The 72089-nt window shown below is 38.7% G+C and overlaps 3 protein-coding genes and 2 long non-coding RNA genes across 5 annotated transcripts in view; 4 read left to right on the top strand and 1 right to left on the bottom strand.

The window, feature by feature from the left end:
• Positions 1 to 16163, top strand: part of LOC146484406 (UPF0415 protein C7orf25 homolog) — a 32119-nt gene extending 15956 nt beyond the window's left edge. Inside the window, exons 4-11 of the mRNA XM_085104919.1 lie at positions 1055 to 1148; positions 7168 to 7291; positions 8620 to 8701; positions 9227 to 9302; positions 10507 to 10597; positions 12185 to 12278; positions 13855 to 13935; positions 14842 to 16163. Coding sequence (XP_084961045.1) covers positions 1055 to 1148; positions 7168 to 7291; positions 8620 to 8701; positions 9227 to 9302; positions 10507 to 10597; positions 12185 to 12278; positions 13855 to 13935; positions 14842 to 14970 — 771 coding nt within the window. The 3' untranslated portion in view covers positions 14971 to 16163. The remainder of the gene's footprint in view (positions 1 to 1054; positions 1149 to 7167; positions 7292 to 8619; positions 8702 to 9226; positions 9303 to 10506; positions 10598 to 12184; positions 12279 to 13854; positions 13936 to 14841) is intronic.
• Positions 16164 to 25629: 9466 nt separating this feature from the next.
• On the top strand, positions 25630 to 29711 carry LOC146484405 (uncharacterized). Its single transcript, XR_014863653.1, has 2 exons — positions 25630 to 26142; positions 26199 to 29711. It is a non-coding gene; the product is annotated as an uncharacterized LOC146484405 (long non-coding RNA).
• LOC146484404 (luc7-like protein 3) lies at positions 28556 to 48263 on the bottom strand. Its single transcript, XM_085104916.1, has 9 exons — positions 48105 to 48263; positions 46452 to 46518; positions 44676 to 44715; positions 40834 to 40975; positions 36484 to 36558; positions 34213 to 34308; positions 32371 to 32541; positions 30829 to 31418; positions 28556 to 29133 (listed from the first exon to the last, which is right to left on the bottom strand). The coding sequence occupies exons 1-9, from the start codon at positions 48207 to 48209 to the stop codon at positions 29052 to 29054; spliced, it is 1368 nt and encodes a 455-aa protein (XP_084961042.1). The 5' UTR covers positions 48210 to 48263; the 3' UTR covers positions 28556 to 29051.
• Positions 48264 to 48322: 59 nt separating this feature from the next.
• Positions 48323 to 57238, top strand: LOC146484403 (uncharacterized). The gene is made up of 2 exons (XR_014863651.1): positions 48323 to 48590; positions 56893 to 57238. It is a non-coding gene; the product is annotated as an uncharacterized LOC146484403 (long non-coding RNA).
• Positions 57239 to 59720: 2482 nt separating this feature from the next.
• LOC146484402 (vesicular inhibitory amino acid transporter-like) lies at positions 59721 to 61769 on the top strand. Its single transcript, XM_085104917.1, has one exon. The coding sequence runs from the start codon at positions 59943 to 59945 to the stop codon at positions 61257 to 61259; it is 1317 nt and encodes a 438-aa protein (XP_084961043.1). The 5' UTR covers positions 59721 to 59942; the 3' UTR covers positions 61260 to 61769.
• Positions 61770 to 72089: the final 10320 nt, after the last annotated feature.

The raw sequence follows: 72089 nt of genomic DNA, 5'->3' as shown, positions 1-72089 counted from the left end.
CCCGAATTTAAGACGCTGGCTGACTACGTCATCCCGCGTTATAAACGACTGCACGGCAGGCCTACAATCTTGGACAAAACTGTTGAGAAAGTGTTTGTTGACCTGCAAATTCCATTGCTAGGGTGATGCATTAACAAGTCAACCCCCTCCCCTCTCCCTTACCAGTGAAGGTTCACCTCTGCAACAAAGGCTGGGTAATGTCCAACCTTCAAAACAACATTGAATGAAGGGGAGAGGGGATTGAAGGTTTCCTTAAGGGAGATTGAAATCTGTGGGCACAATTCACATGTGTCTCAACCACAGTTTTGTCCAAGATTGTCTCTGAAGAATTTTGCAGTTTTAGTGGACATGTTTTGCTCAGAAAAGTCCATTAAATTAATTCATGATTGTGTGACTTATGAAAGCAGATTTTTTTGAAACCATTTCAGTTCATTTTGGTTACCGCATAAATGTTTTGTAACCTTTTATGGGCGAAGTTCTGTATGCCAAGCTGCCGTATTTTAACTTGCAAGCAAACTTTCTATCTCTGCGGCTTCCACAGGCAGAGTTTATATGAGCTAACTGAACATTGTTGGTATTATTACGGGTGTCATCTCACTCTAAATGTGTCTCTGTACTTCTAGTGGATATTTTAAAGCGTAGTTGTTGAATAGAATAGGTTTTCAAAAATATCCAAAACAGCCTGTAAAGCTGCGCTGAGTGTAAGTTTTGGGTGATAGGCTGATGCTGTAAATTCTCGTGCTAATTTCCTTTAGTAGAAAGGAGAGCATTTTCAAGGAGGTTTACATGGTAAAACAAATGCTACATACTGTATCTGTTGAAGCAGGGAAATTACTATCAAACGGGGTGATGAGCATAACTGATATTTAGGCATTTTTAATTGAGGATGCCACAACACAGAGGCCTGAAGCAAATGGCACGTGACAATGAATATCAGAACAAGTTAAAGAATTTTTCTGATTTTTTTGCAAAAAAAATATCTAATATTATATACTGTATATACCACTTTTGCATAAAACCCCTCAATTGTACTGCCACATTTGTAATTAAACAGGAATTACAAGAAGCTAGTAAGCAACACCCAGTGCACTTTTCACCTCCGCTTGTTATGCTGTCTTGTTATAATGGGATCACTGAATCTCTAGCAAGTGAGTATAAATTTATTTTTGTTTACGTATTCATTGATATAGCTACTTCAGTATTGTCCCTGTGAGGGTCTCCTTAAAGAAACACCCTTCTCTCTCCACCAGCTATAAAAATCCATTGGCAATCAATTGCCTTTAGCTAAGAGATAAGAAGAAGAAGAAGTAGAAGAAGAAAAAGAAGAAGATACTTTTATTTAAAACAGGGTAATTCCTTCAGTAATTTTAAAAACAAAATTACTGTTATCAACAGAAGCCCTCACACCTGATTACAAAGTTAAAAAAAATTCTAGAAATACTAAAAAGATCACACACATCAAAATGATAGAAATATAAAACTATTAAAAATCTACAAAACTACAGATTTTGATAAAAAACCATGCCACCATGATAGAAAAATGCCTTTTTTGTTGACTCTAATAATATTTAACTCTCGGTAGTCTAATGTGGTTGCTCTGTCTAGTAGTCCTTTTGATGCAATCCTTATTAAGCTTAAAATAATTGATAAAAAATTACGGACAAATGTTCTTCAGTACTTTCTTAACTAAGGCTAGAACTTGTTTCTCTCGTCCATAAGATAAATTTTCATATTTCAAATACTCTAGGGATTTATCGGTTTTTGATTTCATGACAATTCTAGCCGCGCCTCTCTGGAGTTTTTGCAATTTGCTTGAATTTACAGCACCTCAGCAATTCCAGGCTGTGTCACAATAATCAAAGATAGGGAATATAGAAGTCTTATAGACTTGATCCACAGTTTGCATAACTTAGGTTCTTTCTGGTGCAGCCAAGCATGCCTATCCTTTTAACTAAGTAAGTTGGTGTACAACAGTGCATACTGGAGACTACTTATTCCCTGCTACTCCTAGTGGAGCATAGGTCCATGGAAACTGCAGCCCGCCATCTCGATCTGTTTTGGGCTAGCGTTTCTAGCTCCCTCTAGGTATAGCCTGCCTTGCCCACCTCATCGTCTACTGTTCTCCTCCTGCTGTTCCTGGGCAACCTCGCCCTCTCTTACCCTGTGGATTCCATCTCAGTGCATGCCTGGTGATATTGCTTGTTGGTTCTCTGAGCGTGTGCCCGATCCAACCCCACTCCCGCCTTCTTATCTGGGTGTCGATTCTCTCCTGTTGAGCTCTTTCCCACAGTTCTTCATTCATTATGACCTCTGGCCAGTGGATGCCCATGATGGACCTCAGGCATCTGTTGACAAAGGACTGCAGTCTTCTGGAGGTTTCTTTGGTTGCCCTCCATGTCTCTGAACCATACCGCAGGACAGACTTCACGTTGGTGTTAAATATCCTTAACTTGGTCTTTCTGGATATCACCTGTGATCTCCATACAGGCCTCAGTATTGCAAAAGCAGTTCTTGCCTTCCCAATCCTTGCCAGTATGTCCCAATCAGACGTACCATCGATCCTTGCTGATGTTGCTGTCAAGGTATGTGAAGTCCCCCACTTCATCGATTGCTTCCCCATCCAGCTTGATGTTATCTACATTCCTGGTCTTAACCCTCATCACCTTGGTCTTGGATCTGCTGAGCCTAAGGCCCGTCTTAGCTGAAATCTTTGCAAGTCGCATTACCTTGGCTTGCATGCCCTGATGGTTATGGGAGAGGAGGGCAATGTTGTCTGCAAAGTCCAGATTTTCCACACGGGTTGTGAGGGTCCACTGTATGCTATCACGATTTGCCTCTGTCGTGCACCGCATTATCCAGTCAATGGATAGCAGAAACAAAAAGGGCGACAACAGGCATCCCTGGCACACTCCTGTTAGCATTTCAAACAGCTCAGAAAGTACCCCATTGTGGATAACTCTACAGGTGCATTTCTCATAGCTCTTCTGTATAAGAACGATTTAATTCTTAGGGATGCCTTAGTGCTGTAACAGTTTCCACAACACTACCCTATCAATGCTGTCAAAGGCCTTCTCATAATCCACAAAGGTCACAAACACGGGAGAGTTCCACTCAAGAGACTGCTCCATAGGGTGGCTATGTGATCCATACACGACCTTTCCTTCCAGAACCCAGCCTGTCTATCTCGCAGATGGTCGTCCACCTCTGCTTTCAGTCTCTCCAGGATTATCCTGTTCAACACTTTTCCAGCAGTTGATAACAGCATGATGCCTCTCCAGTATGCCTCTCCAGTTCTTGCACTCCTTCAGAACTCCCTTTTTCAGGAGCTTGATCACATAGCCTTCTTTCCAGTCCGTCTGGTATCTCATTTGTTTCCCAGATCTTATCAAAGAGGTTGTATAACATTTCAGCCGAGGTTTCCAGGTCTGCCTTGATGGCTTCTAGTGGTATGCCATCTGGACCAGCTGCCTTTCCATTCTTCAGATGTCTGATGGCTCTCTTGACCTCCTCTTTACTTGGTCTGCTCTCATCAACCTCCAAAAGTGTGTCGGCAGGTGCTTTGTCTGGAATCTCGCTCGGCGGTGGTCTGTTCAGGAGTTCCCTGAAGTAGTCAATTGGTTAACTACTGTTTGGTCCTTCCCCTCGCTCAGGTGTTCCTCGTTTTCCTGCAGACTTGCTAACACCTGGTACTTGTTGGAGATGGTGAGCTGGAACTGCTTCTTTGTCTCCTCCACCTTCAGTAGGTCGATGTTGTATTTGTAACTTGTCTTCTTTCGGCCGGTGTTGAAGTTCTTCAGTTTCAACCGGCATCTGCCCATGAGAGGGTGATGTTCTGAAGCTATGTCTGCCCCTCTCTTTACTCTGACATCCAACAGCGACCTTCTGAACCTGGATGACACACAGATTTGGTCAATTTGGTTCTCAGTCCAGTTGTCTGGAAACCCAAGTCACCTTGTGGACCTTTTTGTGTGGGAAAACACTTCCTCCGATAACAAGCTTGCTAAAGGAACAAAAGTCAGCAAACAGCTCTCCGTTGTCACTCATTTCACCAAGATCATGTTTCCCCATGACTGGGGAACTAGCCTGACAGTTATCTGCAGTCTACGAATGTTGCACACTGTCCCAAGAGGAATTGGAGATATGTTATCTTAATTTTAGAGTTCAGACTTGAGAACTGCTTACATTCGCTAAAGAACAACATCTAGTATTGAGTTGGAGAAACAGAAAGAAGAAAAAGAGGTAGGAGAAATGTGGAGAAGAGGAAGAAGATAGGGAAGCACTAGGTTGAAGAGGTGATGAGGACAGAGCACATGAGTTGAGGGACCGAACTGTTGAAGCAAAAAGAGGCCATTGAGGTAGCAAGTAAAGAATGTGAGTTGGAGCTTGCACGTTTAGGACAAGAGCATCATACTGCTAGTCAAACACCCAATAGAGAGGACTGCGCTAAAAACCCCCAAGTGTCCATCATTTGTTAATGGCAAAGAGGACGTTGATGTTTATTTGCAGCAATTGAGTAGCTCGCAACCACAGCAAAGTTGGAGAAAAATGCAGCTGGGCTACAAAGTTGAGTGTGCTACTCTCTGGGCAGGCACTGGAAGTTTAGTCTTGCCTGTCAGAGGAAGCTGCTGTTCACTTTGACCAGATGAAGTTAGCCCTGGTGAAAAACATTTGTCTTAACAGAATATGGTTACCGATGTAAATTTCGGCCATGAAAGCCTGAGATTGATGAGATAGAACCTTTATGAGGTGGATTTCACTCTTAAAAACCGAGGAGAATTTGAAAGTGCCAAAGAATTTGGTGATCAAAGAACAGTCAATTAACTCATGTTCTAAGGAACTGTCTGTACACCCTCATGAGAAAGCACCAGAAATACTGAAGGAGATAGCAAAGATTGCTGACCAGTACTTGGGGGCACATGGAAAGCATGTATTTAGTCCTGTGTGTGTCAACCAACCTGCTCACCCTAATAAGGAAGAAAATAGGACGTTTGGTAGTGGCAGTACACAGCTTCACTGCTGTAATGGCCGAGGACATGGGGCTGTGAACTGTCCAACTGTGATGAAATGTTTTTTGGTTGGCAAGCCAGGTCATGAAGCACAGAACTGTAGAGCCACTGGACTGTGGTCAGGAGGGCAAAGCAAAAGTGGTAACGCTGTGCCATTTGATCGAGGTCTTTGGTTCAGTCACCCCTGATACAGAGGACACCGGAAGAGAATCAATCATGCATCCAAGGTGATCGGCTACTTTTAGCCTGTGGATAGAAAATCCTATTTTCTGAGTAGTGCATGTTTTTGGCCCTTGTGGGGAGCCAGGAGCAAGATGCCAGTAGTGAACGGTAGAGTCAGGAAAAAAAGATGGATAAAAAAAATCCCCTTTCTGGATGTTCTGATTGATAACAGTCAACCTCTCTCTCCTATTACCAGGGGCTATTGCAAGAAAACTTTCACCAGTCTATGAACTAAATTATTTTAGTTTTACCCCATTCTCTTACAAACTTGGCTTAATCAGGACCCTAGTCGACAGAACATACAAGATCAACAACACGTGGGTAGGCTTTCATGACGATATCAAGAAATTGTTATTAATTTTACGTTAAAACCTTTTCCCCAGTCATGTCGTTGAGAGGGTCATCAGGCAGTACATTACTAAAACTCAGACCCTTCCTAACATACCTGCTAGTCCTCCCTCCATTTCTACACGATTTTTCAAGTTACCTTATGTTGGGCCCTTCTCTATTTCAGCACAAAACAGATCATGCAAGCTACTTAAACGTTATTTTAACGATCTTGATGTTAAGCTAGCCTTTTCTTCCTTCAAGATCAGTAACATGTTTAGCGTAAAGTACCCTGTACCTGTTGAACTTCGTTCGAATGTTGTTTATCAGTTTACCTGTACAAGCTGTAATTCTTGCTATGTCGGCGAAACCAGCCGACGCCTCTCTACACGCATTCGCGAACACGTAAGCAGGGACAGGACCTCACATATCTATCAACACCTTCAACAATCCGAGGCTTGCCGCAATTCCTGCTCTGCTGAATGTTTCAAAGTTATAGACCATGCGACCACAAAATTCCAGGTCAAGATAAAAGAAGCGTTACACATCTCCTGAGAGCAACCTTCTTTAAACAAGCAACTATACCACGTTAATTTAACTCTCTCGTTCTAATCAACATGTTCTATTGTATACTTCCTTTGTTACCTTTGTCTATTTTGTTATATTCCTAATTTATTGCACGTTTGTTATTTATCTTTGTTTAGCATTACATTATAAATTCAAATGTAACTTCAAATTACTTCTACTTTCAACTGAAGGTGGTCGTTGTACGACCGAAACCTGTCTTGTAAACTCAAATGTGTCGTTATTCTTATAAAACGTTGTGTAATGCTGGGCTTAAATTATTCTACACATATATAGAAAGGCTGCCCGGCGGTCATCAAGTGATGATGGTGTACGTTTTGTGCTACAGAGGAATCATAAACTTCTCAAGTATATGAACAGTGCAAGGTTTCCTAACAGCCATCATATGCAGTGGGCTATGTTCTTACAGAGCTACAACATGAAAGTAGGAGCTCAGCATTGGCGCTAAGTCATACAGTGCAGGAAGGAGATTACTGGCTATCGTATACTGTGTATTTACATGGACTTTTTGCATTGTGATGCTGAAATTTTGCAAATTTCTTCAAGAGGGGATTATATTACGAAAAATTGTTCATCCTCCAGAACCTTGTAAGGAGCAGTCTAGAACTGGACGTCATTCAGCCATGACCTATAAGAACATTCTGGAACGTTTTATTTCTTATGTAGTGACCCTGGTTTAGAAACCTTGTGAAACTACTAAAGTTACTTCGTTAGAGACATTTGTGGAACCTTGAAGTGTATGTAAATAAGTCCAAGAGTTTGTCTGTACAGGGAGGTGTACATTTGCGTTGTAATTTGAGAAATCGATGTTGTGAAAATAAACCAGTCTGCTGCTGAACATACAACTGATCCTGAGTTCTGTCTGGGGACAACCTTGCTCTATATCAACCCTTGTAACAATGCAAAATGTACCCTTTTGGAATGGTATGCCCATATATAATTTTATGTAATTTAATCTTTTTGTTTTGAACATGAAATTTTTTTCTTTTTCTTACCTTATATTATAATGTTGCTGATTTTCATTAAGAGGCTTTGAAAAACACTGGCATCCGTGTAAAAGGCAAAATCTTACCTGACCCTGGAAATGAAGCTTCATCTAGCCATGATGGTGAAACATTTGTACATGACAGCAGACCTGACACTAGACAATGGTAGGTTTTTTGTAACAAACGTTATGTGTAAGGTCGGCATGTTTTATAACAGGGTGGTTGTCCGTGAAGATTATTAATAAGTGAATAAATTACAAGGACTCACAAGTTTCAGGAATCTTAAAAGAAACAATTCTATGGGTGTATATGTGAAGCATGAAACCTTTTATCTTTGGAACTCAATTAACAGGAGCTACTTTAATCTGTAAATGTAGCATTCAACGTTGTACGCACAGAAATCAAAATGGCAGATTAACTGCACGTACAAAACTCATTTTCATTGATCCGTTTTGCCGGTACAGAAACCAACTCTATACTGATTTTCGAGAAGAGACATATTGAAATAACGTCGTTTTTTTTTCTTAATTATTTATTTTTTGAACACTGACTTGTCCAAGAGACAAGTAAGATTTATTACATGCTTGTCCACAACACAAAATCACCTGTCTGGGGCAAGTGAACACTGTGTTGTTTGCACCTTGTATAATAGATGACATATTATGACCCTGTGAAAGCACCATACCCACTTTGCAGCTGCAACCCACTATCACGTTTGATGCTTTTGCTGGAGTGGATTATGTTAGATTAGTGTCAGCTTGTATTATGGAATGACAGCAGCAGGCCTGGACTGTAATGTTACAGTCACCATGTAGCCATGTTCATCTGGCAAACCAGAGACAGAGTGGAGTATTATGTCTACAAATAAAGGCACAAGAAGTTACCTGGGTCTTGCAGTCTTGTAGTAGTCTACTCAGGAAAATTGTTGGTCTCACCATCTTACAGGGTCACACTTGTCATCTCTAGTTTTTTATTCACACAATGTAGTACCAATGTCTGTGCATGTACATTTATAATTTTTGGTGGTAGTGTTTCAACCAATTTGTAACAGGTTGTAGAGCAAGAGCATTTCTATAGTAGTCCTGTTATTCTTTAGAAAGGTCTGGTCACAGAGACTGGTACACCAGTTGGAAATTACCGAAGATATCAAACCACCCAAAATGAATGTTTCCATAATGTGGCCAGGGGAGCTATGTTCATGTCCTTTTTCTTATTTAATTATTTAATTATTTCTTCATTTATGTCAGCTAGCATACCGAATACCCATATATGTAGGTGTAAACATACAGTATACTTAGGCATACCAAAGTGTATCATACACTAGAAATCATGACAATTTCACACTGTAATCCTGTGCCAAGTGAATGTACACAATGTTACATGGAAGTGGGCTGCAAATTTGAAAGCCCCTTGTACACAACTGGTGGAATAATACATACAGTACACCCATACGTTAGCAGCTTTAAAGAAATTAATTTTGTTTCCTGTTTCAGTAACTGTGTTAATCTTGATATCACGACCATGATTGCCTATGTCTCATCACTAACCAATGGAGGTTGTGGATATGTATTCAAGGTACATGTTCATGTCATGTGCATTTGTTGAAAGCAGGACTTAATAAATGAGCAATGTTTTAATGTAATATTATTGTGCTAAGAGGTGCAGGAGGTGTGGTAGTCTTATTAGTGTGCTGAACTCTGGATCAAGTGGTCTGAAATTGAGGATGCTGGGATCATTGTATAGCGACAATTTACTCTTACATCGCCTTTGACACCTTGCTAGCTAATAGGTGCTAGCTAACTGTCAAGGAAACTTTACTAAGTGCTGAGGAGGCAACGAGTAGTGGCCTAGCATCCCGTCTGGGGGGTGAGGGTGGGGGGGGGGGGGTGGAGTCGTGGCATTACTCCTAACTGCTTCATGCTACACAGGAATTGGGATAAACTTTGGCAGTTATGGGCCACTAAGGTCGTGAGCTGTTACCTTCACCTACACTAAGTGGAAACAATCCACAAATTTCCCCCAAAAGATACCGTAATTTTCATATGAGAGTCTCCCCGTTCTGACTTCACAAAGGAATAAACAAATTTTCTTCATTTGCAGGAAGCCATTTTGACTGAACAGGCAAAACAAGAAAGACAGAATCCAATGCTACCCAAAATTAAGGAATTCCTTAAAGGTACATATCTTAAGATAGTCACCAGGTTATTGGTGCTCAGATTATAGAACACTTATAATAAATTTTTATTGAACTTGTATCATGTTTACTTGGTTGTTAAGGCAGAGGTATTTTTATGCGGTTTATGACTAACCTAGCAAGGGCTATTGAAATCCAAAATGAAAATTGGGTAACCACGCATATTTCGGAGATAAATTTTTTTTTTTTTTTCAGAATTAAAGCTTATCTTTGATCAATAATGATTTCTTGAAACATAAGCAAGCGAAACAAAAAAAGCTTATCTTTGTCTAAAAAATTTTCTTTTTGGATTTCATTAGCCTTTTCTACGATTGCCTTTCCTGCATAGTAATAAACCGTGCAAAAATACGTTAGAATATTTAGGCACCATCCTTAAGAAACCCGAGTTTCTCAGACCATCCTAAGATGTTCAGAATGTATGCACAGTAGCAAAAGGAGGCAATGTTCTTAAAGTGGCAGTGTCACTGATATTTAGTGTGCCTTTGATTAGCGAAAAAACACTGGTATGGATGGAAATGTTAAAACAATGGTTCTCAGTAATGTTAACAACTACCCTACGAGTATACGTAAGCTTTTGCTACAGATGGCTTAGATGGAAATGGAATACAACATGAAAAATTCAGCCAATTTTTTCAAGTTCTTCCTTCGTATTTTGGAGAAATTGCAAAAAAAAAACTTATTCATAGTTTCTTTTTCATTTGAGAAATCAGTTAATATTTTCCTCCCGGTGCTCTACGAAAAATTTCATGTTAGAGAAAAGGTTCTATGTTAAATATTTGAGCAGCTTTAATCAAAATACAGCAAAATCCCGGGGGGTGGGGGACTCTCATATGAAAGGGCCGGGGATGCTCGTCGGAAAATTTGAATTAAACCCCTAAAGGAGACTAATCTCGGCGTGGCCCAAGCTTTTTTTTAAACCCCTAAAAGAGACCATTTTAAAACACAGACAAATATACATTTTAATATTTCTTCGCGTGCAACCGTAAATGAGACCCTCACGGCTAAATATAATGGTGTTTTGCTCAGAACACCCTAAGGGAGACCAAAAACCGAAATTTACACCCCCTTAAGCGAGACGACGAGCATTCCCGCCCCTTTCAGTTGAGAGTTCCCCCACCCCCTCCGCCCTCCGGGAGCAAAATCTCCGTGACAGCAACGTAGCAACCATACGTTGATTATTTTCCAGGAAAGGAGTTGTTTGCATGTCAGTCAGCTGTGAGGGACTTCAATGATATTTTGAAGACTGTTGGTGGTGAAAGAGAACAAGAGCGGGCGAGGTAATGGCTGATTTTGAGGTGTTGCCTGCTAAATCCTTCCATTTACCGAAACTAAGGGGCAACTTTCCTTTCAGGGCGGATATTTTTTAAAAAATTCGACTTATAGAGGCGGATCTGCTCGTTTCAGCAAACATGAACGCGAACATGAAAATCTCTAAAAGAGCTTTCCCTAAAAATCCGTGGAAATGCCGTCAGTGAAAGAATAGGAAATTCCACAGTGCGATAAATCTCATTCAGTGTCAAACGTAATAAATCAGTGCGTAAACACTGAATTTACATACAGCCGAACACAACGCGCAAGCACTTTTATCTCCAGCTCCAAGGCAATTCCGTGGGTAAAAGGCTAAGGATAAATAGGAAACAAAAAGTTTGCAATAAATTTCATTCGGGGTCCAGTGTGAGCGATAAGATCGATTCACCGGAACAAACGTAAACACTCAAAATTTGCTTACGCGTAGTGACAACCACTGAGAGTCTACTGAGTACCGCAACGCTAGACGTATTTCTATATTTACGTTCACTTGGATAAAGCCATAATAGCAACTTTAGCAAGATTGAAACCTTCTTCCGATGTTGTAAAACGCTGACAGAGGCAGTCGTTTGGACGTAGAAAGGAATTGCCATGCTGAAAACACCATCGGTCTTGTGCTAGGCAACCAAAATCGTTAACATGTATCAAGTTTCATTCGGCAACAACAGGATGCATTGAACAAAATTTACGGAGGATCTTGGGAGGAACACTGGATGCTCTTTTATTCAATCAACACGGGAGCCCCAATACCTTTCCACTTATACCCAACTTGTGCCATTTTAAGTCCTTCGAAAAACCTCGAAACGCTCTCTTTTAAGTCACAATGTTTTGTCGATTGGCAACCACGTAAAACAATGCACCAAAAAACGTACGCTTCCACCTTTGCGTTGCTTCGCGTATAAAAAGGAATTAGACTGCGCACGTGTAATTTAATTGTTTTGCGCATTAAGCAAATAACTTGAGACATAATCCAAAGTACATGTATCATCACATTCACCAGTTCAATTCACAAGTTCACGCACAGAACAGTACAAGTAGTAGTTGAGTGTCTCCAGCTTGGGGTGCATAAGAACCTTATCCCATAGCTGAGTGATAATAGATGGTACTGTGTCTGCACTGTTCGATGCTGTATATGTAATAGTACTTCAGTATGTAAACTTAATGTCAGTCCATACACCACTGTAAATTACTTGACCTCACTTCTGGTGGGGATGTGTTCATGTAGCACAGCTTAGGAAAATCAAAAGTTGTAAATTGTTTTGTAAACTGGAAAAGAGAGTATTTTAAATGTCCCACCAACAGAAAGCTTTTGAAAATGTCTGTCATTGTTAACATTCAAATGTATTATAGAATGCACCATGATATTGATTGAAACTTTAAAAAACTAAATTATTTTGAGAATGTAAACATGTTATGATTTGAATTTATCTGCCTCTTGAAAGCAAAGGAAATTTATTTTGCCTATTAAAGACAAGATTTTTCCCCTAGATGCTGTATTTTATAGTTACTGTACTTGTCTTGTTTTAGTTCACTCAAAAGTTTAAGTTTTCTCCTAGAGTCTTGCTTGATAAAATCACAATTGTCGCAGACAATCCATCAGCCAGATCCAGCAGCCTACAGCCAAGTGCAAGTATTAAGGAACGTTCAAAGGTAAGAACTATATGTCATTTGCACCAACACGATGATTTCTTGGTGTTAGATGTCTTTACCAACTAAACTAATTAAGACCCAGACTAAAAAGAAAAACACCAGTTATTTTCTTTAAACAGAAGAATCGTTTGCAAACCAAAATAAAGAGCCATCTCTCATAACTTGAAGAGAGTTTACTCAGCTTGAAGTAAAAAAAAATTCTGGTTTGAAATAAGGCCAGTCTTGGTATGAACATGCTGACTGTCATGACACTGTGTCCTAAAGGCTGTATAGTACTTCAGTCCATGCACCACTGCAAATTTCTTCTATTTCATGCGTGACTTGAATTTAAGCTGGCTAATTCATAGAATATTATACGAGCCAAGCCACATTAAATTTACTTTTTCTGAAGTAAGTTCAGGTGTATTCTTCAGCCGCCTAGCTCACACATACATGATACTAAGTAAGTTTATTTAGTAAATATTTTCTTGGCTTTAACTCAGATAGCTTACATAGCTCGAAGACAAGCATAAAACGGCACACTGGCGGGGTTCCTCTTTCTCTTTCTTACAGTTTTTCTCGCTCTATTCGACCGGCAGAGAGAATGCGCATTACCGCGCCACATTCCTCGCGAGGTGACAATTTTGTCCCCACGGGGTAGTTGTTGTCTGAAATCGTGGCGTGATCAAAAACACCTCACCTCTTCCCTACTGGGGCTCAATATGACTCTGGTTCCCAATATTGACCGCTCTCTCGTGTCACTCACGAACTCCATAGTGGCAATTTTGAAGAGCCTTGGTGGTTTTGTGGTTTTCAGAAAAACATTCGTATGTTATGCTTTTTTTCAAGCCGTGAAGTCAGAATGTGATAAGAAAAGAGTTTCATGGGAGAATACGAGGAAGTTTGCAAACGAGTCGTATGTCGAAACTCGCTCTTGCATTTAATAGGCCAATTTACAGTTGTGTGTTTAGTGACCTGGCCTTGGATTGGAAGCGAGGCTGGGGGTGACCTTGTTTTGATACAAACCTCACTGCTTTTCATATGTAAATGCAAACTAGTTAGCATAGAACAGCATGATCTACATGTGACTTTCATTTCTTGCTCAAATTGCCAGTTTTAGAAGTACCATACAAGCTCTTATATTTTTACAAAGTATTAAATTGACATGCAAATTCAGCAAATATAATGTTTGGGTGACCTGTGGGTGGATTTGAGATTATTATTGCTATTATTGATTATTACCATATCATCTCATATCCAACGCGCGCTCGTGGAATAATTATTTTATATTTAAAAATATAATTTTATTCACCTGTTCAATAGTCCATTTTACAGTTGTGTGCTAAGTGACCTGGCCTTGGATTGTTAGCGAGGCTGGGGTTGACCTTGTTTTGATACAAACCTCATTGCTTTTCATATGTAGATCACACTGTTCTTATGTTAACTAGTTTGCATTTACATGTAAAAAGTAGTGAGGTTTGTATCAAAACAAGGTCAACCCCAGCCTCGCTTACGATCCAAGGCCAGGTCACTAAGCACACAACTGTAAAATGGCCTATTCACGAGTTCGCTCACAGAGCGCTTTGATCTTGTCCAGGTGATATTTGGTACTGGGGACTCATTACAAGCCATAACCACCACAGCAAATGTTGCATTCACCAGAGCGGCAACCAGTCAGGTATGTTGGACTTAACTTGTCTGATGTGATCAGCTGTCCCACGAGACTGTCCTGTGCGCCGGCCTTTGTAGCGTTCGTTCTTTCAACAAAAATCGCTATAAACATATATTGTTTGAAAGCTGAATAACTTGGGTTATGACTAATTCCTTAAAGAGGGTTAGAATTTAAGTCTTTCAAAAATGAGGTTTTCGCAAAATTACTTGACTTGAGAAATTAAGTTCCAAGCCCACTAATAATAAACGGAATAAAGCGATTGACATGTAATTGTTTGTTCACGCATTTACCTAAAATACTGTGTCTGAAATATTGGCGCGTGCGTTTGTTCTTTATTTGAAGAAGATAGGTAGGAGAAATTAGTGGCAATGTCTCAGGAATAGACTATAACTTTGAAACGAAGAGGAAAATTCAAAATCCCAGACATGGTATTGTAGGAGAACTACCTCATTAGAGTTCAATCATATTTCAGTTAGCTTGGTCCAGGGGTTCAACCCAGTTTCAGTAGCATGAAGCAACTTTGAGCCTTTATTCCCCCAGTAATGGATGCCAGTCCATTACGGGGTTTATCCTCAATAGTTTGTTGCTGACAATGCAGAGAGCAGCCTTAACCACCACTGACCTTCTTACGGATGGATCGATGGAAACATTCCTTATTTGTTAGTGTTCTACAGTAAGGATTGTATGTGGGTCCTTTCAAATTGGAAGGTGCTGCTATATTTGGGCTGTGTCAATTTTAAACACGCTATCAGTTTACCCTGTTAGCTCAATTCTGTTGTTCGATGTTAAGATTAATGCTTTTTGCCGTCTCTAAAACCCTTCACACACTCTGTAATTTGGAAAAGAAGCCAAGAAATTACGTATACTCGACTAAAATAACAACAAAATTACGTTGATGTGTTTATTTTTTAGGGAATTGAGTTCAGTGTATTCATTCACGAGTCTCGAGCGCTGACTGAGTCCAAGGAATGCCAAGCAACGCTGATGTATGAGCTTGCACAAGATAGGAACACACCAGTGGTTAGGTGGACAGATACTTGAATGTAAAATGTTAGACAAACCTGCTGGCCTATGAGTTAATGAATAACCCAGTTAAGCTGGATGCGTTAGTGCTCAGTGAAGTTCACATGAAAAAGAACGATTCTCTAACTCTCCAGAAAATAGACAAAGAAAGTTATGCCTCGCGCTGCATTGTGATACCAGATGAAACGCTCGAGCTGACTGTGTTTGATCGCAATATTTTAAAATAGTTCACGTGTTTGCCAAGACATTCTGCAGTAGCCGAAGTATTTATTTGCCTTTGGTGGCTCAATATAGAGAATATGGAGAGATGAATCAACAGAATAAATGGGCTTACACCATTTAGCGAAGCGAAATGGAACAAGAAGATTGAAAGAATTCGCTTCACAAATACTGATTTTGCTTATAACAAAGTTTCCCTTCCAAAGAATGTGAGAATTAAATCAATTTTGCACAATGGTTAATATTCTGGTTCTTGTATCGAAAACATGTTTCCCAATAAAAGCTGCTGTGAATGCCAAATCGACTTTTAAATACGTAGGACAATGACAATCCGTTTCACAAATAGTAGAAATTCTCTGTTTTAACCCGTAGTGTCAAGGACGGTGGCTACTAATACCGAAGTATTTTTGCGCAGATTATGACTATGTGGGAAAAGCAGTTCTTAGCAAGGGCTGTTTGAATCGAAAAAGAAAATTGGGGGTAACCACGCATTTTTTAGAGATAATTAAGCAACAATTATTCTAAAAAGCAGTAAAATACAAAACAATGTATGGCGTTTTTTTCCAAATTGAAGCTTAATTTTATCTGAAAAATGCATGGTTACCCCCAATTTTCTTTTTGGATACCAAAAGCACTGGCTAAATTCTGCTTTCTCCGCATGGTTTTAAACCGCGCAAAAATATCCCTGTATTAGTAGGCACCACCCATAGGAAACCCGAGTATCTCGAGATGCGCAGAGCGTATGCGCAGTAACAAAAGTAGGCACCGTCCTTAATATTCTTGTTACTTCCCATGACAATTTAGGTTGCTGCACCAAACTCTTTCATTTGCTGTTATGTGAAGTGATTGCTTATCAACCTCACTGTATTACTACTATTTTACGAAATTCACTGTCTTAACCCGTTGCATTATGTTGTACATTCTCCATTTTAAATTCCAAGGAAAGTGTAAGAAATTGCACAAGAGTTTGCAACAAAAGTTGTTACAATGTACCTGAACTTGAATGGGAATTTTGTTTTTATTGTTGTTTAGGAAAGAGTGGTTTTCATTTGAGTGCTGTGAAACCAAAACTAAAGTCGTTACTGCTAGCCAATCACAACAGACACAAACAACACAACAAACCATTCAGAATTCGAATTTAATGCGTGTAAACAAGACCAAGCATATGATATCAAGTGGGGACAGATGTCACAACTAGTATGGATTTTGTTTCTGATTGGTTGAGAAATTTGCGCACATTTTGCTACCCAATCACAGAACGTAGTAAAGTAAAACCATAGCCAAAGCAAACGTGAAAAAACGCCTGGATAAGCTAGGCTACTCTGTTTTTCTAGTTTGTTTTCCTACTACAGCTGCGTATGCACCCTTTTACTGAGAAAACCAGGCTAAACCTTGCTTTCCAGGTAATATTTGCCAACCATACCTAGCCTGAAAGCCTGGGGAAACCAGGCGAACCTGGCTTTTCAGGTTATGCTTTCCCACCACACTTACCCTGAAAGTCTGGGAAAACCCGTCTAACCCTGCTTTTCAGGTACGGTGTTTTAACCACACTCACCCTGAAAGCCTGGTAAAACCAAGGTTACCTGGCTATTCAGGTTCTAGTTTGCGTGCTGAAACCAGCTTTTCCAGGCTTTTTGGGTAACGTTTGACCAAGCTAAGCAGGAAAGTCTGGTAAAACCAGGCATACCAGACTCTTAACCAGACTTGAGTTCAAACCAAAAGCCTGGTAAGCCTGGTTCAACCAGACTTCACCAGGCTTACCAGTCTTTTAACCAGGCTTTTGTTGCAAGGGTTATTGACTAAATCAAATCAAGTATTTGACAACAAACCCTCTCTTTAACGTAAGATCACTCTTGTTAGAGCATAACGATTAAAAAATGATCGATTTCTCCGCGGAAACCAGTTTTTTTAATCAGTTTTTAGAAGATACTCAAAATCTCGCACTAGACACTGCACACTAAAATGATTGATTTCAATTTCTGGGCAGTAGTTAAGTTATTCTTAAATAAAACACACATTTATTTTAATCGGCCAACCGAAAAAACATATGTTTTTTCTCTATTCAACGGGTCACTACAAATAGGCTATAGTGCTCCTATATTAATGGAAACACGGTCACGGAGATTTTGCCGTATAATGGCTAACACGGCTCAAACATGAAACAACAAACCTAATTTTTAGCCTGAAATCACTCTTGTTAAAGCACTGCAATTAAAAAATGATATGATTTCTCCGCAGAAATCAGTTTTTAAAATCAGTTTTTAGGAGATGCTGAAAATCTCGCACTAGACACTTGAAAAAAATGGCGACCCTTTTCAAGTTGTAATTCATTTCCATCCTAGCCATCTTCAGACAAAAATGATTGATTCCATAACTAGTGCCCAGAAACTGGAATCAATCAGTTTTGTTTGCAGATGGCTAGGATGGAAATGGTTGCACCTTGATAAAGGTCGCCAATGTTCAAGTGTCTAGTTGGAGATTTTGAGTATCTTCTAAAAACTGATTATTAAAACTGGTTTCTGCGGAGAAACCGTATCATTTTTTAATCGTAATGCTCTAACAAGAGTGATCTTACGTTAAAGAGCAGGTTTGTTGTCAAATACTTGATTGATTTAGTCAATATAACGCAAAATCTCCGTGACAGTATTCCTTTTAATATGGGGGCGCTATAGACCGTTTGTAGTGAGCCGTTGAATAGAGAAAAGACATATTTTTTTCGGTTCGCCCATTAAAAAAATTGTGTTTTATTTAAGAATAACATAACTAGTGCCCAGAAACTGGAATCAATCATTTTTATGTGCAGATGGCTAGGATGGAAATGGATTACAACTTATTTAAGTGTCTAGTGCAAGATTTTGAGCGTCTCCTAAAAACTGATTTTAAAAACTTGATTTTTGTGGAGAAATCATATCATTTTTTAATCGCAGTGCTCTAAAAAGTGATCTGACGTTAAGGAGCAGATTTGTTGCAAATATTTTATTTGTTTTAGCCAATATACCGCAAAAGTTCCGTCACCGTGTTCCCCTTAATATAGCGGTACTATAACCTATTTGTTGTGAGCCGTTGCATGGAGAAAAATTATATTTTTATTGGTTGGCACATTAAAGTAATGGTTTGTGTTATTCAAGAAGAACACAACTAGGGCCCAGAAACTGCAATCAATCATTTTTGTGTGCAGATGGCTAGGATGGAAATGGATTGCAACTTGAAAAGGGTCGCCAATTTTTTCACGTGTCTAGTACGAGATTTTGAGCATCTCCTCAAAACTGATTATAGTTTAATATTCCGCGGAGAAATCATTTCATATTTTAATCGCAGTGCTCTAACAAGCGTGATTTCGCGTTAAAGACCAGGATTGTGGCCGATGGTTAGGTGCCAAACGTAAGCGAGAGTTTCAACTATCGGCCACTATCGTCTACTATCGGCTTTCGTTTGGCCCGGCCTTAACGGTGAAATAATGGCTAGGGTTGAGGATGGTAGCAGTTAACTTTTGACCCTTATGATCAAGAGAATGACTAAGGGTGAGACCTCTAGGTCTAGGGGCTAATTTTTGAGCTTGGGGTAAAAAAGTGGCTAGGGTTAAGAGAGTTAAGGGTTCATTTTTGAGCTTAGGGTTAAAGAATGGCTAGGGCTAAGAAAGCTTAGCGTTAAATTTGGAGCTTAGGCCTTAAAAAATGGCTAGAGTTGGAAAGGTTAGGGTTAAATTTTGGGCTTAGGGTTAATAAATGGCCCGAATTAAGAAACCTTATGGTTAATTTTTGGGCTTAGGACTGAAAGGAAGCTTGAATTTGGGGTTAGGGCTATAAAATGGCTACGGTTGGTTGAGAACATTTGGGGTCATTGAGTGACAAAAAAAAAAAACAACAATTAAAAGTACGAACAAACAATTTAAAAAAAGCCTTGACAACAAAAGAAGAAGACTCCACGACTTACTCGGGAAAGTTGGACCTTCAAAAATCGACCGTGTTCTATCATGTCGTATGCACTGCGCCGTTCAAAGAGCGCTTTGAAATGGAATGCTCAAGCTATTAGTGTAATGAAACAAATACGCTTTAAGAAATAGCTTTTCTTTTAACTGAACGGCCCAAAATTTGATTTCTCTGAACAATTCAACTTAAAATGAGACGTTATATAATTAGTTTTGACAAATGCGAGCCGGATCTCGAGCGACGAGCTAAGCAAAATATCCACGCAATTCTAGAACGTAACTAAGGCATTTGCGGAAAGTATTGTGTTGATTAGCTCGGTAGCCCTACGGTTTTTAACTGAAAGGAAGTTTTCTCATGCACAAAGAAGTGCGAAAATAACAAGACGAGTTAAGCGATGGTTCTTGACAATATGACGCCGGCCTCACAGAATATGGCGCCAGTCTCTGTACCGGTGTTTTTTTTTATTATTATTTTGTTTATGTTATTTTTTGTTTTATTTATCTATTTATTTATTTATTTTTTTAACCTGCAACCTGCAACCTGCACTTTACACTCCCCGTTATGTCTGTTACTCTGTTATCCTGATACTCTATTACCCTGTAACCTTGTTACTCTGCTGCCTTGTTATTCTGTTACTGTTAACTTATTACACTGTTTTTATGTTACTCTGTTACCTTGTTACTCTGTTACCTTGTTACCCTGTTACACTGTTACCATGTTATTCTGTTACCTTGTTAATCTGCTTCCTTGTTTCTCCGTTACCTTGTTACCCTGTTACCTCATTACTTTGCTGCTTTTTTACTCCGTTGTTTCCTTTTTTTAAGCTGTTAACTTTCCACTCTGTTAGTTTTGTACCCTTTGTGAGTCTACAATCTTGATATTTTGGAAACTCGCTTGCTACATTTTTAACATTATCTTGCTACCTTGTAGTATCCATTTATTGCTAAAGTGGGCATCTATCAAATCGAGGTATTTGTAAAGAACAGCAATTTTTAAGGGGTAGTTTTACGCTGTTGAAAAGCTATTGTAAAATGCCCATAATATCCTGGTGAATTCTTTGCTAGGCTTGAATGTCTCGAATTAAATATCCTGATAATTTGTGTATAAGACACTAGTGGGAAGTAATGTGCGAAAACATGATCTAAAGAGTGACGGCCACGAAACAATAGAATGATTTTCCCTTTGAAAATACTTTTATTTATGACAAACATAGTTGTTCTTAATTATCCAAAACAATTGGTATGATTCCGTTTTAAAACTGGGATGTGGAGTACCAAAGAGAACCGTTGCCTTTTGCTGTTTCGTTGTTCTGTTTAAACCATACACTGAGACGACCTCGCCAAGTGTTCACGATATGTATACACGCGAACGACACTTATATATGCTTATGCGTAATTTACTGTTAAGTTGTACTTCACTTGAAGATAAACCACAAAACCGGCTGTTGGCAAATAGGCTCAGTCTAACGTCATCAAAACCGAATATATATCATGTTCAGTGTGCTCTATAGTTACGGTAGCCTACCTTAACCCTTTCCTGCCCAAGAGTGCCATATGGCACAAGACGCAATAATGAGCTCAGTATTTGGTCAGTTTGTGTGAAATTTGCACAACCAAGAGATCTTGAAAGATCTATAAATTGAAGGCATAAAATCATGCCCCCCTCCTATATGAGACTTGATTTACCACCCCTCAAACTTTTGGATTTTTGTTCCTTTGTACGTGAAGGGTCCAGTTGATATCTTACAACAAGCAATAGACTGAGAGCTGTACATTAAGCTATAGTTTAGGGGGATACCCAGTATGTACAACGAATAAGAAAATTTTCAATGTTTTTTTTTCTTTCGTTTTGGACTTTTCCCACTAATATGTGACCTCTTCCATCTCTGTTGGTGTGATTTATAGCACACCCCAGAAAATACCTTTTAAATGGTATATCACATGTGGTCTCCCAGTTCATAGTTAGCAATTTAGAAAAATTCGACATGTCCCTCGGGCAGGAAAGGGTTAAAGCGTTTACGGAACGGGTTAGATGAATTTACAGCAGTAGTGTGATGTCTGAGATAACCTTGAACAAGACGCTATCCAGTGATATCCAAAAAATTACAAAACAGGGTAATCTGTACAATCAAGGCTACGATGCTAGATCAGAGAGACCCCCTAATTGTTATTATTATTCTTTTTTTCTGGGATAATACATCCCGGTAAAGGGAAAGTACGGCTTTCTTGTCGGAGGACCTGAGCGGATTTGTTGTAAGACGGGGGGCCCGTTTCTCGAAAGTCCAGGTAACTTATTAGGCCCGGTAATTAAGTGGCCCGTTAAGTCCCCGATAATTTTACGGGTGTTTCACGAAGCTCCCGTTATTTACGATCCCGATAATTTAATTTTAAAACTTGTATGAGATCCTTCCTTATTCCCAATATTCTCTATACTTACTAAGGCTGCTAAAAGTAAATTTGTATCAGAACGAACTGTTGAAATAGGCGTTGAAATAGGACACCACGCAGACACTGTTTCTCCGGCGGTAGCCATAGCTTGCTTAGCTTCATCTCTTCTACAAGTTTGACGGAATTATATACTGATCCTGACTATTAGTTTGATGCTCACAACACTGAAATTCATGTTGATAACATTCATAATCCTTTTCAGGTTCTATATCGCATCAGGGAGTTTCCTGAAAGTAATTGCCGATACCATGCATGATGCAAAATAGTGATCTCTCTTGGTTGCTCCCCTTTGATAAAACGAAAAAAGTTAAACTTAGAACGTATTGTATTGTCCTTCAAAAAGCATGAAGACAGTCCTGTCGCATCCATAACCGTGGTTTTCTCGAATGGATTACGCGCAAGAGCCTGGCAATGGTCCCCTATTTTACCGGGCCCGGAAATTACCGGGAAAGTTTACGGTGCTTCGAGAAAAGCAACATCGGGTCCGATAAAATTTCCCGATAACGGCCCCGTTACGGAAATTACCGGGAGTTTCGAGAAACGGGCCCCAAATAAAAAGTGCCTTATGTACGGCCTAACATTTAACGACGGGTTAACATTTATGTTTGGCTGCTCATAGAGCAGACGTTCTCGCCTTCTGCTAAAATCAGCACTGTTCAACTAAAAATCGCTTTAAATGTAATTCATTTCACTTGCTGAATTTGTGAAAAATTATCGCGGAAAGGGCCGGCATTTTCGAGCATCCTAGCCGTTTTAATTTTTTTTCTAGGGGAGTAGTCCAAAAATGGGGTTTCTGGGACATGCTAATTTTTAGCACAAAAATTACCCTAAAACCCCCCACAAAAAAATTATCCCCCATTTCCCACGAAAAATAAAAAAATGTCAAAAAATTCTTCAACTATTAAAATGGATTACTCCCAACTTTCCTCAAAACAATTAACCCAAATTTGCAAAGAACGAAAAATAAAATATGCAGCAAAGATGAGAAAACAAGAGAAGATTGAAATCCTCTCACAGAACGACCAAGATCCTTCAAAAATAATTCACTCAGCAGCCCAAAAAAGAATAACAGATTACACGAACAACTTTCGAGACAACGAAGAACAACGAGAAAAAGCAAGAGAATGTTCACGTCGTTGGAGAAGAAATAATCCTGAAAAAGCGACAGAATATTGGATAAAATGGATGGCACACATTGAAGCCACTGAATAAAGTTTCCAGCATACTTTTCCCAAGCTCATTCAAAAAAATTTTCACAAAAAAATTTTTTTTTCTAAAATATATAAAAATGGAAAGACAGAATGTTTCAAATTTAAATCCAAAAAACGAAGCCCCTTTTTATTCTCGATGGTGGGGAAACATAACCAATTATTTGGAAGGTTGGAAAAATTATTTTTGGAACATGTTTAACCCAAAAAGCGAGAACTCCGCTCCTTCTCAAAAGACTCCAAGTCAGAGAAATGAAACAACAAGAGTCACACACACAGCAAGCGCATTGGAAGGTTTTGTGCGAGACAATACAGAATTGAGCGACCAGGAATTTATGGCACAATTGAATTCATGCAAATTGTCAAACCAGATGTTCTGCAAATAATGAGAAGAAATCGACAAACAAGGGTCTTGACTGTTCTCAGTTGTTATATGTCAAGAAAAGAGTTATTCAGTGAAAGAGTTGAATATATGGACAAATATTTTCAATCTGAAAGGGCTGAAAATCTTGAGGGAACTGATGAATCTGACCTATTCGACGCTTTCATTCAAACAATTGAAGAAAAATTTCAAAATTTCAAAGAGAATGGATCAATAGAGAGAGGGTCTTTAAAAGAAAGTGACCACTAAACGAAGGTCTCATTACGAGAAGCCGAGAATAGTAAGGCTTGAGAACTGTTGATAAAAGCGGAAAATAAACAACCGATACACTGTGGGCAATTTTCATTCAAATCTCATTGACTTCATATTAATTAGGTAATTCCGAGGATACCTATCTTTCGAGTTAGGAACCGAGTTGGGAACCGATTTAGGAACCGAGTTGGAACCGAGTTGGGAACCCATATATCGATTAGACATATATGTACCGATTGGTTTTTTGTTTCATCTGGGGAGGGAAAAACTTCTTGAATTGCGTACCTGTAACAGTTGCCAGGTCGGAATCCATCAGTAGAAAGTGTCCATAATCTCACTGTATGAATATTATATCTACGCCAGAACGTAAACACCGTACATTTTTAGACTGTGATTTTAGCTCTCCTGTAGCTCACTAAACCTTCTATTTTATGTGGTAAATTCCTTAAGTCGCCGTCTTTCACCTCAGCTGGCCGCACTTCCATGCGATTGTTTGATTGTGCCAGGTTCATTCCTGAAAGTCGCCATTGTGGTCCAGAAACACAGCAATTTTCAGGTAGATCGAAACCGATTAACGGCGTACGTTTTGGAGATGAAAACGGATTCGAGTAATTCATCGCCGACAGGAAAGTATGGCCGAAGGCTGAAAAAAGCATAACCAACTTTCCAGGAATGCCTCGGGCTCGTATCTCGCCTTCATATTTGTTCACTGCGATTTTCAATTTATCGAAGTCAAGCTTTTGAAGGCACACCACAGGATCTCTCTCAAGAGTTTGTAGCTGTTGTGTTTTCTTGGGATCCAAAACACGATAAAATACAATAAATTATTCACGGTTAAAATCAAAGACCTTCGCTCTACAATATCTCGGCCAAAAATCATCTAAATCGCGTTCGAATTGCTCGTTTTGCCAATACTTCTTTTTATCAGCGGCTCTTTTAAAAGTGGCGATAAACAACTATGTATTTGACCACTCGATCTTTCCTGACATCATGACCCTGTGAAAACCTGCGGTTGAGACCATTGCATGACTGAAATTTCGATGTCCGAGATTTGCCACGATCCAGATTTCAAGTACACATTAATAGCCTTAAATCGCTTAATAACTGGCTTTTTTCCTTTGAATTCAGCAAACCTTTATTTCCGCGACAGCGTGGGGCGCGCGAAACCTAATGGGGTGCGAAAAGGAGCAAAGGAGAGGAGAGAGGAGCGGGAGTGGATGAAACGCCAACAGAGGCTACACATAGGCTGCGTAGCGGTCCTTTTCTTTTCGAGGCTCGCAATATCTTTTCCGCTCTTTCTCGTGCCCCTCTCGTTCACATTTGAATTTTAGTCCTAGAAAAACATGGTTTAAGTTTCGTTGTAAACTGCTTCATTGATTCATTGTTAGATCGATTAAAACAAAGTTATTATAAGAAAGTTGTTGAGCAATGAGTGGTCATCCCGACTATAACCTGACTGACTTCAAAATTCTTGGTCCAACTTCAAATAGGGCATTCTATTTCTAACCAGGCGAAACCCCTAGTTTAGAGGTAAAAAGCTGATCGGAACTGATGCTAGGCTAATACAGACGATTTACTTTGAAAAACAACAACAACAACAACAACAACAACAACAAAAAACAGCCAAAAATTTGTCTGAAATCAATAACCAAATCGCCCAAAGTTTGTTTAACTCGCTTGCCAACTCCTTACTCGGTTCCTAACTCGGTTGTTAGTTTATCTCTCCCAACTCGGTTCCTAACTCGGTTGTTAGTTTATCTCGGTAATTCCATCTCAAGTCTTAATAGTAGGTAAGGACGGTGCCTACTAATACCGAAGTATTTTTGCGCGGTTAAAGGGAACCTCCCCTTTTACAACAAACTTTGAAGTTAATTTGTTGGAAATGTCTAAATCGTTAATTTTAGTTTGAAAAATAGAAATAACATTCAAGTGTGCTGAATATTAGATATGATTATCGTCCGTTTTCACTTTTAAATTTCCCGGGCGCCGCCACTTTGAATTTTATGACGTAATACGGTTGCCGCTATTGTCAGTGTGCAGAAGTTCTTTTGTGTGAAACAACTGAACAACCGTATTACGTCATGACACCCAACATGGCGGCGCCCGGGAAATTTAAAAGCAAAAATGAGCGATAATCAAATCCTGTTATTGTCCGACACAGAAATATTATTTCCATGCCTTCCAGCAAAATGTAAAATAAGATTGTAGTTTCAACAATTTAACGTTAACTTATTTCAATTATTATTTCTTGGTCCGTTTCCTCCCTCTTCTCTCTGTATAAACGATAAAAAAAGGAGCATCTAACATTTGTTTTTAATGGAATTTTTTTCAATGGAGTGGTAAACGCAACAGATCATGAAGTGCTGAAACTTGATAAAACAAAATATATTTATATTGACACTGGTATTGCCATTAATCTTTTTACTTCTCTTCATATTCACATGTGCTGTTGAACTCAGGCCTATGGTCCGTGTTAGACAATATAAGAAGGGGTTTTACCTCGATTGTTTCTAAAAGCACCGCAAACGAGAAAACATTCCAAAAACACTTAATCATGATGGAGCTACCTTTTCCCCTTTGCTCTTATTTTTTTTCCGCTTCCATTCTTTCCAACAGAGTAACAAGGTAACGGGGTGACAGAGTGACAAGGTAACTGCGTAACAAGTTAACAGTGTAACAAGGTAACAGAGAAACAAGGTAACAGGCTAACAGAGTAGCCAGGTAACAGAGTAACAGGGTAACAGAGTAACAGAGTAACCAGGTAACAGAGTAACAGGGTGACAGAGTAACAGGGTAACAGAGTAACAAGGCAACAGGGTAACAAGGTTACAGGGCGACAACGTAACAGAATGACCCGGTAAACATAAATAAAATTTGGGGACATAACGATTTCAAAAAGAATTGGCGGACATAATAACCAAAATTAAAAGTTGAGGACATAATAATTACCATATATGAAGTACCTAACATATCGTCTCCAAGCTAAACTGGGCTAAAGTACCGCTGGTTCAACTCTTGAAAGGATAAAACATTGTTTAAATATGATGGATTAAACATGTTTTGTCAGTTGTAGATCACGTGTGTTGATTGACCTTTGCCATGCGCATGTCGGGCGGAGTACCCCTCCATCACCTCATTTGCATACTAACCTATGACGTCAGTTTCTAAACAGATTTGTGACGTCGTCACTACGCCACACTGCTTCATCCTGATCGATCACGTGACCCAAATCCGGCTTTCTGATTGGTTAGAGGCCAAACCGACCCCGTTTACTATTACCGAGGAACAAGCCCTAGCAACTTCCAAACGGACACCACCGCTATGGTTACGATATGTAAACGATACCTTTACAGCCGTACACAAAGACGAAATGGACGATTTTCACCACTTTTTAACAGACAGAACGCTAACATACAGTATACAAAGGAGACCAAGGAAAATGCCTGGCCACCCGTGACAACAAGAAACTACGGTTTACAAGGAACAGACATACTGACAGACTACTAGACTAATCATCCTACAACCCTACTTATCACAAAGCTATGACCATACAGACCTTACAACAAAGCTAGCGCAACTGGTTTGTGACTCACCTGACAAAAAACAAGTACTTAGACAACGTTTTGAAAACCAACAACTACAACAAGGACTTTGTTAAAAGTAAAACTTTCATGAAAACTGAACTTAACGTCACACACAACCACCTGTCACTACTGTGACAATACCTTAAATCAAAGGCACTTCTGAGACTATCACACGGATTCTACAGTCCTTCAACATCAGTGTAACTCACAAACGTATCACTATTTTCCGGCACCTACTATACTGACCAATGTAAAGGACGGAGACAAAACCGAGCCACAAACAGGGAGCAGTTTACAAGGTCAAATGCCACAACTGCCAGGCCAGTTACAGTATATCGGTGAGACAGGCACAAATTTGAACATATGACTGACTAAACACTAACAAGCAACTAGAAATGGTGATATCAACAATCACATTCTGAACGCAGTTTTAAAACAAACCACAGGATCGACTGGGACTCTGCCAAGTGTTACCTGCAGTACAAATTTTTATCGACTCATTCTGGAAAACTGGTTTACTAACAAACGCTACTCAACCGTTGCCTAAACCTACCTGGACCTTACAAACGACTTATTGATAATATCAACAAAACAGATAAACAACAGACAATTTTACAAACAACACACCAACGGGCGTTTGAATTACAGAAGACTGATGGAAGCGCACTAATCACTTTATACAGTCTTCACAGCCAATAACACCATGGCTTAACTGACAAACCGTCAATAACATCTTTACTTTGTTCACCAGTGACTTCAAACAATCCTTCTCACCCGGATGATCATAATTTACGTCCTTATGACATGACTCCTGTGCTCAAACCATTTACAATCAATCCACGTCACGCGTGACCGGTATTTTTGAAATTTGAACGGTGTTTTGAAATTTACATACGCCGGCGAGATTTCAGAGTTCCCGCAGAATTTCCCCTAGTTTATTGACGGTATAAAGCTATGGATGTTTCTTTACATTACAGCATTTCAAGATTTCAAGAAAAACAATTGTATCCCAAGTATTTTAAATATCTTTTTCAGTTAATGCGTCTTTGGCGGAAAGATTTCCAGAGAAATGTTTCACATTCCATTCATATGACGGACCGTTACAAAAAGAAATTCGATTGTTCATTTCATTCTCGAAAATACTGGTCGCGCGTGACGTGGATTGACTGTTAAGTTTCACAGAACGTAAAGCAAAGAACTGTTGTCATCACTCACACAAAATGCGAGCAATCTACACTGATCAGGTTCAATTGACTGCTACTCATCTGCACTTTTACTATAGAGTCCTAAACTGTGACCTCAAAAATATTTCAGTTCTTAACGTTTGGAACTGAGACAAAATCAGAAGGATTTGTATGGAGTCATCGGCGCATAGCAGAGCTACTACCTCGCCCCCAAATTGCAACAAGATGCTGATTTTTTGGCAAGTAGACAATTTTCATCGTGCTCTTACCGAGTATACTAAAAAATCCTATAATTTCATAAATTTAGTTTTGTGACGTCATCACTTTAGAACTCTATGGGCCCCCTCTTGGTACAAAGTAAACAAACAATGATTGTGTAAGACGCCACACACACCAAGTTTCATCAAAGAAACTATTTATTCGAGTTGACGATACAAAAGCGCATACTCTTTATTGTAAAAAATCAGGGTCTTGCTCACAATGTCATCTTTGTTCCCTCACCTTCAAATTCAGGACATGTTTCAACAAACTGCTTCGTTAACTGGTGAGAGTTACAAAGCAGTTGGCAAATCTATATTTCACAGGACACTAAACCTCAACATAATTTCACCAAAAAAAGAGCTAAAACAAAAAAGCGCACAGACACCCTTACGCTTACATTGTATGTGGTGTTTAGGACTTCACATACTGTTCACGTGTATGAATGAGAACACAAAAATGGATATCAAAACCTGAAAGTGAAATCGTCTACTTATGTTTTAACGCGAGCCAATTCACAACTATACGCTTCTGCACTAACTGAAACTAACCTACTTGAAATGAAAACTTTTAAAACATTGCGTAATTGGCTTTCTTCTCTCTTCTCGCCTGCCGTCTGATGTCCCTTAATGCCCATCACAGAGGAGACCTGGATCTAGAGCGGCTCTTGAGAGACAAAGGCCCAGTTCGGTCGTTCTCTTGCTCTTTCCCACGTGACCTGTGAATAACATGAAGGGATTTAGTGATGTAAGTAGCAGCAGCCTGGCCACCGGGACACGCAGTCTATCTCTTTTTTTTATCCATAAGGCGCATAATCATCAGCGAGCAGAAGTTCTCGTTTCAGCTAAACACCCCAGGGAACTACTTGTCCATTGCGTCACTTATTTGCCGCTTAAAAATTCACCTTTTTGTTTTTTTCCCTTTTAAATTTTGTTTGTTTTACGTCTTGTGCGAGAACATGTTCCGCACTATTTGTAGCATTTAATGTAAGCCAATCTTATAGGAATCATAGAAGTTCACTAAAGTTAAATACCGTTTTATCATGGAAGTAAGCCCCCGAGCAGTCTTGAAGGAATGTTTGATTGATTAATCAGTTGATTTGAAATAGAATTTTACAACGAGAGTGACACTGGAAAAACAGATTAACAAACATTTTGTCTTCGAATCAGATCGACATTTAAATAAGAAAAGATGATTCTACATCTTCACAAGATATCTCAAACCAACTTAGAAATAATTCGCCAGTTATCTGATCTGTTGGAAACTCTGTCAAAATGAAAGACCTTATGAAAAGTACAGACAGCAAAATGCTAAAAAGTGCACCTTACTCAAACAGGACGAAAAGAAAAGGAAATAACCAAAACAACACATAGAAAAGTGTTAACAATTCAACAACATTTAACGGGTGCTCGAAGAGGAATGGACGCCTGGTGCCCACGTGTGGAGATGACTCCAAACATACTTATGAAATGATCCTAGGCACTATACTAATAATTAATAATAATGATTAATATTTGTATGGCACAAATTAGCATGTGTATATGATCAAATGCGCCTTGAATATATACATCATGATCTGAAATACCTGGGAGAATACCTTTTATAAGCCGGATACCTGTCTGGCTGTTCCCTTGGAGAAGAGCCAATGAAACGTATTGATCTCCTTCAAACGGGATACTGACTGAAAACTCACTGGAAACATAAGTTACTGAAGCCTGACCAAAATCGACACAGGAATCGATAACAACTGGTACCTTGATTTCCAGTGCATGCTGCCGGCGCTGCGACGCAGACTTCACATTCCATGTTGTCTTACAAAAATGTTTTGACTTACAGACATGGAAAGTTCACCTTGAAATGCAAACATCATCCTGGACGACTTGAGTAAAGAAATTGTGAAGGCGATCCTTTTTTTATGTGTTGGTTGTCCAACGTTGCATTTTGATTTTACTCAATTCGGGGAAAAAAGCAAGTGACAATTTTACATGTAATTTGAAAGCTGAAAAAGTAACATATTTTAACTCCGCGCACATATTTAGCGATCACGTTGATCGAAACAAATTTTAAACACATTAGATATAGACTGTGTACCTTTCTGTGTTCCTCTGTTGCGCTGACTCGTGTCTCCTGACATGGTTTTGCACAAACAACGAATTTAAGAGATTTAAATTTACAGTCAAAACAGAATTGGGTACCTCAGTCTTTGTCGTTCCGTTCCGTTCCGTTCCGTTCTGCTCTGATATTCTTTTCGTGGCAGGCTTCAGATCTTCTTGTTCATATCGTACCGGTGATGGTTAATAATACAGCTCAGCTACCCTCCCCTCCCTCACTAAAAATACTTGAACGAAGCCGTGCATACTTTAAAACTCAATTAGAAAAGATCACCCGACCCTCAAGTAAGCGCTGCACTCACCTGCTACGGGACCTGGACTTATCTTTTTCCTCCCTGTTGGAGTCTTGTTTATCAGCCATCTCCTCAGAATCAGGAGGGTCTGCTCTCCTTTCTTCTTCTTTGCCACTCCCCTTGTCCTCTTCTCTATCTCTTTCTTTGCTTCTATCACTCTTGTCATTGTCTCGTCGCCTCTCTTTGTCTCTAGATTTTTCACTATCTCGGTCCCGATCTCTATCGCGGTCTTTGTCACGACGACGGTCTTTCTCCCGATCACGGACCCTGTCGCGACTCCTGTCACGGTCACGGTCACGGTCACGATCACGCTTACGATCACGGCCCCTGTCACGATCACGGTCCCTGTCATGATCACGGCCCCTGTCACGATCCCGATCCCTGTCACGCTCACGGTCACGATCCCTGCCACGGTCACGGTCCCTCTTACGATCACGGTCTCTGTCACGGCTCCTCTCACGGTCTTTTCGGCGTCCCCGATCCCGATCACGATTGCGTTCTTGCTCTTTGTCCTGTCTGTTTTCATGATCTCGATCAACGTCTTTGGTATTTTCATCTTTTTCTTTGGACTTCGAACGTGAAGGCTCATTTTTTCTTCGCTGTTCAAAAATAAAATAAAATAAAATAAATTATGATAATAATAATAAGGTAACCAAATAAATAAATAAATAAATAAAAATAAAGAATAATTTTAATGTTTAAGGTTACTTATTCAGACCACACTCCTATGACGGAAATGTTGTTGAGTGAAGCTGTTCCAAAACCTGTATCCTAGCAAAGAACACACGTCTTGCGTAACACTGTCATGTCAACTTACATCCAGGGCCCGGTTGTTCAAAAGCCGATTAAAAGTTAACCAAGGTTTTCATCTCGCTCATTTAGAATATTTTTAACAGCTAATTTTAAGCTAATGGTAAAGAAAAGTCTAAGGCGGAACCGTGGAACAAAAATCTTTGGAAGAATCTTTATTGATCAGTAATTAAACTCGAATCAAAGTTCATGTTAACCCAGGATTAGCTTAATCGGTCTTTGAACAACTGCACCCAGAACTATAGGGGTGGGGCAGGTTGTCACAAAATTAGCAAGGTTGTGTGACTTCAGTGACCTTTCACAAACTCGGGTTTACGGAAATGATAAACTGTATTCAAACAAGGAGCTTTAGTGGGGAAAAAGAAAGTAATCATGTTTCTTATCGCATTACTTATTTGTCTACATTTTGTTCTATACATCTACGTGGAAATTGCGTCACGATACATGTGCCTAGCTGTAGGAGCGCGTGGCTCCGCAAAGGGTGGAATTTGGACAAAAATCTTATAATATTCCGTAAAGATGATGATTTCAGTAACAATAAAGCACAGCTGCTTAAAACTGTAAATCATACAATGAAATTGTCCAATTGAGAAAAAAAAAATGAAAGGGGGCCACCGTAGCTGAATTTATAAATTGTTGGTGTCTAGTACAGTGTATATATCAAGTATATCACGCCAATAATGTTCAACAACAAACGCTTGTAAAGAGCAGAGGTCACAGTAGCATGGGTAGTGTACACACCTTAAGCTCCTCGATGGTGCTCTTGATTTTGGCATAACCCATGTGCTGCTTGCCTTGTAAGTGGTCATCTACCCGTGTCTGTGCATCACCAATGATGAGAAAGGCACCACACACTTCACACACTTCCATTTGCTTCTCCTGAGCAGACATCAAGTTCAAGTCACGTGATTGCTGTTGAACAAACAAAATCACTAGCTACAGACACGTTACAAATAAGTAAACTAGTTGAAACAGAGAGCAAGGATTCCTCGCCGGTAACCATATTTAAGCATAGTAGGCATTATTACTATATTTCTTGCTGTATGTTTCATGTTACATATTAATTCAAACATTCTAGAAAATAGCTCTAGTGCGCTGAAGAGATTTTTTGGTCGGATGGTCGCTACGGATTTCTGTCAGAAAATAGCAATGAACTAAACAGAAAATCACAAAGTATCGATTTTCCTCCTAGTCTTGGATGCAAAATTTAGCCTTGCCAATTCATGTTTGTAGAAAATTGCGTTATTAATGTAATCAAGGGCTTGAAGTGGGAATGCGGCCTTTGAACATAAATAAATAGCTCTGGATTTGCCAACAAGTGGTCGTAGTGAGTCTGTCCCCACTCGTCTTAAATTTTGCATTGAATGCACCATCAAGTGGTTGAATCTTGCTCGTTGCGCCTGGAGGTGCAAGCCCCAATGTCGTCTGGTACTTTTGCGTCAGAATGGTCTTTATTCTGTCTGTTGTTTGAGCTCTTTCCGAAACATATATTTTTTCATTTCGGAAAAAAGAGTTAGTGCTAGCTTTGTTTCATGGCTTTTGTTCCCCGAAAATAACGACCCTCCGAAAGTAACGAGCCCCAAAGGCTGCTAATTCTGAAAGTTACGAGGGTCACTACTATCGGAACTTTATGGCATGATGAGTAATGGCAAAAGGAGAATTTTTTCCCTGAAACCTTCCCCCCCATCCCTTAGTCAGGGTACCTGCATACTTAGCATCATGTGCCCTTCTACTTCAACACTTAATGAAAACCCTTTATTTATTATTTCGTACACGCCCATACCATTTAACGGAACGGCAACTTAAAACTTTGTCATGTTTGCGATCCATCGACAAATACAGAACCAGCTCAATCTTGTGCCACACTTAGGGCAGGCGCATTAGAGCCAGATTGCACTTTTGAGGCCTACGAAGAAAACCGGACGCCCAAGTAAAAAAAGCTGGATTTTATTGCCTGTGTGCAAACATGCATGTTATAAAAAGAACACAGAAAAACTTGAAAAGGTGGAGAGACAAGCAACGAAATTCATTTTAAAGTCTTAGGACACTTCATTTAATGGCATTATTGATACTAATGTCCAGCCACATGTAGATCTCTATTCTGACGCTGAAGACATTTTGATAACTATTCATAGTTTCTTTTACAGGATTGTTAACTTTTGGAGTACCTTGCCAAAAGAAATTTGTAGCGCCACTAATGTAAATATATATTAAAGGCAGGTGTTAAGTTCCTAACGAATTAGCCTTATTATTATATCTAACAGCAATACTTGTAAGTCATTTTTATAGTAGAGGATGCATCATCCATCTGGCCGAACTTGAGCTTCAACTTTAGGCGAACACCTTCGATGTTCGTCTGGTTATCCGTCTCTTGTATAAAGACGGGTACAAGATGCATTATCCATCTGGACTAACTATTTTCCGTTGTGCGTCGTTCAAGACGAACAATGGAAAATAGTTCGTCCAGACGGATAATGCATCTTGTGCCTGTCTTTACACTAGAGATGAATAACCAGACGAACAACAAAGGCGTTCGCCCAATACTCTAGCCTCTTACCATTGCAAAGAAAATCAACGTCTTACCATTTGCAGCATCTCCCGTTCATTTTTAAGCTGATCACATAACTTCATAACACCCTGTGCTTCTTCGACCTTCCCTTCGCAACCCAGTTGTTCAACCTAAAGTCAGTTAACACAGTAAGCCATACACTCAACTTTGACTGGGAATCTTGCAATATTACACTCATTGGTGGACCACTTGCACTTGTTGCAATATATTAATTCCTAGATGTACACTGACATTCTACTGTATGTGTAAATAAACAAATATGCCAGCCAAACAGGACAAAATAACTTGAAATACTATATATAGGGGGCACGAGTGCCACGGCAGCCATTTTGAGATGAAATATGATCTTCTGTATGAGTGAAAGACCCTTTAGGACCTCCTTAATGTTTCAAATATCTGTGCAGTTGGCGGATTCTGATTGGTGAGGTCAGTCTCTCCTGAAGATAATAATTATTACAACAATAGGGACACAGAAAAGCTTTCCAGGGAGATAGGGGAGATAGGGACTAAATGCAGTCTAGCACAAAATCACAGGGCGGCTAGGGGTAGCACAGGTGCCAACGGGGTACTGCTTGTACTGATTTCTGTAGATGTTAATGGTTGTGGTATTTTTTTTTGTAGCTGGCTGGTCAAATAGAGAAACCTGGCCACGGGCAGAGAACACATCATAAATTAATCTTTCTCTTTGATGAACAACTGTTAAACCTTCTTTGTTTTTTAGCCCTGGCCTAATCCAAGATGACTCTTGCCTTTGACAAACTTAATGGAACATAACCGTAAAATTTCTTTATGAAATAAAGCATTGTTGACAGATACGATCATAAAAACAAACTAATTTGAAGGTAATTGAAGATTGGGTATAGTGTTTAGTGCACTTAAAAAGTCAAGAGTCTCATAAGAAACACCTTTAGCTACCAACTGTGTCTTGAAAACCACAATCTATAATTAAAGATTTTGTTTGATTGTCCGTTCAAAAATTTAAATATCAAAGAGCAAAAAATACAAAATTTGGAAAACTATGACCAGCAATCACTAACAGTCACCTCAATAATTAATCTAAAACATTTTCATGCCTGAAAATACTCGCTCCTCGTGCATATTTTGCCTCAGTCAAATAAACTGTACGAAGCACGTATTTGATAAACGAACCCCCTTCACAATTATTCATGCTTTAGTTTTCAGCAAGCTTTTATTGTTTAAATGTATGGTCCAATATATCTAAGCGTAAAAATCATGAATAAATTACAAGCTACAGTAAAAATCCACGTGTAAGAACCTACATTGTGGAAGTCTGGCAAAATAGGTTCTTGTATTTTGGGGCACATTGTAGTTAATAGCAATTTAGGGCAAACAAGTTCTTAATTAGATTCTTAATTTCTATGAAGGAGTTATAGTAATTGATTACCAGAAAAATAAATAAATTTGGGTTTAGTCATTAAATATACTTTATTTATTCACAACTGTACTTTGTGTAAACCCTTTTTGTTGTAGAAATTATCACTTTTATTTGTACAGTTATTACAGTTTGGTATTTTCTTGTCATATAAATTTGCAATCTCAAAGTCAAACTCCTTGGTTAAAAGGTTTATCATAATTTAACTATTACCCACATATAAATGTAAGAACCTGCTTGATCTTTGCTTGCTAAAAAGGTTCTTATATTTTTGGGTATTTAAATGGCAAATTTCTGCCAGCAGGTTCTTAAACCACAAGGTTCTTACATGCAGATTTTTACTGTATTCAGAACTTTGCAGCAACACATGCAAATACAATCATATCATGCCATATTAAAAGGAGCTTAATTGGTTACCAGTAACATCTCAGCTACATCTTATGTGTGCTGCTATCATGGCAAAGTGCCTGACTGGCTGCGTGCCAGAATACCTCTCTTCTCAATTCATCAAAAGAGGAGAAAAAGGTGGGTGTACCACCAGAAACTGACAGTTGTTGAACATCCCACTTTTCAAAAACTACAAGCGGACAGAAAACTTCCTACCACAGAATAGTTAGTGTTTGGAACTCACTGGACAGTTCTCTTAATGTTATTAACACAGTATCTGCTTTTAAGCCCAGTCTAAGACAAAAACTGAAGGGTACTTTAATTAAGTGTAACTAAATTTTGTAATGAGATCGCATATTGTAACAATAAAAGTAATTGATAGTTAATCATTGTCTTTGGAAAGTCTCCTTTGGGGAAAGTCAATAAATAATGTATGTAAGAATGTATGTAATGAGGGTAGAACTCTGAGATAGTATGGTTAAGGTGGTGAAGATGTGATAATAACCTGTTCTAACAGCGAGTTGATCTTTTCTGTAAGCATTTGGATCTTGTCACTGTCTGGTTTACCACTCGACAATTCCTGTGAATGAGAGTAAAGCAGTTTCAAGTATCAGTAATTTCTAATACCACAGACATTTTAAAGTAAAAATCTTCTAAAAGTAGGAATAATTCCAAACAGTTCTTATAATTACAATGTACATATTACCCAAAAAGTAATGATTTAAGTGTAAGGTGATTCTCTGGCAGTGTAAAACAAAAGGCCACATGTGCCACAACAGCACTTAAGTGTAAAACAGGCTTGATTAAGACAATGATGAACATAAAAAAAAAAACTTAAAAGCAATAGCCAGGGCATAGACTGTTTTTTTTTTTTTAATTTAATTCTCTAGAATAGCACCTCATAAACACTTTATTCAGTAAACACTGCACTGTTAGCAAAACCCACATGTGATACAAGAACCAGTGAACATTGCATCGAAATAACTTAAAGCAATGAAAATTATTCAATATGCAAGCAAAATAATTAAGCATGGGCCATGAAGTACTGAAAATACAGGCAATGACCTTTTCAAGATTGTAACTTTCAGTGTGAACAATGTACAACAGTGGATCCCTTCAATTTTAATCCAGAATTGTGTTGAAATAACACTGCAAAGAATTTGCTCTGCAGAGTTTGTAGGGGAGGAGAGGTGAATGGTTAGATTAGTTTCCAGAGGGTCAACTTTGTTCAACTATTTTACAGAAACCCTTACATTAAAAAAAAACAACAACATCATCATCATGTTTCCCTTCTCTGAAAAGCCTTTGTAAACAAAGCAGTCCAAATTAAGACAAGAAAACTGTTTATTGAATAGGGAAATTTATAGCCAGAAGCATTGCACTGCGTGACTCAATTATTCGATTTAAAACTGTTGTTTGCGAAAGTTCCTTGTGTACAATGTATTGTCCACTGGAAAAAAAAAAAGAAAAACTGAATGGTTAAGTGAAAGTCCCAAATTCGCAAAAAACATTGAAATATCTGCTTGTTAAGTTTGTACGTTTTAAGGTGATTCCATCGAAAAAACGTTTGTAATGAGAATTTTTTGAAAATCTCTACAGATGTTTAGTACATCTAGTACATCAGAAAAATAAAATAAAAAAAGGGGGTCACCGTGCTTGTTTTCACCCTAGAGGGCTGTAGTATCTCACTATTTTCTAGGCATGTGACCTCAGTATTAAAAGAGCTAGTCTTCAGCGAGAAGAGCCCACTACTTCCAGAAAGTTAGTACTGACAATGAAATACTAGCATTTTTCTTATAACAGTACTGTAACTTTGTAGTAAAACGCCATAAAGTGGCTAAATAAATTAATCCCATGGCATAATAGGGGACATTCGAGCGGTTGTACGCTTCCCGCAAAACGTCCAAAATTGATCGTAGTAGTGATTCCACAATAATTTTTCGAAATTGAATAATGAAAAATTTTTGAAACTGGGATATAAGTTAGAGAGTCGTATTTTCTTTAATTTCGTTGAATAAAAAATGGGGGTCACCGTGCTCGTTTAGAAGCAAAGGACCATTTATTTTCCTGCCGAACTTAACCTCAAGAAAATCCCGCTATGTTGTGCGTGCGCGCGCTCGTGCGCGCGCTAAATGACGCGAAAAATTATGCGCAGCAAGGATGCGCAATGCAATTCAGTGGAATCACCTTAAAGAGTTAAATGATCAAGATATTAAACGGTTCAGCAGGACATCATGACCGTTGAGGGAAACCTTACAACAACAGATACCGTGAAGACAAACTAAAAAAATGCAAGCTTTTATTACTTGTGGTCTTTACTCTTCGCGAAGATGTTTCAGCCAGAACGTAAACATAAACTACCATTATAATATACAAACAAAAACATTACGTGAGATATTAAGTTAAATTTATGGGAAGCCATAAGTCCCACTTTTCGTCACACTCGTGTTCCTTCGAAGTGTAGTGGCCATACACCAATGGCAGTCATGGTGTCGTGGTAAACCAATGTTGTTAAAAATATTTATTGAGTAACACGCAGGCCTTAAAAACAAAAGCACCAAAGTTGCTCTTTGCGACCCGGGATCAGATTGCAAGTTACAGTCTTATACATGTAGACAAACAGAGTTCCTTAATATCAAAGAGAAGAGGGATTAATCAAGAACAACATTTTGTTACATGTATTTGATACCACATGGTTTCCTGATGTTGCTTTTCATGTATGCAAATTGCACGTGAGTTGTGTCAAACTCCCAAGGGAGAAAAAAAAGTTTTCGACTTAGTAAGGTTGGTGTTGAATTTTAAGGAGTTGAAGCTAACTGGCTAAAAATATAGGGTCAAATCCAGGGGAAATCGTTCACATGTATCAAGTTGCATTTGGCAATAACACAATGTGAGAACCCAAAAATTTATGGAGGTTCTTTGAAGGAAAACTACAACAACTATACCTATGAGAAGAAGAATAAATTTTTATGGGTCAACTGGCACCCAGCAAATGACACTGGATTTTTTAAACTTTTAGCCTTTCAGCAGGTTTCTTTTCCAAGGAATGCAACTAATGTATGCATTTTCTTAAAACACGGATAAGCAATAAATGGATGCTAATTTTTAAACGCTTAAGTGTTAAACAGGTGCTAATTGTTTTTAAATGGATATCCAAATTAAACCATTTAAACGTTTTCCCTTAAGTGTTAAACGGATGCACAAGCAATTATTTATCTGTTCATGAAAGTGTAAACCGATTTAAACGGTTTTGACCGTTTAACAGAAAAGTGTCAGTGTATGTTTTCCCATTCACGGTCACAATTTTGAAAACTCATTCCTTATCGATTCTTGACCCTCTATCTTTGATACTTGATCCTCACATCTCAAAATTCAAATGTATTGAGGTTTGAGACGTGAGTGTCGAGTTTCGAGGGTAAAGGCGAGACTGTCAACTTACTTATGAGCAGTACTGTAATTGCCAATGAGTCACCCTCGCGAGGACACGAGGGTGACGAGGCGGCAGCATTATAAAGCCGACGCGCGAGTTAGTTTTGGTACAGGCAGAAAAAATCTCGAATGAAAATGTAAGCATAAGGTAAGGATAAGGTAATGTAAGAGTGACATCATCGGTGATTGTTTTCAAGCTAGCCAATGGCATTGCGGTATTTTTATCTAAACCAATCACATCAGGAGTATCACGATCGGTGAGCGTTAGTACCCAGATTCTTCTTACACACGCGCGAACTTAAATTTTGTAAACAATATGGCGGCCGGAGTGGCGAATTTAGTTGTCTTCGAGAATAGCAGTGTTTATACGTCTTATTGTATAAGGATGGTGTATAAAAATAGCAAAGGTCTTTTTAAGCGCTAGGAAACTTTGCAGATGTTTTCACTTTTAGGAGCAATCGAATTTTTCCTTCGCACCATCTTATTTTTCGATCCTGCGCGACAGTGTGGAAATGTTAAGCTCTTATAGCAGATTTGTTGCTCCGTTGGTGGACGGCGAAAGTTCCGACAGCTATGTCAATCGAGGAGGTAAGAGAATTCAAATCTTAACTGTTTGTAGTGTGTTTTGTTTTCTGAAGAGGGAGCAATTTTCTTAAAGTAACCTTTTGGTCTTTAATCATGATAATATTCAAATTGCAAGCTAAAACGGACAATAGTAGGTCAGTGTCGTTATGTGAATTCATGTGGTCGGTAATAATATGCACAACGAAGATATCATTCCAAACTGATACAGTGCGGACCAAAACGAATCCCTAATTATAGGGATCTACAAAATATTTTAGATTTCATTGTTTTCTAGTCAAATTGAGTGGGTTTTTTTTGTTGATTTTTAGGTTCCGTTTGAGGGAGATGCACATTGGACCTGTTTGAATGCAGGAGAAATATTTTAAGTCAATTGCAACTTACCTTTGTGCCATTCTTCTATTTTCTTTTAAATACCATACTTGCGGCTCATTAATTCAATAACTTGGATTTGAAAAGCTCATATTTATTGTAAAATTCTGTTATTCCCAGGTTGATAGCTAATCTTGTACACATTAAAGTTGTTTATTTTGGTTTTTGTATAAACTCAAACAGGTAATGCAAGGGCCGCAGATGTTTCACCTCTAATCTACCTCACAAGTTTAGATCTTATAGACATTCTATACAACAAAGAATAGCATGAGAGTTTTGCAATGCTTTATTAAACAATGATTCAGTTTGAAAAATGTTTTGTAGTCTGGTTACTTCTTAATTTTCATTCGCAAAGCAACTGTGATAGTTTTTACTCGTTGGCACTCTACCGGCAGGTATCACTAGTATTAATCTCAAACCAAACTTGACATGAAGTAACTACACTGTAGTGTCATGACATTCATTTACAAACCTTCTCTTCCTGAGCCCGGCTAAGATTTAAACGAGCGTGTCCTCGTCTTATCCGTCTCTCCACATCAGCCATAATATTTTGGAGATACCTCAAAAATTCGTCTTCATATCTCATTTTTTTGTACCGAGAGCTCTCTTGGTATCTAATAAGTTGGAAAAATAGGCAATTATTAACAGCAGTTCTTGTTAGAAGAGAACTGGTTGTGTTAATTAATGGCAATTGATAAAAGTAGCTTGTGGTAATTTTTCCCTTAAAAAAGTGATAATTTAACCATCTTTGTACATGTTAAGGGCTAAGGATTAGTCATGTTAAATTATTCTTTGGCCTTTCTCCATTACATTTACCCACTCTGCTTTGCCAATAATAATTACTGCTTTGATGTATTATGTGGAGATGAATAATTTTGATAAAGGTAACTTGCAGGGATGAACCACATAATGGTTGTTGCAGGTACAGGTACAGGTACTTAGATGAAAAGTTCTTAACGTTCAGCCTATCAGTTAGATAAGGGGGTCAGTTTCTAAAGAAACCTGTGCTGCACCTGCGGGGAGAAGAAATGAATGTTTGGAAATGAGTGTTAGCTCTTGCCTAAAACTCTAAACACCAGGACCCAAATCTCTTTACGGTGACCAATTTACCTTTAGTTATCAATTAAATCTGTTAATAAACCAAACATTTTGTTAACAGTGTATCATCTTCTCATGGCAAAGCAACCTGCATAACATGGTGCCAATAACAGTTTAATTTACCAGTGTAGAAAATGTTATACAGTGTAATTTGTGACCTTCCATGGGAAAACATACACTAACGAGTTCCGGTTTTCAAATGGAATTCCATTGGCTTGCCATTTCTCAACCATTCAAATGACTTGTGTATCTGTTTGAGTGGTTTGAGCATCTGTGCAAACTGTTTTGGTGTCTACAGTGCAGTTAAAATCTCCATCCTTTCACAAAAAATTTGCATCCATTTTAACGACTTGTCTTCCACGGAAAAATGTTAAGAAAGACTTTTATGAATGGTTAACCAAGCCATTTGTAATGCTAGACAAGTTGTTAGGAAAGTCTTTTGAATACGTTATTGTAAACGTTGCATTATAAAAAGTTTTCAATGATTTACACTGAATACAACCAGAAATTCGGCACAACTTTCAGGACGGCCATAATAACGCTTAAAGGGACACAGTCACCTGGTGCACATGCGCATTAGATACCATTTCTTAGCTGATTTGCATATCACACTTCATCACAAGTCTCGCTCTGAGAAGCGCATCCTTTGAAAAATGTAAACAAACCTTGTCGAGTCGAAGTACTTGCCAGTCAAAATTATTATAGTGATTATAGACCTAATGTCATTTTAGAACACTCATTTTCTTGATACCATGGAGAATTTACTGATGGACTTGTCCAGGGAAAGTCAAACGTCAACGAATACATCTGAGGTCGAAGAATCATTTAATCGTTTTATTTCGGTATCCGGTCGTGTGAAAAATTATCTTAGCTGTTTCTATGTTTCACAGTGTTTGCATGAGAAGAAAATTGAGTTGAAATATTAGAGAATATGTCAATTTTAAAATGTAGCGAATCGACTGAGCTGCAGTGTAGCGAAACGACTTTATAGCGAAACTACCGGTAAGCTTTATTTCTGCTTTCAATCACATATTTTGCTTTTATAATTTCGTTTCTACAATTTCTCCGTTATCTAAATTTAGGAACCAAACCCATGTCGTTGCAAGAACGCTTGCTCGACCCTTAGAAAACAAGGTTCTACTGGAGGTTTTCCTTGTCGAGGAGATAATCGACTGTGTACCGAAGCTTGCCTTCGTCTGAGCTCCAAACCAAGCAGCCATGACGCGTAGTTCGAATCGTTTACGAAGATTCCCACCGCACTAACCTTTCGCCAGGTTGAGAAAATGTAATTTTCCAAATATATATAATGGTGATTTGTTCTCCAATGTTTTTGATTGATTTCTCTCGTTATTTTAGTCAACAGAGGCGATTTCTTCTGCCCGGCGCCTTCACGTTTCCCACCTCTTCTTTTCATGTTCCGTTGGAGACGCGATCCATACTGTTTTTAACCAAATATGATAAAATAATATCATAGGATGAGCAAAAGCATACTCAAAAACAGGTTTCCAGTAAAAGATTGAAAACCCAATAAAACACTGGGAAGATTGAAGCGGATTTCTAGATGCCGACGCGTACTTTTGATTTCGGGTTGAGGTGGACACTTTTCAAAATTGACAAAAACTAGCGTCCAGGTCAGCGCGGTCACAAAGGTGACTGTGTCCCTTTAAGAATTAGCTTTGAAAATACTAATTGAGTTCACTTTCATCAAAATTTACTGTCTCTCCGTGATAATCAGACATTGTGTTGTGTTTTGCAATCAGCACGCCCATAAACTGACTAATCTAGTGTTTGCAATTGCAAAGCAGTCAAATTGTTTTAAGTTGTCATGAAGACGTACCTTCTTTGATAAAAGAACTGGGACTTAGAGCCAATTATTTGCATAATCGAAAAAACAAGAGGACGAATGGAGCCTACACTGAAAAGATTGTGTTCACACTTTTATACAGCTTTTTCAAAAATCATATCTGTGGAACCAGCTTTTTAAATGTTACTCGCTGAAAATTCGGAAAAAAACTAACATAAAATCAAGCGATAGCAGAAGAAAAAACTGCAGACAACAACTATGGTAATAATCTTGAACATCCCGCCGAAGTCTGTGTTGTTGTGTTGTTACAAACTTGCTGCACGAAAACAAATGCCATGCATGAGTTCTTTAGCTAAATGAGCCATCAGTCTGTTCAAATTTTGGTATGTTCTTCTTGCACTCAAGCAAGCTGTTCGCTCGGTTCAAGCAAATCGCTCATTCAAGCAAATTTTCATAAGCTGTTCACCCGCTCATGCAAGCTGTTCTGAATACTTCATGAGCCGTTTGGTTGTTCAGTTTAGCTGTTCAAACGGCTTATCAACCTGTTTCTTGCCTGTTCGATAGCGGTGTGTTTCATCTATTTCATGGATACCCATTAGTGTACATTTTCCCTTTCAAGGTAACATTTGTTCATAATTGCTCCTGAAGAACTCCCTCAAGGAGGTAACAATAAATACTAGGTAGAGCCAGGTTTGCAAAGACATTACTACTTGGCAACGTTTCTTGGGGGTGTGGCTTTTCTACAAGACCATGCCCATTAGGAAGTCTAAACTGTCAAATTAAGGTCATAATACCTCTCAAGACTTTGATAAATAAACATACTACAAAATGAAAACATGTTGTCGTTGTTCATTGCTTTTGCTAGCAGTGGTGGCTCCTAAAGCAGCTTTTAGTTTCGTCAGATTCTATAATCAAATCTTCTTCACTAGAAGTTCCTTTCAATGGCCACGTTCACAACAGAAGAGTAAAAAAATATATCATCAAGCTCCACATTTTTATTACCTTTACTTCAATAGCACAAAACTGTTAAACATTATACAAAGTAAACTAATGTTTACATGTAAATGTTGGGGTGTTTATTTCTTGTTACATGCAGGTTAGGCTGTTCATGGGGGTGTTTATTTGAGAGGGAATTTAATTGAAAGCAGGGATTTACATTGTACTTATGCAGTTGGTTTATTATAATCCACCATACAGAAAAAAATGGTGACTGGTACATTTACCCATAATTCTAGCCTACACAATATTGTTAGTACAGGGATGAATTTCACAAAAGAATATGACTTTATATGTCCCCATTGGCTAAGTTAGGTTTGCCAGGTATTCTGGTAAAACGTACAGGCACCATGTTTTACCGTCCAGCGGATTTTATCACAATAATTATACATGCATTGCAACACAAAAGTACTCACTCCGTTCTTAGCCTTTCATCATGCGCCTTTTCACAAGGCCCTGCAAGTGAACACATTTATTACCCCCATAAGTTGGTTGACAATGATGACGTCAATGATCACAAAATACAGTACCAAGACCCAAAAGTCAAAGTCAAGAGACAGTGGTAACAGTAGTGGTTGATGTCCAGGGGTAATTCCTAGAGAGCTCAAGAAACACCTGAGGGCACTGAGGCTTGAGAAGATACATGTATCATGGGAATAGCCCAAATTCTGCACAAGCAGAGGCACATTGTACCTCTGAAATTCCTAAGTCTATCCATAAGACTTATAAACTCATCGGAGGTCCAAAATTACCAGTCTAGGACATCTGATGGACTGAGATCAGCAGAAGATAACAGTAACAACAATAAATATCAATGGTTTGGATTCATCTATCACAATTAACCATTTGTCTCACGACTGTGTAGCATACGGTAGCTGCTGATTGTGACATTTTGACTGTTAAACAACATGTACCGTTGGTCTTCATCAGATGATAATGTTGATAAGGTGTCACTGATCAGCGGATTTCAATCTTGATTCATGATTGTTCAGACTACATGCTGTTCCCTAAGAAGCTTGGTATCGATTGCAGGGCTCAAAATTGTGATTCACTGGTTGCCAAGACAATATGACCAAAAACTGAGTGCTAGCGACTAGCTTTTGAGAACTAGTCACTTGCTGGTGATGAGATCAGCCTATCTTTGTCACATGAAAATCATTCAGAAATCATCACTAGGAAGTGATTTACCTTTTCTGTCCACACAACAAAATCTCTAACTTCGATCTAACTTTCCTTGACAAAACATACATGTATCATTCCCATAGATAAGCAAATACACAACTCCAAACATACTTGATCATTTAATCTCCATGTTTATAGGGTGCCATATAAGTTGTGGACACTAAAAGTACTTAGCAGTACTATTTTAGGGTAGGAAGTACCTACTTGCTGGTGCACTGCAACAACATGAGCTTTTTATCCATCCAAGCTTTTGTTGTAAGACAGAGATGAAGCAATGAAAAGACAGAGACTACCACAGTTCCACAGATTACGAGACCATACTGTTTATTGTAGACTTCTCCTGTTCCTTGACACTGACTAAACTGTTCGTTGCAGCCTTCTTTCATTCTTGAAAGTAAGTCTGTTTTACTCTATATTCCTACTACAGTGGAAACTCTTGTAAGGGGACACCCTCGGGGCGCTAAAAAGGTGTCTGTAACTGGAGCTGGCCGCTTACGAGAATGGTTCTGGTAAGCTGTCGAGTATTCCCTTGCGTTTTCATCAAACCTCAAATTGGATCCTTTGACATATTTTGAACCCAAGGACAGAGCCATTGGTCACAGTGAGTTATCAATTATTTGGTAACACCACTTAATCAATTCACTGTGTCTGCTTGTGTATGCGCAACAACCAAAAAAGAACTGCTTTTTTTTAATGTTAATTTCAGATTCTTCATTTTATAGGCTTTACGGCGTATATAGTTTTCCAGGATTTATTTTAAAACAGCCCGCACGAGAAGATTTGGCGGAGGATACCATCGAAGACCCCCTGGAATGTATGAAGTAAGATAATGAATTAGATTTGGCAAATGAGTGGAGCGGCGTCTGGAATGGGCCTCATATGTCCGGGATGATTACTTGGTGATTTGACCGACATTCAGTACACTTCTATAGAGCTTAAATTTTGTTCGAGCGACCAATGATGTAACATTGGAAATACTTTTACGCACAGAATTACGAATAACTACTCACCCAGATCTGATCTAGTATTCACAAATAGCTGGGATGGACAGAATCCAGAAAGAAAGTGTTTGCAAACCTGAAACAAATAATAGAATCTTCAATGTCATCATCCAATCTGAGTCATTTAGACATCTAGTCATAAGAAAACTGCACTCCAGTCAAACCTGTATTTAGCGGACCCCATATTAAGCAGACACCCTCTATTAAGCAGAAAACAGCACAAGTCCCGTTATTTCTCCCCCACATTTACTGTAAAAAGAACCTGTATTAAACGGACACCTCTATTAAGCAGGCGCAGACACATTAAACTTGATTTTTATGGTGATTTCTATTGTTAAAAACCTGTATTAAACGGACACTGCGAAAAGGATGTATGTTTTTTTGCACGTTTTAACAGACCGGCCATTTAACTTTGCCGACAAAAGAGTTGTCACATCTTCGTAGAGCAAAGAGCATCCAGCAAAGCGAGTACACATGGATAGCGACTCGGGCGAAGAGCATGAGCTAGACGCAAAAGAGCCTGCGTTAGAATCTGACCATAAGGCTATAAAATTGACATATGTGTTACTGGAGTATTCTCGCTATCATGGAAGGGACGACCTTTCACAGGCCATCAATAAAGTTAATGACACTTCACATAAGTAGGCTTTAGAAACTGAAGCAGCGACGAACTAACGCTTTGTTTTGTATTTCTCGCTTAGAGTTTACTGTTGTGGTCTCCTTAAACGGCCTTCACATGACAAATTTTTGTTGGCCAACATGTGTTGGCCAACTCTTGCGTTCACACGTCAAACACACGTCAAATGGCAACATACGCCAACTTGCAACATGACGTCCGTGGTGCAATGGCACACACGGAGAGTCGCCGCTTCAGGCTTGCTTTTATAAATATCATCCCTTTCACGATCGGACGCCGGTCGGATAACCTCATCCGCCAGAGTGTCGGGCAAATCACATGATTAGTGGACGAATTTTGACAGCAACACATGTTTGTTTATCGTTCACACATCAAATGTGAGTTGGCCAACACGATAAAAAAGTTGGCGAGAATACAGACAAGTTCTACTCGTCGCCAACAGTCGGCCAACATGTTGTGTCGTTCACACATGCCAACGTGAGTTGGCCAACACTAGTTGGCCAACAAAAATTTGTCGTGTGAAGGCTGCTTTATACAAAATATTCTCACCAGCCTACTGCACGAACCACAGCAATGCGACATTTCATTTTCTCCATATTGTTTGTACAGAACTTTCTGTGAACCTTTACATAATTCGATCAATATAGATCCTGTTATGCTTTACGCCTTCTAATATTAAAAGCAAATGATTACATATACTTGTCATTGCTTATAGAAATACGACATTCCACAGTTATCGTATACGTTCACAAGAATGGTATTTGGCCCTGTCAAGGCCTTTTAATACTGAGGAATATCAATAAGACCCTCTAAAGACGAATTCTAACGGAACCTGTTTTCAGCGGACAGCTTGTATTAAGCGGACACTTGGAAGGGTCCCAAGGGCGTCCGCTTAATACAGGTTATACGTTTGACTGTATTTGCTACCGATTACAGTGTATGATAATGGCTGTCCGTCCTTCGTTGCCGAATTGTCTACCGTAAAAGAAATAACTAAAAAAACATGTGCGCCTTATTTTAATTACCTGAGGATCCGACCAATGTAATGCAGTCTTTTTTTCATCAGGGGCTCGATTTCTGTCGACCCCCATAAGCTCATCCAACAACGCTGCCGCCGACAACATCGACATCTTGTTGAATGCTTTGAGCACGAGTCCACGAAAAAGTTCCCCGTCCTCCTTTGCGTTTTGCTGAGACGTAAATGAGGCTAAGGCTAACCTCGCTCTAATGAGCTCATGCGGGCTGCGTAGGCGCGGCGCTGTGCAAATCATCACGTGATGCGATTCCGAGAATTTTATTGGCTCTTTGTTGAAAACTGTCCACAATCCAAAATGGCTGCCGGTGGAGAGTCGAGTACGTGTTGCTTTTGCCAGTTCTGTGAGGGATCAAGGGCAGTTTTGTCGCCAATTTCAAGTGGAACGTGTTGTCTGAAAAATTTTACGTTGCAGTAATGTTTGGCTCAGAGATTTCAATATGTTGTCGAGACGAGTAGAAATCGGCCATGTAAAAAGGTATGTTTTTGTCCCATTTTACGGAAACCGATTGCTTCGCCCACAGGTTAACTCGCCTACAGGTTGATTCGCCTACACTAAAGTTAACTCGTCTACACGTTTGAAGTTAATTCGCCTACACGTGAAGTTATAACTCGCCTACACGAAAGCTCGATAAAGTTATGTACTTACACTGTAGTTGTCTTTATCTTGATATTAAACTTAAAAGAAACGAATTGTGTTTGATTAATCCACTGATACTGTCGCTCGGGGATTGGGAAGAGTCCTTATAAGTTTCATCATTTCACCACAAATGTCTCAAGGCGCGTGGCAAATGAGACCGTTATTCAAACGTTCACTTAAAGAATTGATAAAAGCTTGGCTTTACGAATGTTTGAAGCTTAAAACTCTCTGCTCGAAAAAAAAATCACACCCTTTGTCTTTTCAATTCAATAGACGTTGATAATCGGGATACGAATCCCGGTAAACATGTTAAGGACGGTGCCTACTATTTTTTCTGCGCATACGTTCTGCGCATCGCGAGATACTCGGGTTTCCTATGGGTGGTGCATACTAATACACGGATATTTTTGCGCGGTTTAAAACTATGCGAAGAAAGCAGAACTTAGCAAATGCTTTTGGTATCTCAAAAGAAAATTGGGGGTAACCATGCATTTTTCATAGATAACTAAGCGTCAATTTAGGAAAATATCCCATACATGCTTTATATTTTGGCGTTTTTTAGAGATATTACTGCTTAAGGTGGCTTACTACAGTTTTTGTACTGTGCGAGTCTTTGATATGCGCGCGCGCTGCCCAAAGCACGCAAAAGCATCACGTGCGAGGAAATTCAGGCGAGCTTGCTGAGGAAACCCGCGAGCACAAAAACAAAATGGCGGCTGCAGGGTCCGAAATTAACTTTTTTAGGCAGGCGCCAAGTGGTGACTGAAATTTTTTTTTTCAGTCGCCATATGGAAAAATGTGGTCGCCAAAAAGCAGGAAAAAAAAAGTGTCAATAAAATTTTTCCTTCGCAGCGAAACACACCAAAATTTTGGGTTGCCAGAAGGAAAATTCTGGTCGCCAATTTTTCTTTTAAGAATCAGAACGAAGAGAACACGTTTGCGTTTGGGGCCCCAATGGCGATTTATACACCTACCACTGAAAAACCTCGACGAATGAATCGAATGCCGGCTATATATGCAGTTTCATAAGACTGCTAAATGTTTTAAGTCAACTTTATACCTTCTCTTGTCTCTACCTTTTGGAGAAGAAATGTACCCGATTAAAAAACTGCCGGTTGGTTCTTTGCTCTATGTTCAAAAGCGTAAACGATCTTTCCTTTCGCGTTCTGTGAAGACGATCGACGGATCGCCATGTTGCTCACACCACGCCACAACCGTGCAGCATTTCTCGTTCACAAAACATGGCGGCGAAGCTTCGCACTGCTCGAGCTGTGAAGCGTTGTGATAGATTTATAATAACAGGAAAATCAGTTTTATATTTCAAAAGCAGTGGAAAGGTAAAAAGTAAGTAACCAATTGGCGGGTGGCTTTAAATTTTACTTTTAATCGATTTGGCTGAAAATAATTTGCTGAAAATCAAAGTTATTGTTTGTATAATGATCGTGGCATGAAATAGCTAATCGCCCGCTGGCGACTAGTTGTGAAATTCTGGTCGCCAGTGCAAAATTTTTAGTCGCATTGGCGACCAGGAAAGCGCAATTTCAGACCCTGGGCTCTTGGAAAAATTTCCTGTTGTTCCAGTGGGTTTCAGAAGTGTGTTTACAGTAGCTAGATCGTGTTTGGGCTTGATAACTGAAAAAACGTGTTGTCTAATGGTTGCCGTTCCTTAACAGCCTTAAAGCCTTAGCAGAGTTGTGATTTTGCGCCAAATGTTTGAACACGAACAGCATGCACTCACCAGTTGGAGCGCGTGCGCGCACGCGCGCTGGATCCCGGGGTTTTCCCAGAACAAGCATGCACAATGGTCTTCTCACCGTATGTTGCAAAAACTAGTTTTTCTCGCTTTATTTCTCCAAATCTAGCCGTACAACCTATGTTCGAATTTTAGCTGTTGAAAGAAAACGATAAAACGGAAACGTGAACATTTTTTAGAGAAAATCTGTCAGAAATTTTTTAAGGAATTTACAAATAAGGCAAAATTTCCCAATTTTGTCATTTGCCAAATTTCTCCCTGACAAAATTTCGTGTTCTTCCCTGTAAATACTTATTTTTGCCCACTTTCCAAATCCTGAAATTTTGAAGTGGGTCGTATGGCTAGATTTAGAGCCAGACAACTCTGAAAGGTGTAGTTTCCAGGCCCCCACTAAGACTCATTCTTATGTATTTAACACTTTTTGAGCATTCCAAATTTAATTTCTGACTCAAAATTACCTATTTTGTATTTACTGTACTAGAAAAAATGTCCAAGAAAATTCCTGTTGGCGTTTATCTTAAGTTTGATTTAAGGCGTTCTTTCACTCCAGAAAACTGTAGTAAGCCACCTAAATTATCCCTGAAAAATGCGTGATTACCCCCAATTTTCTTTTTGGATTTCAATAGGCCTTGCTAAGATCTGCTTTTCCCGCATAGTCGTAAGCCGCACAAAAATACTTCGTTATTAGTAGGCACCGTCCTTAAAGCTTGCGTTACTTGTGTGAATGACTGATCACTTATGGGTGCTAGCGATTCCTTATAAGCTTCATCGGAATCCGGTCGTTTCGCCTACGGGTCGTTTCGCCTACTGGCTGTTCGCCTACGTCTAGAGTTGATTCGCCTACGTCTTATATGTCAGTTCGCCTACGATTCATATGTTGAATTTTAAATCTGAATTATTAAAGTCTTTGGTCATTGGAACCTTAAAAAGAAAACACAACAACAAAAGTCGATACATTCTATCCTTGATGTATAAAAAAACAAAACGCGCTAAAGCTTTATTATAGCAGAACCCGGCATCTACGAATAGAATGGTCAATGTGTGAATGATATTCTGCTTAAAATGAGTTTAAAAAAACGTGTGATTGTAAAACTGAGCATTAAGGTGTGTATTAAAATGAAATTAATCACAGTTTACGGTCTTTGTGCAGGCTTGTAAAAGCGCGAGCCACTGTCTTTGTGTAGACTTGTGAAGCGTACGAACTTACGTAATTACGAACTTATGATCTCAATTAATGATCGCCAAATTTAAATAAGCATCGAACTTAATCTCGGTTTTTGGGGCGGGTGTCACTCGGATAACCTAAACGTCCCCGCATGTAATAAGTATATTAGAATAACAATGTTTAAGGGGCGGGTGTCACTCGGATTACCTAAACGTCCCCGCATGTAAGAAGTGTATTAGAACAAAAATGTCGCGAAATGAACACGCTTTATGCTGAGTGTAATTGGAGCTTCGTTAGGCTTGATTTTGAGTGTGAAGGCAACTTAACTCCAAAGCGGCAGTTAATATTGAGTTGGTTTATTTAGCACACAAAATTACGCTTTGGGAATTGACTCAACTGAAGAGCCGATCGCGCATAAAACAGATGAATCAACTAGTGTAGGATGTGTTTTACGACGTACGCGAACTGACATATTTATAAGACGTAGGCGAATCGACTTTAGTCGTAGGCGAATACAGACCGTAGGCGAAACGACCCGTAGGCGAATCACCTCAAGTCGTAGGCGAACAGACAGTAGGCGAAACGACCCGTAGGCGAAACGACCGTAATTCGCTTCATCATTTCACACACAAATGTCTCAAGGCGCGTGGCAAATGAGACTGGAAAACAAACCACTTACAAGCTTAACTCTCTCGATGTATGAATGAAAGATCGAAGCATGACATATGAGATCTTGTACACAATCCTTTTTCACATACTAAACGCATTTAAGAACGCTACACAAATGTTTTAAGCATTAAATCTCTTAATGCATGCACTAGAAAAAATCACACCTTGTCACAAGTCAACTTCATTGTTTCTTATTTAAGCAAACATAATTTAAATATCAATAAAGGGTATGAATAGACGTGTCTTACATGTATTTACTTTAGTGATTCTTTGAATGGTATCCTTCCCTTTGTAAAATTTGGTATGAAATTCCCTAGTTTGGACTCTAATACTTTAGGAACATTGGCAACCTGACAACCCACGAGGCTCGGTGAAAAACGTTTGACTGCGCAATCAAAATTGGGTATAGCCGCTGACAGTCCAAAACCCAAAACCATTTGGATTGAGATCGATCGGTGGTTCGGCGAAGGTTCGGTCCTGTTATTTAGTTATTCTGTATTTACCTCTTAGTTTTCATTAATGCTTTATGTTATAACATCAAAAGTCTTCATTTCAAAGCAACCTCGAATGTGTAGGCGAGTTAACCTCAAGTGTAGGCGAATCAACTTCACATGTGTACATGTAGGCGAGCTAACCTGTAGGCGAAGCGACCGACATTCCATGCAAGTGTCTTCCCACCTGGTACAAATAGTTATTATGTAGAGTCAGAAGTGCAACTCTTGGGCTTTATGTTGATACAGGAATTAGCTTGTACCAGGTGGCAGGGAAAGTGCAGGTGCATATAATATGTTACCCATTTTTTGCACCATTAATTTTTGGCCTAGGGAAAAATCAGTGCATTGTGTAATCGCATGATGGCACCAATCTTGAAGCCTTTTGATATTTTGAATACTTAATTAAGCTCTCTTTGCATCTAACGATTCCTAACTATTTCCAGATATGTTATATAACTTTGTTATGCTTAAATTATAAAAAAATTGCAGATATTACGGTACGGTGCAAATGTAAGTTGACAGTCTCGACTCGAAACTCGATCCTCGATCCTCGAAGCTATCGAGAATTGAGTATCGAGGCTCGAGTTTCGAGTATCGAGATGCTCGAAGGATTTGTTGAGGATCTCGATGGCTGATTTTGAGGAAACAATTAATTTCTTGAACCTCAAACAACGAAAGAGAACAAAAGCGATTTTCGCATGGCTCTCCATGTAGACTTTTTTTAGTTTGGTCAAAAGTTGAAGTAAATCAAATCAGCAGTGAGTGTTCAATAAATCTGTTTCGGCATGTTTCTGCCTTCCACGTATTTTAAAACACATCCGTTCGTTGTCGTTGTGGAATTAAAACACATGCTTAAATCTTTGATATACTACACCAATTTTTTTTTAATCAAACTTCAAACTCAATGAACCCAGCTAAACTACAGTGTAAACTACAAGATTTCGTGGAATGTAACACCATTGCTTCTGAAATATCTCACTGAATATCTTCGCTGCGCAAGATTATACTTGATTGTTCTTGGATCTTTCAAATGAAAACTTCAAAAAAAGCATTTCCTTATTTAAAAATGCACAACATTTATGGTAGAATTCGGCAAGGAACCAGGGAAGCTTCAACATGGCTGTTCGCTTGCCTCTGAGCAGACTTTGAAAGCCGCCGCGAATGTTTACATCTTCGGCGTAGCATTACAAATTTGCATAAGTATTATCGAGATCATCTCAAAAGGCAATGTCACGTTTTCTTCATTTTCTATCAACTGATATCGGATTGTAACCCTCTTTTCTTCTGACCGATGACTGGATTACTTGTTCACTAAACCCAGTTTTAACAGTGAAGGAAGTGAAACTAAAAGATTGCGACTTTTTCGGCCGCTGTTTCACAAGCCGAGAATTGAAACACGCGTGATCGCTCCCTAGACCAGTATGCTGCTCATAATTATGCTTGATTGTACTTTTAAATCTTTCAAATCAAAACTGTTAAAACAGCATTTCCTTGATTAAAAACCCACATTACTTTCGGCTATAATCGGCAAGGAACCAAGAAAATGCTTGGAGAGCTAACTCTTTCCTGCTCGAGCATACACATGCGCACATCACTCCAACAAAAACGTAAACACAGCTGGCTGTCTCGCAGAGTTGGTTCCTGTAATTAAAGGAACCAAACTGTGCCCCTGGATAAGACGTGTGAAAAACTAATCACACAGAAAGTTCTTTGTTTCCCTGCCTCGAAACTCGATGCACTCAATACCTGAAGCTTTCGAGGATCGAGTCGCGAAGTTCGAGTTTCAAGGGACTGTCAACTTACATTTGCATGGTACTGTAAATTAAACGATTGTTAGTCTTCTTTTGCACTGCTGTATCAAGTCAAAGGAAAATCAAGAAGACTGTACAATGGGTTAATTTCCTTACTAGTAATACTAGTCGTAAATATATAGTCAGTGAGCGGTTGCGCTTATAATATTTTATTTTTGTGATATTTTTCCCAGAGAAAAGAGGAGACACTTACAGTTTGTAACGAAGGTTATTCCCTGCATGTGTCCTCATTTTCAAACTACATGTATCGTAAATGATCTAATAAACGCCGAGGGTGTTTATTGAATTTCAAGGGTCCGACGGGGGCGTTTAAAAGATGAGAGGAATTTAAAAGAGAGAGGCGTTTGTTCTAATAACTGTAACATGGTAACCTTAATAAGGTATTATAAAAATCTAAATGACAGAGCTTTAGGAGACTATCAAGTCAAACGTGAAGTAGTCCTTGTTATTCCGGGATGCTACAATACTAGGACAAGCTGAAAGAAAATTGCTGATATCCGAAGCACAGTGATCAAGAACATTAAAGAGCGCTTTCCTCACTTTGAACTGGAAATTGAGCAAGACGCAACTCGCACACCGGTGTTAATTAAGCAAGAACGCAAGTAAATTGATTGATCTGTTTCTAGTTTATGTGTGGTTTTCAGGGAAGGGGAGCGTTTATTAGACAGGGGGCGTTTGTTAGAGAGGGGCGTTTAATACAAACTTGTCAGCTTAGGGGAGCGTTAATTAGATAGGAGGCGTTCATAAGAGAGGGGGCGTTTATTAGATCATTTACGGTATATGCATTGCAAATACTTGGAATTTATGTATTGTTGCCATGGCAGATATAATTTCCAAATAAGTAAAGTTTTCAACTTTTCGATCAGGACTGTTATTCATTAGATAACCTGAAAAATATTATACATTGTAACGATGCTGTTAATTGTAGATGATGACGGTAAAAAAAAATATCAAACAAGAATTTCAAGTTAAAACACAGGTAGCCCAAGCTCGTGTCACTAGAGAGTGTAATAAATAATTTCTAGTGGGATGAAGACCCACTAGTAATTTAAAATTATTACACGCTCTCTAGTGACACAAGCTTGGGTTGCCTGTGGTTGAAACAGTTTTAAAATAATTTTCATGGGTGGGGGAGGAAATAGAATGGTTGATTGGTCAGCAGATGATGTCACCCTGTGTGATCTGCAGTCGTAACATCCACTTTTACCTCTTTATCATGTTAAAGTTTTCTCAATTTCATTTTCATCCAGGACAAATGTCTTACTTTAATGGCATGTGTAACTGAGTAAAGCAAATTAATCTAATATTTCTCTATTCATATGGATAAGGATTTCTTGTTACATTTATGCTAACCAATAATTGTTTCACTTAGGTCCATGTAGCACAACATCATCATTGCTTTTCATAGGGTCTTAGTTTTCAAGGGATCTCATTTTTTTCTCCATGGTTGTTTTTATTTTAAATTTCATACCTTTATTAGTATTGTCATATGAAGAAAAAAGATAATACAAAAATGGATTTTACACCAAGATGGTCTTGTGAAGATCTATGCATTAAAAGGATAAAAAAATTAACCCCCTCCCATATGTGATATGGTTGACCACCCCCATAACTTTTCAACCTTTTCCCCCTAGATTAAATGAAGAGGTTAAACCTGCAAAATAAGCTATAGTCTAGGGGTATACCTAATATACACAAGGATTGGGACTTTTTTGAAGTTTTAAATTTTTATGTTTTAAGGCCATTTATCTCAAAGCCATAGCCTGCGTAACAGTCATTTCCGTTTCCTTCAAGCCAAGCGGGGCAAGCGCGCGAGGGCATTGGGCAAAAAGGAGCAAAAAAGTAGGAGCGGGGGAGAGGAGTGCCTCCCCCCGCTCCTACTTTTTTTGCTCCTTTTTGCCCAATGCCCTCGCGCGCTTACCCCGCTTGGCTTGAAGGAAACGGAAACGAGTTGCTACGCAGGCTGCAAAGCCATAACTTTTCTTATTCATAATTATATCAGTTATGAAATACACTCATGAGTAGCTTTAAAATGGATCATACATGGACAATGAGTTTGTAGTCTTGGATCTGGAGAAAATGTTGTTTTGCCTTAGGGGTTAAAGGGTTAAGAGAAATTACTTGTGCCAACAGACTTAAAAATACTAATAAATATACACTGTAAATAATGGGAAGAAAGCAGTTATGCAAAGTAACTTGAATTTCTTGCATTTATTAATGTTGGCTTTATTATTGATTCTTTCTTTAGGGTTGGCAGCATTGAAAGAGACCTTGAAACCAGAGAAGTGTTCAAGCATAGGGCATCTTTTGTTCGCTTTCAGTTCCATCTAAAATATCTTGCCACCAGGAAGACGAAATAAATGTCATTGCGGTTGGAGAGTTTTGTTATTGGGCAGAGGAAAAGGGGGCCTTCTCTTGAATAAATTTTTTTAATAATCATTTGTTTAGTTTCTGTAGTTCTTGCTTGAAAGTGTTGGTTCCACAGCAAAACTAAAACAGACCTGTGAACTAGATCTTCAGGCTTGGTTCAAGGCAGAATATTGTTACCGACCTACAGTTTGTATTTTAATAAACAGTTGTTCAAAGATACCCCACTTCATGCTGCAAGTAATTTGTTCACTGGCGAAAAATGTCTGATTGGTTGAAATTCAACCACTTGACTTTGTAGTTCAAGAAGTAGGGAGTTTCCCCTACACTTTTTTCCGTGCTCAAGCCGCTTCCTGCATGCTTTACAACAGAACAGAGCACAGTCGAGGCTTCTTTATTTCTTAAATAAAAATATTCTGGGGTAATAAATGGAAAAAAAACTGTGATATTTCATAACAAGCAGTTCAAATATAAACTAAACAACGATCTTTGAAAAATTTGCAGAAACAAGCGAATAAAATTAATGTTTTGCGCAAGCTTTGAAATCACCGCTCTTTTCCAGCAGATTCCGGTTACTGTGACCATTGTCGGAGATAGGAAAATCCTGCCCAATCCCAGAGCCAATCAGATTCTAGAAGTTTCAGGATACTTTCCGTTTATGAACAGAGAAAAAAAAAATTAGCTGTCTTCAAAATTTCCGTTTGTTTTTGAAAAAACCAGTTGGGCATACAACTTCCAACTGCAAAATCGCGGGTTGCAGCACAGGGTAAAGTTTGGTGTCTCATTACACATTGGCTTACGTGGAGGGGTGGACGTACGGACTACAGACGGATGGTCGGACAGAAGTGACGTCATAAACTAACCAAAATTTCTCGCATCGATGGGTTACCATAATTATTTCCTTACCCTTTCAAGGCCTCGCTGAATAAAACTTTCGTGGTGTGGGCTCCCTGTATAAAGATTATTATTATTATTATTATTATTATTATTATTATTATTATTATTATTATTACCCATGGTGCACCGCTATTACCCAGCTGCCGATGGATCAACTTGTTACATTCCCCTAAAAAGATGGGTTTTTTTACAATAATTGTGATTTACCTCTGATGAGCTTTGATTTATGCCTTGGAAATATATTTTAAGATGAAGTTTAATTCGTTATAGAGTACATGTACTGTTGTTTATTACCTAAGTTTGCGTACAGTTTTCGACTACAGTGAGTCTGGCCTAATTCATGTTACTTTTTTAGACTTCAAATTCTTTTTAAGTCCTGCTTGTTTTAAATACAGTAACATTAAGATGACGAGAGAAGTCGTATTGTACATTCAGTGTATTTTAACTAAGCTAAATCCGTTATAACTGTTTTCTATTAGCGACCTTCGAAAAGTGCAGTCGAAATAAGGGGTTCACGGCAAACTTCACCGTCTGCCGTCGGCCAGTGTAACTTTGCGTCTATTAATAAATGCATATAACTATCATGGATTTCAAACTGAACATTACGGGAATAACTTTTTTTTTCAATATTTCCTACCATGCAGGCCGAATTCGCTGAGATTTTTCCGGATAGCCGGTGTGAAAACTACTTAATTAACTGAGGAATTTCCACACATAGGTTTGAATGTTTGGAATTTGTCACTTGAATAAATCAGTTTCTGAAGTACAAATTGTTCACTTAGAATATATTTTTGGCCATTTCTTCTTATAAATTTATATAATGGTTTATCCTTTGGAATCTGGAGACAAACCGAGTAGAATTGGCAAATTTTAATTAAAAATTAAAAAGGACATTTTTTAAAGATGCTTTATTGTGTGGGCGAGCCAACTGATTCCTATAAACCCAACTTATTTGAACCGATGGACTTGAAAAATAAGGCAATTACATACCCAGACTCGATCTTTCAAAAAGCAATATTCATTATTATTGCCCAATCACAAGGCAGAAAGTTTGATAAAGGAATTTGGGTTTGATTAAAGAGTAAACAGTGGGGTAAGCGGCGGCACTACGACAGAAGGATGCTTTATTATTTTTGATTTCCTATTCTAAGCCCTTTTCATTTTAACCAGATCTACGAAATTTCGCTGGAAATTGTTAATTTGATTCAAGTGTCAAAACTTCATTAACGCTAAAAAATAAAAGAGATCCATTTCTTTGTTTTTCCTCAATTCACTGCTTTGTTTATGATCATGCACAAAACTGGAAGGGTATGGATGGAAGAACAACGTCTCTTAATGTACCACATTTTTGGAATGCAAAAGCGATAAACGGCCTTATCACCTATCACTAAGTGAATTGATAATTCTCTGTATCTTCCTTTTGCAACTGAAAATTCATAAATTATTACCTAACACACCAAAAGTAGCCAATTTAATCTACGCTGAGCACCTGTTTAAATTATTAATAGGTAGAAAGAATATTCGAAATTTAATCAAAAACTGCTTTTAGCGTTGGGTTTAACCTAGGCAAAACTCTTCTGCTTCCAGGTGAAGTTGGGAGTCAGTCTAAAATCATTCACTGTGAGAGTTTTATGAAAAAAAATAAGTTTCCCTCTTTCCGCTTAAGAATGTTTGCATAAACGAAACAGTACGTGCAAGCAGGTGGAAATAAAAGATATTTTTCGCTTTGTTGTGTCACTGTTGATTGGCTGTTATTCGTTGCAGCACAGATAATTGGTTCGTACACTAATAACCTTAAGGACTTCCAGCAAATAAATTATTTGTGCGAATACAAGAACGTTTTATTCAAGAAGAGGTCATTTAAGCCCGAATCTTTGTCTCGAATGATTTTAAGCCGACCGGTCTCGTTTACTGAGTGGACCAACGTGTTAAGCACCGTTAAAGCGATCGAAGAAATATTCGCTGACAGAATGAAACTTGGGAGCTAAAAACAGTGAACTTGTCTCAGTAAAACAGTACGGGAAAGATTCCGCTATGACTGAGTCTAGGTCAACTTCACCACTGCTGGGGAAAGGATTTAACGGTGACCAAGAAAATGAAGAAGTCGAACAAGAGAACAAAACTTCTTCAGCGCAAGCGTTTTTCAATATTTTTAACGCCAATATGGGCACAGGAGTTCTCGCCATGCCGTATGTTGTACGTCTGACCGGCTACTGGGGTGTTATTCTGATAATCATCATCGCTCTTCTCGGAAACTACACGGGAAAGCTTCTCATTTACTGTCTCCGAGAAGACACTGCTTACGAAAATCTCTCCAAATCCACTTACGCTGATCTTGGAGAGGCGTTTTGGCCCCGGTATGGGCGCATTATGGTTCACATCACCAACTTTTTTGAGCAGTTCTCGCACTGCACGCTGTTTCTGATAATGTGTGGGACCGTGCTTCATCATACATTCCCGGACAGCTTCGTGTCTGAAAGTGTGTGGATAGCCGTCGTGTCCATTGCCGTGTTACCTTGCGCTGGCGTGCGCACCATGAAGCACATATCATGGATCAGCCTTCTGACTGTGATTGTGGCCCTTGTGACTTCAACCTGTGTGTTGGTGTATGCACTGGCCCACTACCATCAATGGAAGACACACGAGTTGGCACCGTTCAAGTTCAAACAGATGTCCATTGCTATGGGGATCGTGGTGGTGACATACTCCTCACAGGCTTATCTCCCGATCATCGAGAAGTCGATGCGCTATCCTGGAGAATTTAATGCAATCATGGATTTCACCTACACGCTTGTCACCATCATCAAATTCAACTATGGAATCCTGGTGTTCTTTTGTTTCCGTCAGCACACAGAGCAGATCATGACGCTGAGTGTTCCACACGGTGCTTTCCGTATTTCTCTTTCCCTCGCTGTTATTGTGACCGCCCTCCTGTTCTATGTCGTTCCTATGTTCACGCTATATGATATTTTTGAACATCAGCTCAATATTCCTTTGTTCGCAGAGCTGAAGGACGAACCTTTACGCTGTAACAAAAATTCTATGCCCAAGTTAGTTTTTAGATTTGTATTCATTTTGCTGTCAACACTAGTAGCAATTTTTGTGCCACATTTCGGCTTGTTAATGGCCTTTGTCGGCAGCTTTACTGGCACTATTTTAGTGCTTATTTATCCTTGTCTTTTCCACATTAAGCTTCATTATTCTACCATGCCGTGGTATCATATATTATTTGATTTATGTATAGCTGTGTTTGGCCTGGTGGGATGTGTCTGTGGGGTGGTATTCTCTTCGATTCAGATCGCCAAAGAGTATGATTTTTACAGGATGTGGGGAATAGAGCCGGACGAGTAGGGACTAAAACTTTCTTTCAACATAAATTTTAAAGTACTGTTGTCTCTTAAGTATCAATAACAGCGAAAAATATTCTAGATTAAAATCTATATTTACATCGGCGAGAGTAAGGAAAATTTGTTTCAAGCGAATGTGCTAAAACTTGTCCGTTGTGAGTTGTGATTGGATAACTGTTATCGGTGTTTGGGTAACCACAGGGATTTTTTTTCTTTTCATGCTAAACACACCCACATAAATTCAGATAGGGTAAGAATATTGTCTTACTGCGTCGGCGGTGAAATAAAATTCTTTAAAAATAATCAATGTATAGCTGGTTTAAGGAACTTTGCGTTTGGTATTTATGTCAAATATCTTTATATATTTTTATCTTTTTATTTGCATTTTTTTTTATTTGATCGGAACGGTACCGCCGCAAATTTAAACCAAGTTCGATTGTATAAGCAGGGAAGGTATCCCGGCATTCTAGATTAATTTCATTTTGAGCACAATAAAGTATATCTTTTAACTTTCTCTGAGTTGTTTGTCTCTTTTCGATTATTTCCAACACGCCTGATTTTTAGAGAGTTTCTATGGAGATAATTGGACTGGGTGGATGAATATTAGGAGATATTTGAGAGAAGAAAGCAATAAGGCGACATCAAAAGTTTTTTGCTCTGTTTATCTCAAGTCTTGATTGGATTAGAGATATCAAATTGTTTTTATTGAAGGGAACTCTGTGTTTAATTTTGACTATTAATGTAAATGGAGTGTGGGGTGCACGAAACCTAAAAATGGTGTTGATGGACTTTTAAATTATTCACTATGTATTCCTCCGAAACGTTATCTTTCAATTGTGACAGCTGTCTTCTTTTTTCCAAAAAAAAAAAAAAAAAAAATCTAAAAAGGGGCTAATTTTCACTTAATCTGAAATTACTAATGTATAGGTGCAAATAAGCGCGATTATATTCACCCAATAAGCTTAACTTGATTAGTATAGTTAACTAATTAAGTTAATTCACGGGTCATCGTTTTCTCCTGTAGCCGTTTTTATCGAATAGGTGTGGACGGCGTGCAAAAGCTAACGAAACGTTTGCGTTTTCAAACGAGAACGGATACATGCAGACGGCCGGTAAATACCATTTCAAAACAGAACATGTGGACCTGTTAAATCCGTCTTCAGTTCATCCAGCTTGTCTCACGACTGCATCGCTTGTCGCTAATGTTCGCACTAACAGTCATAACATTTGATTTAACTGAGAGATACAATGGGACCGGTGCTTTTATTTATTTATTCGAAGTAACTGAATGAAAAACTATAATTTTAAACAGAAGACGTCTTGAAGTGTCTAATTTAATACGCTTATATTTAAAAATTGGTAGTGCGACTCCTCGTCTCTAACTAGAATTGGAACTGACATCTAAATGTAATCTTTTACCAGATATTTTGTCTTCGGAGAAAACGTCTGGTAAAATAGATCCCGTTCTCCAGTGAGATTGGTTAATGAAAATGGCCCGATGCACTACGTTCTTGCATTACTTTTCAAATATTGCTACACGTAGTACAGTAATAGCCCGCGTATAAGAACCTGGGTTTTGAGAACCTGTTAGGCTAAAATTTTCATTTTAAGCCCCCGCCACATAAGAACCTATTTAGGCTAAAATTTTAAGTTAGGTTCTTATCAGTGGGGTTGCTGTGAAAGTGTATAGGTAGAAACTGCTGAATTAAGATCATCATCTATTTAAAAGTAACTTGACATAATTTTTTTTTCTTTCAAGCTTAATTACCATGTTGTATGTCTATTGTGTTTGCCTTTATACTGTATTATGAGATGATATTTATAATATATATAGTATATTCAGATGAAATTCATATGAAAATATAAGAACCTATTTTAAGAATCTTGGTAGCCTAAATTTGCTTTAAGTACCATTTATATAAGAACCTATTTAGGCTAAATTGAAAAATTCAGGTTCTTATACGCGGGCTATTATTGTAGTACAGTTATTACAGCTACTACACGTGCAACGGCTACTACAGCTACTATACGTACTACATCTACCACAGTTACTACAGCTACCAAAGCTGTTACACGTACTACAGCTGTTACACATACTACAGCTGTTACACGTACTACAGATACTTAACTACAGTACTACATGCACTACAAATATTCATGTCTCATCTCTCCTATTAGGTCTTAATAGGAGAGATGAGACATGAACATTTTTTCCCGTCTTTCATCCTCCTAAGTTATGTAATAAACTCATTGTGACGTATTTTGTTTTCGTCTTCCTCGTTGTAACGTTAGCTATTTTGCTTATACCTATTTACCAGTTGTCTCTCGGTATTTTCAAATTTCAAATTGTAACGTTTTTGTTTACGTGACTTTAGTCTAAATTATTCAGGTATCTATTGTAACTGTTTAACCTTGTAACGTATCTTACCACAGGGTCAGTCTCAAACATACCCTGAAGAAGAAAGGCCGTGCCTTTCGAAATATTGGAAAATATACTTCCCTGACCATGAAAACAGCCTTGCTCTTTTTTTAGACTATTTGCTTTACAATTTTTTTGCTGATTAGATCCTTCCCTACAGGATACGATACTTTTATTTTGTCGCAGTGGCCCTTGCAAACACAGTTATTACTGGTTTTTACTGAACTTTCCGTTTAACGCAAAGAATCAATAAGCGATTTGGATAAAAAATTCATCAAAGAGGACAGACCCCTGAAATGTTTTCGGAAACTGGATGTTGAAATATTGGGGAAAATTTCCGCACATGTATGTATTATGTATGCGCTTCATTGCGTTCAAAACCAATTGTTGTGAAGCGAATGAAAGGGGTTTTTTTTCGACTTTAATTTTAGAATAGATTTCTTATTTCCTTTCGTTAGTTTTGACAGATATTTCCAGATCATTTGACATTTTCCCGTTGTTTCAAGACAGTTAACAGTTGTGCTGCGGACAGGTTTGGCTACTTCATTTAACCTTGGATTGGGCCTCCTCGAAGGTTGAAATCAAGGCAAAACACCTTTTTGTCTGTTTCCTTAGAACAGTTGTGTTCTTCTTCCCTGTAGGTGTACTTTGGTAAAAACCAATTCTTATCTCTGGTAGGGACCTTCTGGCCTTGGTTCAATTACAGTCGTAAACATGTTTACAGTACACCATAAAGTAAGGTGTGATTTGAGTGATATAACACTTGTAGAATTGATGTAGAGTAGTTGTCGAATAGGTTGATTGCATGTGACATAACTGCGGCCATGTTGGTGGTACGGAACAATAAGATTTTTCTCCTCTGGGAGTTAACTTCCATTCTTAAGCAAGCTACGTGAGCAAATTTTCTTTTGTTTTTACCACCAACATGGCGGCTATGCAATCCACCTATAGATGCACAGAAGAAACAGCTTCTTGAGAATAAAGAAGACCTACGAAGATTCCTGTTACCTCAGTCTCTGCCTAGCCAATAACCTATTCCCAAGTGTTTTGCACATATGCATTCTGATTAATACTTACTGCGTCAATAAAAGAGGATTTCGCTGAGTGATGACTTTTTTCTCCCCTTCGCTCTCCATTTTTGCCAATCTCATTCCCTTGCATGTTTCTCTACTCTGACCAAAGGACATCGTCGATACGACTAAATAAGATGGTGTGGTCTACAGGATTCCCTGAGAGTGCGGGGAAGTCTACATCAGGGAGAAGCCATCAGGGAAACAAGAAGAGAATCAAAGAGCACGACAGGGATATACGACTCGCCCGTACCCAGACCTCCTCCGTTTTTGAACACCCTCACGAAATCGGCCACTACCCAAACTGGGATGAGGTTAAGTTTATTGATCGAGACCGCCCTCACTGCCGTGGTATATACACGAAGGGTCAAGGAAGCTATTCATATAAGACTTCACCCTAATAACTTCAGCAGGGATAATGGAATTAAAATTCCTGAATCGTTGATGTCCACGATAAAAAACAAAAAACAACAACAACAAAAACCAACAGAAGAACGGTAAAGCAGCTGACCGCTGAGGGAACAATCTCTCGCCGAAACAATGGAGGATCGAAATGCACCAATCACAGCCAACCTTCGTGAAATAAATGGTGCCACGTAACAGTAGACCTCATCGCCTGAAGAAGACTAGCAGTAAGCAGTCGAAACGTTCAAAGCTCAAAGTTCAAGTTCAAGTAACTTCATCGTGAGATTTGGTGACCCTCGTCGTGGCTTCCATTTCAATTGCAACTTTGACTGGATTTTACAATCCTCCTTGCATCAGTGGTGATCTACTGTGCGTCATATCCAAGAATCAACTCTTTCCCGCGAGGATACAGTGGAAGAAATTAACAGTGCCATTCAGTTCTAAATGCAAGACCCTTGAATAGCTCTGCTTTGTGGCAAACGAAGCATGTTAAACCTATTTTCAGTGTCGCTTTGTTATACGAAGGGTCAGTTCTCTTTAGTGTCCTTGTACATGTGTAATATTGTCACGTAAAACTAGTATACCGGAACAGTAGTGAATATATATATCGGAACAGCAGTGAATACTACCGTGGGGAGGGAGGTGAGCTAAGAACTGTTTGCGTTAGGCTACAAGAATTACATGGTAACTGTCGATTTTTTTCTCGAGTTTCTTCGAAATTGACAGGTTGTACGACTTGTTAGCTACCACTGTAATCAAGAAACTGAACGCAGACATGCAACTATATGGAATTCGACACGAAATCGCGAATAATTGGAATAATCAACCCAGGTAATCAACGTCAACAACCCAACTTTCAAGGAGCAAAAGCTATCACTGATTTTTTTCTTACTAAATTATATTTTGGAAGAGGATCCCTGTTTCTTTGCTTTTCAAACTTAGTGTTCTACAGTTATAGCGTTCTTTAATCACTCACTTGTCCCCTGGTGCCAAGGTGGCGCATAGGGCCATAGCGTTCTTTAATAGATAGGAAAATTCTCCCTACTCCCAGAACCAAGCAGATTATAGGTTTCCCAGGTTACCTCCAATTTTTTTGTTGGTTCATTTCTTTTTGTAGTAGAGCAGTGCTCACAATGTGACGTTGAAAATTATTGTCCCCGTCTTATGACGCACACATTTTAAACAGCTTAATTTCATACAGCTTGTAGTTGTAAGAAAATTTCTCCCTGCAACAAAACTTTTCCCCCCTTATATGCTTCAACCTTTATTTTCTTTGAGAATAGGTCGAGGACTTGGATCTCCCCCCCCCCCCCCCCCACAACCCTCCTATTGATCTGCCACTGTAAAGTGTTTTTTTGTTGTTATTGTTGGGGGTGGAATGTTGGATGCTGATCGAGTGTTACAGAACTGTTATAAAGGAATAAAGGAACTCCGTAAGCATGCTCTAAAGGTTATACTGGGATAACTGAGAAGATATTCATGTTGTCGACAGACACCCTAACCAGTCACAAAGCAAGAAATTTAACCCAGATCGCCAGCTCATTCATTCATGCTCAGAGATCATTCATGCCGTAAGGCTACCGAAGGACTAGCGAGTTGAAATTTACTCTCACACAGACATTACTGCAGTTTAGTGCAGGCTAATATCTAGAGGGTCTCTAGAAGTCTGCAGGGAATTACTCAGGCATTTCTCCCATGAGCTTAGAATAGGTACTTTAAGCTGCTTTTTAGTTGGTTCCATATTCGAAGCTTGTACTTGTACTTATCAAATCTAATTGAACATAAACTAAATCTGTGGGAACTTTTACATTTATTAACGACTATATGGTACCCATGTTTGAATCAGATACCCAGTGACCACTTAAAACAACAGTTGGAGATTATTAAGAAACTGCCGCACCTTAGTATGAAGTAAGTATGAAGTATGAAAAGTGCAATTAACCGCAACAACTGTTTGTTTCTTCATACTACTTTAGGTCTGTTTTGGAATAGTCTGGTGACAGGAGAAGGATTTTCAAGTAGAAAAACACTCATCTTACTACACATGAAGACTTGTTCAATACTTGATCAACAGTTAAATTTTGAAAGTCAGAGTTTGCACCCTATTGAAAGGCCCTGCAGCAAGCTTACTTTAGTATTTTCCAAAAATAAAACTTTTGTTCTGGTTGTTTTATACTACTGAAGGGTTTGAGCATAAATGACCAGTCATGCCTTTTGGGTCGTTCTTTGATGTTTTAGCTCAGAATAGCCGGATATCAAACGTCGCCTGTACGTTTTATCTGCTGCTTTCCAGGTTGTGCTTGTTTTGTGATAGCAAAGTTTGCCATAATCATGGGTTTTCATTCTAAACAAACCTCAAAAAGCGAAAAGATATGGGGCAATGTTTTCCAAGGGAACTGAGGGCAACATGCAAAACAGTCCAACAAATCTGAGCCAAAACAACAAAAAGCGTTCTAAAATGCACTATTGGTTGGTTGTGAAGGAGGGCTTACATAACTGATCAACTGTCATCAATATTTGTCTTCAAAAGCGAAAAGCATAAAATAAATACAATTTTTGCTCAGTCGTGGGGGCATTTTTATCATATATATTTGACCAGTCATAGTGTGTCCATATTCTTGTCACCACTGATCTGCCTCCATTTATCTTCACCTTCCCTACTCATCACTGAATACGTATTACTGGAGAGGACAAAGATTGGTAAGTGATCTGAGAAATCTGAGTAAAGTGGAACGTCATAATTCGGCATAATATAGTTGACGTTAGATTCATTCGACCAGTTTTTTCGATTAAGCAAATCACTACCAAGTTAATAATCCAAGTTAATAACGTTTTAGAGATTGTTAGCCATTTAAGTAACCAAGGATACCATACATATTTACTGTGCTTAGAATGTTAAGATGTAAAACTGAGAAGCCAATTGGATTACCTATCACTTCTTGAAAAGAGCTTTACTCTCCCTTAGTTTACATTTTGCAACACTGTTCTCAATTTGGTCATAACTATGATAATTAAACCCCCGATATTGATTATCAGGACCGTGACATTAACCATCATTGTTAGGTTGTTATCATAATCCTAAAGGATTAAATAAATCAATCACTGACATTAATAAATTGTCGAAACTTCTCGCTGAAAAAGAGTGATGGCCTGGGTCGAGAGTAACTGCCCAAGTGATTGTGGGATTGTTTGTGGGGACGATGGCTATTGTTTTCGTCCCCCCAAACAATCCCACAATCGCTTCGGCAGCTACTCTCGACCCAGGCCATCACTCTTTTTCAAAGTGGGCTATTGGACACACTTTTAACCCAATTTACTAATGTTCATTACCAGTCCAAAAACTATCAAAAATTACTCTTAAAGTTACAATGAAATATTTAAAGGGTCTAATAAATTAATGGTAAGATTAAAATAAATTTAAATTACAGTTCGGTACAACAACAAAAAAATACTGACAATATTAAGAACTCGTGAATTTAAGTGACTAAAATAGCCATGTTATCATCCTGATATTAACTTTAAATGTAGATAACGAAGTTATTTAAAATGGACCTATCTTTGTTCGAACAAATATAAGGTGTAAAATATCTAAGTGACTGTTTGCCCAATCTTTATGCGTTAAAATTGTGAAAAATGTCTAAGGAAGTAACCACTTTAATAAAAAAGAGGTTTGCCATATCCTGCAACCGTCTATTGGACAAAGGTGTAAGAGAGAGGAGCTCTCTACATGGAGAATTTAAGTCAGAGAATAGAATTCTCAAAAAGCCCGCGGTTATTACCACGGTCGCGTTTCCTGACCTGTCCAAGCCCTTGGCCTTACAAAAATGCCTCACAAGGCTAAAATGTGTTAAATATGATAACGTGACAGCCTTGTGTATACTAAGACCTACTAAAAGTGCTGATACTAAGTGTTTACACATGTTCTCCGGTAAGTTTCCACACCCAGCAATTTGACTTTACTTTTTAGAATGAAGATTAATGTCCAGCTGTGGAGAGTCATTAACATTATAGGGTATGCTATGAATGACTTGTTTGTGATGGGTTGAAACTTGAATGCAAGAACTGAGAACATTTCTCGAAGATAGTCATCTCGGAAATCTTTAGAAAATAAATTACTATACTGCAGGTTTAACTGCTTTCATGTCACACCTTTACCTTACTACAAAATTTGAATAAATGAGTGATTGAAAAATATCAACCGACAAATTCTAGATCGAAGCAGTATAGTTCGGTATAGCATAATACTGTTACTTTATACTACTTACTATACAACTTTTATTGAAACAATACACTTTTTTCGCTCTATTAACTTACTCTTAAAGACTAGTTTTAACTCCTGCGACCAGTACTACAACCCGTTTATTGCAATAATATAATACAGAAATACACCTTCTGCTGTATGCGATATATCACTTACGTTTTTACTAATATAATTTTTACGATGTCAAACGCTCAATTTTTTACTCGAATACCCCTTCTACTGCTAAACGTTTTTTTTACTCCTATAAATTAATATACCGATTTTACTTTTGTTCTACAATTTTTACTACCAAAGAAAATTATTCATTCCTTTACTTAAGGCTACAACCGAATATGTCATTCACAAGTGTACTAAACAAATATTTTACTGCTAGTACGACATCTTTTATCAATATACTAAATCTTTTTCTGCGAAAATATACATTTACATCACTATACTATATTACTATACTTAATCTTTTACTAATTTGCTGTATCTTTTATTACGTTTACGACCGTTTACGTTTTGGTAACATGCAAAATCTTTTCGGTTGTACTACTTCTACTGCTTTTATACTACATCCGTTTACTACTTTAAAACATTCCTTATTGCTAGATATATTGCACTTTTTAGAAACGTACTTGCTAAAAAACATTTAATTACTGCTTTAAAAACATTTTTGCTATACTGCATCGTTTACTACTATACTACACCAATTACTGCTAAAGCATATATTTTACCTCTTTACTACCTCTTTTACACGGCAGGTCTATTCCGGGGGTGAGGGGTGGGGGGTGAGGGGTGGGGGGTGAGGGGTAGGGGGTGAGGGGTAGGGGGTGGGGGGGTGAGGGGTGAGGGGTGAGGGGTGAGGGGTGAGGGGTGGGGGTGAGGGGTGAGGGGTGAGGGGTGAGGGGTGGGGGGTGAGGGGTGAGGGGTGAGCCAATTGTTCGAAACGAATTCTAGTCTGAAATGTCAGCCGTCTCTTCTCCCTAACCCACAGGGGGTTATGGGGAGGAGACAGCTGACATTTCAGACTATAACAATTCAAGATTCAAGACTGTAGTTTCTTTCCCCTATTTTACTGAGATCTGAGACGCATCTAATACCCGACATTCACTAATGGAGTGTATTGTAACGTGGTACATGTGACACTGATAAGTTTCCTGAGAACTATAATTTTTACATTGTTGCTAATTTATTTGAATTTAATCAGTGATTTAATTCACACACTATCTTAGGTGCTAAAACAAAATGGGTTCCATAGCAGCCCAGAAACCCCTTTCCCTTTGTCATACTGTCTCCATATGTGACCCTCCACGCGAAAAGAGGGCTTATGGATTGCACTCCAAATGGTGAATTTTTTTCACGGTCACGGCGCGTGTATTTGAAACTTCACACTGTGAGGTGGAAATTTCACGCCGTGTTCACGCTATTCCGAAACGTTTTCACTCTGGGAGTGAATCTGAAGACTGGGAAATAAATTCACGCCGCTCGGTTACGCCGTGAAAGTAAAATTATAAAGGAGTGAAATATTTCACGCCGTGAAATGTAAACCTCGCCGTGAAACTTTTCAATGGCGTCAGAGTGAAAAATAATGAAAATAATTTACTAGGATCCGGTTGCGTATCGCGGCGAGTTTAATAAACAAAATGCCCCAGTAAACATACTTCTGAAGTATTATAAAGCTTAATCCATTATTTACGCCAAAATTTCACAAATAAAACACAATATCCTTAATAATAGTGTTTTGCTTTTGTTCAGCCAGGTCAACTTTCAAGTCAACTTAAGAACGTGTTTTGTGATCATTTGCATGAAATCAACATCTAGTGATAATGTTGTCAACAGCCTGTCAAAGTTCATTATTCCATTGGTTGGTTTATCGGTAGGCGCCTCTTATCGCGCTTTAGTATGAATTGAGACGCGGTTGTTGGCAGACGTAGTATCTCAGAACTATAAACCTGTGATCAGGCTCTCAGTCTTGGTATTTTAAAAACCATTCCTGCAAAAATTTAGCGAGCGACCGCGTAAAAATAAATAAGAGCACTGCTAAAATTGGGCCTTATCACAGGTTTAATGGGGAAACCGACTGAACTTCTGTCAAGTCTGTCAAGGGACATTTAAACTCAACCCAGTTAAACTCACCCCTCACCCCTCACCCCCCACCCCTCACCCCTCACCCCTCACCCCCCACCCCTCACTCCTCACCCCTCACCCCTCACCCCTCACCCCCCACCCCTCACCCCTCACCCCTCACCCCCCACCCCTCACCCCCGGAATAGACCTGCCGCTTTTACAGCTAGCCTAAATCTAATCTTAAACACTGCAATACTAAACCTTTGACTATTAAAATACATTTTGTAACTACTTGATTAAACATGTATTACCTGTAAAGTAATTTTTAATCCTATAATACTTCTTTTACTGTTTTAGTACTACATCTTATGCTTCTACACTACACCCTTTTCTGCTATAAGAATGTAATAATACAAAGGTACTCCGTAGGACTCATTTTATCTCCATAGAATATTTTTCACTGCTATACTACACTGTTTGATGCTAACCTTAACATATTTTTACTATACTACATCTTTTAAAGCCACACTAGAATTAATATTTAGTGCACCTTCTTTTCCATAAGAAATCTGTTACTCTTACTGGTATCCCTATTCCAGTCCTGTTTTATTTTGCTCAAGCATTTAT

This window comes from Pavona decussata, unplaced genomic scaffold (genome assembly GCF_977016875.1).
Source record: "Pavona decussata unplaced genomic scaffold, jaPavDecu1.1 SCAFFOLD_34, whole genome shotgun sequence".
NCBI classification, from domain to species: domain Eukaryota; kingdom Metazoa; phylum Cnidaria; class Anthozoa; order Scleractinia; family Agariciidae; genus Pavona; species Pavona decussata.
Note: the sequence above shows the minus strand (reverse complement) of the source record. Positions and strands in the feature narration are given on the sequence as shown.

Coding starts and splice junctions, on each gene's coding strand:
- LOC146484404 (XM_085104916.1), bottom strand. CDS start 48,209: ATGTCGATGTTGTCGGCGGCAGCGTTGTTGGATGAGCTTATGGGGGTC. Junction 31,419..32,370: donor GCACCATCGAGGAGCTTAAG/GTGTGTACACTA, acceptor ATTTTTGAACAG/CGAAGAAAAAATGAGCCTTC. Junction 29,134..30,828: donor AAGTCCAGGTCCCGTAGCAG/GTGAGTGCAGCG, acceptor TGTTATTCACAG/GTCACGTGGGAAAGAGCAAG.
- LOC146484402 (XM_085104917.1), top strand. CDS start 59,943: ATGACTGAGTCTAGGTCAACTTCACCACTGCTGGGGAAAGGATTTAAC.